Genomic DNA, 61968 nt, shown 5'->3' on the forward strand with positions numbered 1-61968 from the left:
TGGCTGAAATGCATCACAAACTTATTCAACATACCTGGGTACACTATAGACCTGGGTAACTATAGACCACCCCTCAAGGAAGATTCCTTGATGGTGGTGAGGGACTCTTGCTCTAGGGAACTGGATCTGTGCTCCAGTTCCCTGAATTAAGCCTGAATACCTTCTATCCCCCCCCCATTTGCACTGTATAATCCTATGGGTTTAGTGCTCCCCCATGATTATAATTACATACCATCCAATAAAAGTGGTGATATGGCTATTTAATATGCTAGCAAATTCAAATGCATGAATATCATAATACCCCCACACAAACATACAAAACTTCAGTGATAATCTAAAACATAATTCACAACAAATTTTATAAAAATCACATAAATGCTGTGATTTCAACATAAACCTCTGCCAAGTATACAATCCTGAGTATCAAGTTTCCTAGATAGTATGTAATTTTTTCTTCCTAATACCATTAATCACTAAACCCACTAGAACACTTTAACATCTCTGCCCTTGCTCATATCTGGACCAATACAGTAGCACCCCAAAGTAGAAACATAATTACGGAAAGGGAAATGGACTACCACCCTACTGTTATAATTAATATCACAAAACACACACTTAAAAACCAAACAGATTACCTTTAGACTCCATAGTAATACTTCAATAAATCCATTGATGCCATTAAACATACAAAAAGGAAAGGAAGCTAAATATCAGTTGGAATGCAAATTCCGCAAAAGATGCAGCAAACAACAAAAGGCAAAATAACCAATGGTTAGTAAAAAGCTTGCTCGGATCAACTGACAAACCCGATAACGAGAAATACAGATCAGGCTTCATTTCTGAGTGAATAATAAAGTGGTATTCTGCAACCCTCACTACTGTTATTAGGATCCGATGAAAACTATTCAACTAGATTTAATAAGACCAAAGGAAATATAAAAACTAGGAAAAAACTCCCAAATTCTAGTACATCAAAAATACCAAGAAATATACAATTGAACCTAAACAAAATAGCTTTGTTACAAAAATATTTCAAAAGCTCAAACAAACATCAGTAGCTATCTGACAGGCAATTATCCCAACTCTTCCTACGTGGCTCTTACTACACCTGCAGAAATAACATCAATAATAAAATCCCTTAAAATAGCAGCTAGTAGTGCAATCTACAAAAAAGGCTGCACATGTTATCTCTAGCTATTGCAATACTTTTCAACACATTTGAAGAACAAACCTTTATAGATACTCTTGAAGAGAGTCATGATAACAGCCATTCACAAAGGTGGTAATTCAACTGACTGTTAACTTCAGACCTGTCTATAAACTACCAGTACTATTCAAAATGTTTGAGAAAATAATACACAAGCAATTGTACACGTACCTAACCATGCACAATATACTTATTCCTTGTATTTAGCACTTAGTTTTGATTATAATAACTTTATCCTTGTCAACTTGGGTTCAGCTCTTAAATAAAACACAATGATGCAATGAGAATAATGTCTCGGTTTATTCAGTACTTAAGAGAGAGGAGTATGTTATTGACTTTTCATCGGTCTGCAAAAGGTCTTTCATGCTCTCTACCACAGTAGTACTCTCATCTCCAAGCTTGATCACTACCAACACAGAGGACACAGTTACACACATTTCCAGCCCTACTTCAGTAACACTCAACAGCATGTAACCATAAATTATCCTGTTACGTAAAAGGACACAAGTGCAGCAAATGTGACATTTTATTGTGGCAACGTTTCACTCTCCAGGAGCTTTATCAAGCCATTACAAACAATACATGGGCAAAGAGGGTATATATAGGCTTAGAACGAGGTGTAATACTAGTACATACATGTAGTAGTAGTAATACAGTATTAATTGTAGTAGTAGTGGAAATATGATATGGTAGAATAAACAACTTGCACATGGGTAGCATAAAAATAGGTTAGACAAATATTTCTGTGGTGGTTGGATTTAAGAAGACTTGTTTCATTAGTTGCACTTGTGTCCTTTTACCTAACATATTGCCAGTAATTCTACCAAAATTAATACATAAATTATCCTACCCATAAACTTGTATGTCCCTCAAACCAGCAGTCTGAGCCCTCTTCTCTTCCTCATCCATATCAGTGACCTACTTAATGCCATCTAGTCCCTGAAACATGTACTACTTGCTGACAACACAACCTTCATAATACTAGGTACAGACCACCATGTCAATTATATCAATAAGCTCCATAGTGAATGATGAACTTAAAAAGGGCATGCATGGATGAGTATTAACATACTCACCCTCAGTACTGAAAAATCATTCTATATATTGTATATAGTGTGGGGAACAAACCATGTCTACAATTAGATATTTGAATCAATACTCGTGTAGCACAAAAACAAGAGAAACTTTTTAGGTCTAATAGTTGACAACAAACATATTTAATGTGCATATCCAACACTTAAATCTTGAAACTGTAGGGATACATTCCTAGATTCTCAATTGTGTTCCACAACTTGCACTCTTAACACTTTACAATATCTATGCATACCGTACATGGGATCTTTACCTGAGGATTTGATTCGGCAACTCTCCTCATGTCAATTATAACACACCAAAAGGTAATGCTCAGAACAATCACAAACTTAACAAATAACAAACAATCACAAACCTACAAAATATAAATACCATTTACATTACCATTCAATCCACATGTCCAGAACCTTACACTGCAATGCTAATGGCAATCTTAGGCAATTCCTAGAAAGCTAGAATAACATCAGAATCAAATACCTCTTTAATATCCTTTGTACTTGATTGAACATCCACTGACATTTGAATTTAAAGGACAAAATATGTGCAATAACTTAACAAAATAAAAAATTGCAGCATTCTTATTTCAGAATTCAGAGCTAAGATACAACAAACACTGTTCCTTAATACTATAGTCATCCTATTTAACAATCTTTATTTGTAAATACTCTGTACAATTTTGTATTGATATCTCTAAATACTGTACAGTAGGATCCCCGTATCCATGGGGGATATGTTCCAAGGACCTGCCATAGATAACCAAACCGTGGATAGTAGCAAGCCCTATATATATAAATCCTATACATACCTGTTATAAAGTTTAATTGATAAATTATGCACAATAAGTGGAGAATTATCACTTTTTCACTGATCAGAAGCATTTCACAGTTTCTCTTAGGCTTTGATGAACTGCCGGCTTTTCTATTTTTGCAGTTTGGGACCATTATGAAAAATAAAGAGGTATTTTTGGACCACAGTAAACTGTGGATAACTGAAACCCCGGATACTGAATCAATGGATACGGGGTTTCAAGTTTATTACCATTTGCTTCAATGCATTCTACTGAACTTTGTTAGATGTAATAATTATTTATAGTAACAATCACATTAAACTAAGCACTCCGTTAAGCATGTTATGAAAGGAGTCATATAATAATGCACACAAGTTTACAAAAAAATAATGACAGTGGTTAAGTAGATGCTTAGTATATGTATTACCTGACAACACAAAAATTTCTAAACTCTTCATAAGTGATGTAATACTGATGTAAAAATGAATAATAAACAGCTGGTCCCTATATTTTTAGCTCACCATCTTGACAGATGGCACTCTGGCTACTTGTAAATAATAGGCTAAGAGTTCTGCAAAGACTAACATACTCTAGGCTTAGGCACCCAGTGACGTATAACAAGAGTACAGGGTGAAAAAGCAAAAAAGTCGGTTTGTCATAGTATTCCACTGTTGATGTGGCTATCATGAGCACCAGCCTGCTGACTCAGTAGCAGTTTAAATGTTTTGGTACCATTTTTAATAATGTACAGTGGACCCCCGCATAACGATGGCATCACATAGCGATTTTTCCGCATACCGATTACTTTTATCGCAAAATTTTTGCCGCGCATACCGATTAAAAACCCGCTTACCGATTTTCGTCCGAGACGCGTCCAATGTGCCCTCAGCCAGCCTCACATGTGCCGGCCGTCCCATTGTTTACCAGCCAGCCTCCGCGGTAACATCCAAGCATACACTCGGAATATTTCGTATTATTACAGTGTTTTCGGTGCTGTTTCTGGAAAATAAGTGACCATGGGCCCCAAGAAAGCTTCTAGTGCCAACCCTGTGGTAAAAAGGGTGAGAATTAGTATGGAAATTAAGAAAGATTTTGAAGGGTTTGGGGCTAACCCTGAGAAGCCTATGCCAGTTGTGGAATCCATTGTGCCTACTTCAAAGATTAAGGAAATGTGTGCACAGTGGGTTGAACTGCAAACCTTTATAGATGAAAATCACCCTGACACAGCTGTTGCAAGCCGTGCTGGTGACTATTTCAATGACAATGTTGTGGCCCATTTTAGACAAATCGTAAAGGAACGGGAGGTACAGAGCTCTATGGACAGATTTGTTGTGCGACAGAGGTCCAGTGACTCTCAAGCTGGTCCTAGTGGCATTAAAAGAAGAAGGGAAGTAACCCCGGAAAAGGACTTGCTACCTCAAGTCGTAATGGAAGGGGATTCCCCTTCTAAACAGTAAGAAGATAATGCTCTCCCCTCCTCCCATCCCATCAATCATCACCAGATCTTCAATAAAAGTAAGTGTCATGTAATTGTGCATGCCTTTTTCAGTTTGTGTGTATTAAAATTAACATTTCATGTGGTAAAAAAAAATTTTTTTCATACTTTTGGGCGTCTTGCACGGATTAATTTTATTTCCATTATTTCTTATGGGGAAAATTCATTCGCATAACGATTATTTCGCATAACAATTATCCCTCTTGCACGGATTAAAATCGTTAACCGGGGGTCCACTGTATTTGTTAGCACTTGTAACTGTACGTACTTTATTAATGTGTTGGTGCCAGAAGCAATTAAGTAACACACTAAGGTTATAGGAGTGTGTGGGGACATACTGCACTTAGCAGTTCAGTCTCAGACATGATCAATCTGAAATTGATAGCTGAAATTGTCATTAAACAGTGTTATCCAGTGTGCAGTAATTCAATATCATTGTACAAAAAAAAAAACATTACGGGCAGGAATTGAGCCTGTGGTTTGTTTGCGTTTGTGTTATTACAATTCTGCGAGCCATTCATTGTAATGTTTTAAGCATTATTCCAGAGTTCTCATTAAACATTTGATCTAGTTTCATGTATAAGGTGATTGTCATTTGTGGTGATGAGGCTTGGGAGTGAAACTCCCTGTATCCCTCTCTCACTCTACCTGATGCCATGAATGTAACTAGTGCACTATTTTGCCTCATTTTAAAAGCTGTGTTTTAGATGGTATTAGGTAGTATTGAGGCACTGGGAGGAGTAACTTATAAAAGTAAAATATTGCTCCTATGTTTCAAGATAATGCACAGTTCTGGAATAGGTTGTTGTGAAGATGAAAGGACATTTATGTGGAGCTTAGCTGAAAGTTGTGAGTTCATGGAGGTGACACTGTTTAGTGTTTTCTCCAGTGCCCACTGCAATTGTATAACATTCTAGGACAGAATTTCCTGGGCAAGTGATAGGATCAGGAATGTTTTAAGTCATGCCTATCTTTGTATACCTGGTTTTCAATCCTTTTATTTTTTTGTGTTATCACACCTGTACTTGTTACATTGATATTATAGTTTAATTTTAAAACCTCGTGTGTTTGCCATTTACCTTACTGTGGTCACCACTCGGCCATTTGTGTGTTCACCTTGTGGTCTACTGCAGCCAATAAGAAGAGATAGTATGTTGGTAGGCAGCAACCTCCTATGGAGGTACTACTGTTCTGCCAAGTGAGTGTAAAATGGAAGCCTGTAATTGTTTTACATGATGGTAGGATTGCTGGTGCTTTTTTTTTTTTTGTCTCAAACATGCAAGAATTCTTCCTCCGGAAGCCATGTGTGTCATAAGAGGCGACTGAAATGCCGGGAACAAGGGGCTAGTGACCCCTTCTGTATATGTTACTAAATTTAAAAGAGAAACTATCATTTTTCTTTTTGGGCCACCTTGCTTCGGTGGGATACGGCTGGTTTGTTGAAAGAAGAAGAATCTTTTATTGTTTTATTTTCACTGCTATAAATACCCTGCTATAATACCCTAGCATAACAGCCAAGATAACTGAAGATAACAAGTAACATAACATACAGAATTAAAATTACTACACCTTTCTATGATCACAATTGCAGTTCCACACCTTCTCACACTCAACAGGGTAACAGACAGAATATGGCATAACAATGCTAAGTTTAACAGCAGAATATGTTAAGATACAAAATTATATAAAAGCTGAGAAAAATAAACCAACTACAGTAGAACAAAACATTCTAAAATAGTATGCATTCCCACATCATTCATTTGTCATCATATTCCAACTGCCTGACACAAGGTGCTTTCTACCAAACTACAGCTGCTAAGCCCAAGCAAATCACAGTACGTACCACCATATAAGCATTGCTCATCTGACCCAAGAAAAAAAGTCAACACCTGAGAACTAAACAAGATTTAGCTGTAAAATGCAAGGAATTGCAGCTGAACAGATCTCACCTTTCTTCCTGTCCATGCCCAGGGGTCAGCTACCTCTCTGCTCCTTGCCTGACCACCAACAATAACTATAACATAGACGACCATGAGTGAAGTTTTTTTTTTTTTTTTAAGCAACGGCCATATCCCACCACGGCAGGGTGACCTAAAAAGAAAAGTGAAAGTTTTTCCTTTTATATTTAATTATTTATTCAGAAGGGGTTACTAGCCCCTTGATGAAGAGGGTTATATATAAAAAAATCTCCCCTCAATATGACTTGGCCTACATAATGTTGTCTCCCAGTTCTTCACGAGATGACATAGGATTTGCAGCCAAAGATGCAGTAATGAAAGAGTTTTGCACTGTCATCAACAGCTATCCAAAACTTACAAAATATTAAAAAGAGGGAATAACTTCACAATCTGAGATCAATAACTTAGAATCAAACAACAACAAAGAAAATGCTCAAAACTTAAATACTCATAATAAACATGTTGCTAACCTGAGAAATCAATACACTTCTCTCCTAACAGAGCTACACTAAACAACACGAAAGCTTCCAACACATGCAATATTAACAAACAATTTACCAATCTCCAACTTAAATAGACTGATCAAATAAGAACTAAAACAACTAATCACCTCTGTAGTTAAAAATGGTCCACAACTCCCACTAGATAACAACACACAATTGTACTAACACTAAACTGCAAATGATTTAAGATAAGCTTAAGGTAACGATTCACCATGACAAAAATGAAAGCTGCCTTCAAACTAGGCAAACCAAAACTGGTAGTCAGATGGGTAATCTTACCTAAATTTCAAGATTAACCCTTTGACTGTTTCAGTCATATATATATGTCTTACGAGCCAATGTGTTTGACATATATATATACTCAAAAATTCTAGCGGCTTCAACTCGAGCAGGAGAAAGCTGGTAGGCCCACATGTGACAGAATGGGTCTGTGTGGTCAGTGTGCGCAGTATTAAAAAAAATCCTGCAGCACGTAGTGCATAAGGAGAAAAAAAAACTCCGACCATGTTTTTGGATTAAAACGCCGACTTTGAGGTGTATTTTCGTATAATATTTATTGTTGTTTTCTTGGTCTCATTTGATGGAATGGAAAACATATTATAGAAATATAAGTCATTTTGATTGGTTTTACCATGAAAAGGATCTTCAAATGGAGCTCAAAGTGGCAGAAATGTTCAATTTTTGCCGATGCTCAATAGTAAACAAATGATGTCATTGTCCAATAAATGTCCAACTAGCCATTCTAATATGCAGTCACGAATGGGTTGACATTATTTATACAATTATTACAATATTGCAGTAGTCTGCATAACAGTAAATCTTCTATTTTTTGTGTGAATAAAAATTCAACATAGAAAGCAAGAGTATTATAACAGGGGCCTGGAGACGTTGGCCAAATTGCCAATTTCTGACCACTTTATTGGATAGTTGTACTCAATCGATAGAACAAATGGAGTTCTAAAGAAATAGCTATGAGTTTGGTCTTCCTTCCTCAGTGGGATAAGGCTGGAGCATTGAAAAAATAAAATATGTGAAAGAGAATTATTCAAATTCCTCTCAAGGTATTCAACTTGCTAACTAAAACTCTGTAGTATACATGAATTATGTCATTCTGCCAAGTTAAACTATCCTGAAAAATTCAGTGTGCTGTTTTTATTAAGTCTGTCACATACAGTGGACCCTTGACCAACGATATTAATCCATTCCAGAGAGCTTGTCGTTAGTCGAATTAATTTTCCCTATAAGAAATAGCAATGGAAATCCAATTAATCTGTTCCAGACACCCAAAAGTATGAAAAAAAAAAATTTCACATGAAATATACATTTTCCTACACAGAAAAAGAAGGATACATGCACAATAAATACTGTACTGTACTGAATGAAGAATAAATGACACTTACCTTTATTGAAGATGTAGTGATGAATGATGAGATGGGAGGAGGGGAGATGGAGGTGTATTAATTTGGGAACAACTTGAGAGTCACTGGACCTCTGTCACACCAAAAATGTGTCCAATGAGCTCTTCCAGAACAGGCCTGTTTCGTCACAATTGAACATTTGTTGGGATTGGAATTTTTCAGCTTCGCCATGCCTTATCACACTGTGTATGCCACTACAATTCTTAAATCTCTCAAACCAACCTTTGCTGACCTTAAATTCACCAGGCATTTTTTCATGTTCACCTGGGTGTTAGTCGACTGGTGTGGGTTGCATCCTGGGGGACAAGATTAAGAACCCCAATGGAAATAAGTTAGACTTTCTTGGGTTATCCTGGGTGGCTAACCCTCTGGGGTTGTTTCTTGGTAATTGTTTCTCATTAAGCCACACCAACAACACACACTCCACATCTTCAAGTAGTACAGCTGATGGTGGTGCAGCAGCAGCAGCTGACTGTGGTACAGCAGCAGCAACTGGGGTACAGCAGCAGCTGACTGTGGTGCAGCAGCAGCTGACCGTGTTACAGCAGCAACTGACTGTGGTACAATAGCAGCCGCAGTTGACCATGGTACAACAGCAGCAGCAGCTGACTGTGGTACGATAGTATTTCTATAGTATTTCTCACCCTTTTTACCACAGGGTTGGCACTAGAAGCTTTCTTTGGGCCCATAGTGGCTTATTTAGTAGTTACAAGCACTAAAAACAACAGAATACTACAAAATGTATTGAATGTATGAGTGAAACCGTCCGCCCTGGCTTGTAAACAATGGCACACTAGCTGACGGCAGGGCAGATGAGGCGCTCAGGCTGGACGGACAGGTTCAGGTCGAATCATGTTGGTCAAGTTTTTCATCGTTGGTCGGGCCAAAATTTTTATGCTCAAACGCTTCGTTAGTCGAATTTATTGTTAGATGGTGTCTTCGTTGCTCAGGGGTTTACTGTACATTCATTTCTTTGTACTGTTCATTCTTAGTCATACATTGCCCACATTAATTTGTGCACACAGTACACACTGATACTAATCCAGAATGTCATCCATTATCTACTGTAAACAGCAGTTAACACCATGATCAAAACATTGGTATCACACAATTTTTTTTTACCACATCAGCAGTTACCCACAATGGCAGTGCGACCCAAAGAAGAAAACATTCATTGTCACTCATACAATACCGAGACTCCTGTGTATATCAATACAAACAAAACAAACAAGCTTAATTTCTTTTTGCAGTATACAAAATGCAGTTTACATGCAATAAAATACCATTAAGCATAAAAGAAAGTCACTAGCATGCTGTGCATAGGGATCAACAGCAGCAAACTATGTAACTCAAACTAATTATCACATAACAAAAGGCAACAATAAGATCATATTCAGACTTAAAACAGCACACAATATAAGTGTTCCAATCTTCAAATGTACTAAATATATGTGTAACATAAACATTCTGCTTTTCTCTCTATTTTTAGGAGTGACATACAATGGTGAGCCTGGAGAGCTATATCAACACACATTGGTATTACATTAGACACAACACTGTACCTCTTTGATATTCATCCTCAGTTAAGGCTGTATAGATGTGGAATAGTGTCCCAGAAGATACTAAAAACTACACAATACTAAACAAGCTTAAAATAAATATCAAGGAACACTGAGCAAAATTTAAGCTTACAACCTATCTCCGAAGGAAGGGCGAGGATATTTGCAGTTCTGAACTGTAGTGTCAGCCTGCCTCTGGCAAGACAGTGATGGAGTGAGTGATGATGAAAGTGTTTCTTCTTTTTTGGGTCACCCTGCCTTGGTGGGAAACAGCCGTTATGTTAAAAAAATCTCTGCAATATGTATCCACTCACAACTATGTACATTACAGTATATGTAATTTGACTTCAGCCAATGTTTCATTATTAATATAAAAGTTTTATGATTCTCTCAATACAATACTAAAATTAAAATGCAATCTTTAAATACTATATAAAATAGTGTTTATTGTTCAATTCTGCCTGAAAACTGAATAATAGCTCTTCTAGTCTGCTTCTCTTATTTTTTCAAAGGAAGCTTCACGCTGATTTTGTGTTGTGAAAGTTTTAATTTGCCAATTTTTTTAAACAAAATGATTTCAGTGCAATAATTAGAGAATGCCTCTTTTGACTGACCTCACACCTTGAACACTGGTTTTGACAAATCTTACCTAACCTCTTCTATTGATTGGGTTTAAACTTTCTAAGTGGCATATCTTACTTACTGGCAAGTTTGAATTAATTTTAGGCTATGTAAGTGCCAATCTGCCATTTTTATTGAAGAAAATGTGACATGTTCCTTGCTATAAACCTGTGAATGCCTCTTCTTATTGTCTTCAAATGTTCAACTCTGATACTTAAATACACTGAAAACTTACGCTGCACTCTATTATTTTTTATTGCAAATTTGGAGGTGGAGTTGGCTGTGCCTATGGGATACAGGAAAAATCTTCTTGGATCATGCAGTAACTGAAAGACATCTACTGGGAGTTCAATAACTGTTATTGTCACTTCTTTGTAAATAAAATTCTAATTCTAGACAGCACTCACAATCTAAAGGGTAAACTTCATAGGAAAAAGTTAAATGACAAAAATGGTTAAATGTATTACTGTACTTTTGTAGTGGATTCATAGAGATGTTCTTAATCTGGTGTAAATTATTATATAGAGGTATTGGGAAGATGGAGGGAATATTTTGAGGAATTGTTAAATGTTGATGAAGATAGGGAAGCTGTGATTTCATGTATAGGGCAAGGAGGAATAACATCTTGTAGGAGTGAGGAAGAGCCAGTTGTGAGTGTGGTGGAAGTTCTTGAGGCAGTAGGTAAAATGAAACGGGGTAAGGCAGCTGGGATTGATGGGATAAAGATAGAAATGTTAAAAGCAGGTGGGGATATAGTTTTGGAGTGGTTGGTGCAATTATTTAATAAATGTATGGAAGAGGGTAAGGTACCTAAAGATTGGCAGAGAGCATGCATAGTTCCTTTGTATAAAGGCAAAGGGGACAAAAGAGAGTGCAAAAATTATAGGGGGATAAGTCTGTTGAGTATACCTGGTAAAGTGTATGGTAGAGTTATTATTGAAAGAATTAAGAGTAAGACGGAGAATAGGATAGCAGATGAACAAGGAGGCTTTAGGAAAGGTACGGGGTGTGTGGACCAGGTGTTTACAGTGAAACATATAAGTGAACAGTATTTAGATAAGGCTAAAGAGGTTTTTGTGGCATTTATGGAATTGGAAAAGGCATACGACAGGGTGGATAGGGGGGCAATGTGGCAGATGTTGCAGGTGTATGGTACAGGAGGTAGGTTACTGAGCACCTCTACAAAAACAGTGATTGTGTGAGTGAGGTGAAAGTGTTGAATGATGATGAAAGTATTTTCTTTTTGGGGATTTTCTTTCTTTTTGGGTCACCCTGCTTCGGTGGGAGATGGCCGACTTGTTAAAAAAGAAAAAAATGCATGGAATATGTGTGTGGAATAGGTAGTAAGTGACTAAATGCTGTAAAGAGTCTTTATGAGGATAGTGAGATTCAGGTTAGGTCTTAGACAGGGATGTGTTATGTCACCATGATTGTTTAACATATTTATAGATGGGGTTGTAAAAGAAGTAAGTGCTAGGGTGTTGGGAGAGGTGGGATTAAATTATGGGGAATCAAATACTTTTTGCTGATGATGCTCTGCTTTTGGGGGATTCTAAAGAAAAGTTGCAAAGATTAGTGGACAAGTTTGGGAGGGAGTGTAAAGGTAGAAAGTTGAAAGTGAATATAGCTAAGAATAAGGTGATGAGAGTATCAAATGATTTAGATAAAGAAAAATTGAATACCACATTGGAGGGAGGGAGTATGGAAGAAGTTAATGTTTTTAGATATTTGGGAGTTGACTTGCTAGTGGATAGGTTTATGAAGGATGAGGTAACTCACAGAACTGATGAAGGAAAAGAGGTGAGTGGTGCACTGAGATATCTGTGGAGACAAAGAAAGTTATCCACGGAGACAAAGAAGGGAATGTACGAGAGTATAGTGGTACCAACACTCTTATATGGGTGTGAAGCATGGGTTGTAAGGGCTGCAGCGAGGAGGCGGCTGGGGGCAGTGGAGATGTCGTCCCTAAGGGCAATGTGTAGTGTAAATATTATGCAGAGAATTCGTAGTGTGGAAATTAGGTGTTGAGTTACTGAACGTATTAGTCAGAGGGCTGAAGAGGGGCTGTTGAGGTGGTCTGGTCATTTAGAGAGAATGGAACAAAGTAGAATGACTTGGAGAGCGTATAAATTTATTGGGGAACAAAGGCAGGGTAGGGGTCCTCCCCAAAAAGGTTGAAGGGAGGGGGTAAAGGAGGTTTTGTGGATGAGGATCTTGGACTTTCAGCAAGCGTGCATGAGCGTGTTAGACAGGAGTGAATGGAGACGAATGCTTTTGGAACCTGACGAGCTATTGGAGTGTGAGCAGGGTAATATTTTGTGAAGGGATTCAGGGAAAATGGTTAGACAGACTTGAGTCCTAGAAATGGGAAGTACAATGCCTGCCCTCTAAAGGAGGGGTTTAGGATATTGGCAGTTTGGAGGGACGTCTAAACTGTTGCATCTGAGCGCCTCTGCAATGACAGTGATTTATACAATGTATGAGCGATGGTGAAAGTGTTAAAGATGAAAGTTTTTTCTTTCTTTTTGGGTTTTTCTTTCTTTTTGGGTCACCCTGCCTCGGTGGGAAACGGCCAACATTTAAAAAAAAAAAGCAACACTTCAGCCATCTTCCACCAAGGCAGGGTGACCCAAAAAAAAAAAATTTCTTTTTACATTTAGTAATTTATACAGGAGAAGGGGTTACTAGCCCCTTGCTCCTGGCATTTTAGTTGCCTCTTATGACACGCATGACTTATGGAGGAAAATTTCTTTTTCACTTACCCATGGAAATGAAAATAAATAAATAAGAACAGGAACTATTAGGAAAATAGAAAAAAATTCAGGTGGGTGTGTATACATACACGCATACAATTATATGTAGTGTGACCTACTGACCTTAGTGTAAGTAGGAGGGGTGGAGATATGTTGCAGTTTTCTAACCGTAGTATCAGTGTGCCTCTGGCAAGATAGTGATGGAGTGAGTGATGATGGAAGTTTCTTCTTTTTCAGGTCACCATGCCTTTGTGGAAAATTGCCGATTAAAAAAAAAAAACAATTTATAGATAGTGCTAGAGGTAAATGCATTACCCCTACTTCAGTCAGAGAAAGCCAGTGTGTTAAAAATAAAAGCGAAATGCTGGATCCCAATCAGTCATTCAGCTCATTCAGTAGTGGAAACTCAATACTCCATCTGCCACAATAACTGTGAAACAGACATACTACTTAGCTGCACTCATGTACTTCAAACTGATACAAAGCATATGAGTTCATATTGCCTTACAAATGCTGTGTATTGATAATTTTAATTTGCCCTTCAACAACAAACATGTTAAATAGTGTTGTTTCCATCTTGCCATGGACACAATTTTAGGCTCTATTTGAAAAACGTGTGACGAATTTTAAGTGGTACACAATATTTCCAAAGCAAAAGAAATTACTGCACTTTAATAACACATGGCAGTGTATGGAAGTATATCTCAGTAGTATAATATCATCAGACAACTACTGGCAGGAATTAAGTGATTCACTAGTCATTCACAGTGATAAGGCAGTAAGTCAACTTGGACGGAAAAGTACAGGCTTGATCAGGAGCCCTTCAATGAGTTGAAGTCTATCACAAAGTAAACAGGAGCTGAAAAAACAGCTAGTATGTACTGTATGCTGAATACATTTTCCCTTTGCTACACTGAACACCAGACAATTATCAGCACTAAACACTAACACTTAAACACACACTTCTACCCCTTTCTTTACAATGCAACTTTTCTCATGAACTTCCCTATTTCACACTGCTACATTCATAGTCGTCCTCTCCATTTGTAGTTTTACAATGTGAAAGAAAAAGATATACTATACTCTGTGAAACAATGTTCTTTACTGCACAATCTTAAAAAAAATATAATGCAATTACCAACTTAACTCAAGACACTATTTTCCGATAAAATTACTATTAATAGAAATAAAGCATTCTCTATTTAAATCTGTCAAACATGCAGGAGAAAAAGCAAGCTAAAATGCAGAAAGCAAAAAAACATTCTTATGTCTATGAAAAAGTAAACCATATAACAGCTAAGCACATTATCATTACAGTAAACCCTTGATCTAACGGACTAACAGATGGGATCAGGTGGCTGGTAATGATAATCGTGATGGATAGAGATGAGATTGTTTTGCTGTGACTAACACTGACACATTTGTAATGAACAGACTTCAATTATCATTTCCAAATCAAATGACCCAACAGATTTTCTCCCATATTTCTCAAGTCTGTTAAATCAAGGTCCCTTAAGTCAAGGATTTATTGTATAGTCATGGAAAATGTGAAATACATAAGGATCATACAATGATGCCTGGTGGTTGGTAAGGAGATGGAGGGGTGGGAAGAGAAGTAGAGGTGCTGAGGAAAGAACATCAGCTGAGAAGATGAAGGCTACAGTTAATGAAGCAAACTGGTGTCAGTTAGGAAAGCACAGTGTATCTGAAACAAAAGTGAGACCATTAAAGAGGGTGGACAAAGTAGGTACATCCAGCATTACAGAAAATGTCTGAAATGAAGCCAGAATGACAGTTATCTACAGTAAACCAAATAATTAATTTCCCACTGTCTACCAGGATTCTTGCAGGTTTCTTTATATCATACCACCTTCACATAACTCTTAAGACACTACACAAAGTTCAGTCTCTTCTAAGCAATTTACATTTTTCTTCCATTTTCACTTTTGGCCACCTATCTTCTCATCTCTTTCATTCATTGGTAGCAGATACTGTGAGCTAATGTCATTGGAATGAAAGAGATATACACTTACTGAGCTCCACAGTTTAAGTGACAAACTAACTAGATATACTTTTTTCTTCCATTATATTTTCATACCTCGTATTTCATAGATAGTAGCATAAGCAATAATGAAATACAATCCTTCAATAGTACCATTCATTATTGCAATTTAACAGTTTCAGGTATCATGGAAAGAGGTATAAATCATCCACAACAACATTTTCAATGGAATATGATGTATACAAAACAAATTTTCTAATCTTTCTTTTCTAATGCTCTCTTAAGTCTCTCAGTTCGTTTATCTGTCGGCCGGTTGTACAAGATGCCAGCTAGGATGGTGAGGTGACAACAGTGGAGCAAGGCCGAGCTCCACCATGTAGATGGGTAAGTGTTCCAGCACAACTCAATAACTCCAAGCACCAACACTCTGTAACAAAATATAATTAATAATAAGCACAACTGCACACACAAACAAACACAGAATAACAAAACATATACAAAGAGAGGTGCTGATATGTTGCAGTTTTATAACTGTAGAGTAGGAGTGCCTCTGGCAAGACAGTGATGGAGTGAATGATGATGAAAATGTTTCTTCTTTCTTTGAGTCACCCTGCCTTGGTGGGAAATGGCCGATGTGTTAATAAAAAAATACATTTATTCCCAGTAACCTGATTATTTTTAACACATCAACTATCTCCCACTGAGGCATGGTGACCCAAAAATGAAGAAACGAAAGTTTTTCTTCTTTTCATACGTAGTACGTAATTTATACAGGAGAAGGGGTTACTAGTCCCTTGCTCCTGGCATTTTAGTCGCCTCTTACGACACGCATGGCTTATGGAAGAAGGATTCTTCTCCACTTCCCCATGGATAATTATTAGTATTGTATTACAGGTATTCCTCACTTAACAACCGTGCTCCGTTCCTAAGTGTAGGTCAGCAAGCTAAATGGTCGTTAAGCAAGGAGCCGCCACTTACTGATATTTCAAGCATACTGTACTGGTAGTAGGTTTGTGTCAACCATCTTTAGATATTGTTTTAATGTCACCTTTGCACCATTTATAACATTTTAATATATTAAAAACAAAACTAGGCATTAAAAACCAATAAAAAAGTAAAATACACATACGGTACACTGGTCAGAGATTTCGTCGTAAGTCTGAGTGGTTGTTAAACAGGTAGGTTGTAAGTGAGGAGTACCTGTATATTATAAAACCTGTATATTATAGGTAGTAGGTTGGTAGACAGCAACCACCCAGGGAAGTACTACCGTCCTGCCAGATGTCTGTGAAACAGAAACCTGTAACTGTTTTGCATGATGGTAGGATTGCTGGTTTCTTTTTCTGTCTCATAAACACGCTAGATAACAGGGATATCTTGCTACTCCTACTTACACTTTGATCACATTTCACAGACATGCACATGCATATATATATACATACATCTAGGTTTTTCCCCTTTTTCTAAATAGCTCTTGTTCTTCTTTATTTCTTCTATTGTCCATAGGGAAGTGGAAAAGAATCTTTCCTCCGTAAGCCATGCGTGTCGTATGAGGCGACTAAAATGCCGGGAGCAATGGGCTAGTAACCCCTTCTCCTGTAGACATTTACTAATAAAGAGAAGAAGAAAAACTTTATAAAACTGGGATGCTTGAATGTGCGTGGATGTAGTGCAGATGACAAGAAACAGATGATTGCTGATGTTATGAATGAAAAGAAGTTGGATGTCCTGGCCCTAAGCGAAACAAAGCTGAAGGGGGTAGGGGAGTTTCGGTGGGGGGAAATAAATGGGATTAAATCTGGAGTATCTGAGAGAGTTAGAGCAAAGGAAGGGGTAGCAGTAATGTTGAAGGATCAGTTATGGAAGGAGAAAAGAGAATATGAATGTGTAAATTCAAGAATTATGTGGATTAAAGTAAAGGTTGGATGTGAAAAGTGGGTCATAATAAGCGTGTATGCACCTGGAGAAGAGAGGAATGTAGAGGAGAGAGAGAGATTTTGGGAGATGTTAAGTGAATGTATAGGAGCCTTTGAACCAAGTGAGAGAGTAATTGTGGTAGGGGACCTGAATGCTAAAGTAGGAGAAACTTTTAGAGAGGGTGTGGTAGGTAAGTTTGGGGTGCCAGGTGTAAATGATAATGGGAGCCCTTTGATTGAACTTTGTATAGAAAGGGGTTTAGTTATAGGTAATACATATTTTAAGAAAAAGAGGATAAATAAGTATACAAGATATGATGTAGGGCGAAATGACAGTAGTTTATTGGATTATGTATTGGTAGATAAAAGACTGTTGAGTAGACTTCAGGATGTACATGTTTATAGAGGGGCCACAGATATATCAGATCACTTTCTAGTTGTAGCTACACTGAGAGTAAAAGGTAAATGGGGTACAAGGAGAATAGAAGCATCAGGGAAGAGAGAGGTGAAGGTTTATAAACTAAAAGAGGAGGCAGTTAGGGTAAGATATAAACAGCTATTGGAGGATAGATGGGCTAATGAGAGCATAGGCAATGGGGTCGAAGAGGTATGGGGTAGGTTTAAAAATGTAGTGTTAGAGTGTTCAGCAGAAGTTTGTGGTTACAGGAAAGTGGGTGCGGGAGGGAAGAGGAGCGATTGGTGGAATGATGATGTAAAGAGAGCAGTAAGGGAGAAAAAGTTAGCATATGAGAAGTTTTTACAAAGTAGAAGTGATGCAAGGAGGGAAGAGTATATGGAGAAAAAGAGAGAGGTTAAGAGAGTGGTGAAGCAATGTAAAAAGAGAGCAAATGAGAGAGTGGGTGAGATGTTATCAACAAATTTTGTTGAAAATAAGAAAAAATTTTGGAGTGAGATTAACAAGTTAAGGAAGCCTAGAGAACAAATGGATTTGTCAGTTAAAAATATAAGAGGAGAGTTATTAAATGGAGAGTTAGAGGTATTGGGAAGATGGAGGAAATATTTTGAGGAATTGTTAAATGTTGATGAAGAGAGGGAAGCTGTGATTTCGTGTATAGGGCAAGGAGGAACAACATCTTGTAGGAGTGAGGAAGAGCCAGTTGTGAGTGTGGGAGAAGTTCGTGAGGCAGTAGGTAAAATGAAAGGGGGTAAGGCAGCCGGGATTGATGGGATAAAGATAGAAATGTTAAAAGCAGGTGGGGATATAGTTTTGGAGTGGTTGGTGCAATTATTTAATAAATGTATAGAAGAGGGTAAAGTACCTAGGGATTGGCAGAGAGCATGCATAGTTCCTTTGTATAAAGGCAAAGGGGACAAAAGAGAGTGCAAAAATTATAGGGGGATAAGTCTGTTGAGTATACCTGGTAAAGTGTATGGTAGAGTTATTATTGAAAGAATTAAGAGTAAGATGGAGAATAGGATAGCAGATGAACAAGGAGGCTTTAGGAAAGGTAGGGGATGTGTGGACCAGGTGTTTACAGTGAAACATATAAGTGAACAGTATTTAGATAAGGCTAAAGAGGTCTTTGTGGCATTTATGGATTTGGAAAAGGCATATGACAGGGTGGATAGGGGGGCAATGTGGCAGATGTTGCAGGTGTATGGTGTAGGAGGTAGGTTACTGAAAGCAGTGAAGAGTTTTTACGAGGATAGTGAGGCTCAAGTTAGAGTATGTAGGAAAGAGGGAAATTATTTCCCAGTAATAGTAAGCCTTAGACAAGGATGTGTGATGTCACCATGGTTGTTTAATATATTTATAGATGGGGTTGTAAGAGAAGTAAATGCGAGGGTCTTGGCAAAAGGCATGGAGTTAAAAGATAAAGAATTACACAAAGTGGGAGTTGTCACAGTTGCTCTTTGCTGATGACACCGTGCTCTTGGGAGATTCTGAAGAGAAGTTGCAGAGATTGGTGGATGAATTTGGTAGGGTGTGCAAAAGAAGAAAATTAAAAGTGAATACAGGAAAGAGTAAGGTTATGAGGATAACAAAAAGATTAGGTGATGAAAGATTCGATATCAGATTGGAGGGAGAGAGTATGGAGGAGGTGAATGTATTCAGATATTTGGGAGTGGACGTGTCAGCAGATGGGTCTATGAAAGATGAGGTGAATCATAGAATTGATGAGGGGAAAAGGGTGAGTGGTGCACTTAGGAGTCTGTGGAGACAAAGAACTTTGTCCTTGGAGGCAAAGAGGGGAATGTATGAGAGTACAGTTTTACCAACGCTCTTATATGGGTGTGAAGCATGGGTGATGAATGTTGCAGCGAGGAGAAGGCTGGAGGCAGTGGAGATGTCATGTCTGAGGGCAATGTGTGCTGTGAATATAATGCAGAGAATTCATAGTTTGGAAGTTAGGAGGAGGTGCGGGATTACCAAAACTGTTGTCCAGAGGGCTGAGGAAGGGTTGTTGAGGTGGTTCAGACATGTAGAGAGAATGGAGCGAAACAGAGTGACTTCAAGAGTGTATCAGTCTGTAGTGGAAGGAAGGCGGGGTAGGGGTCGGCCTAGGAAAGGTTGGAGGGAGGGGGTAAAGGAGGTTTTGTGTGCGAGGGGCTTGGACTTCCAGCAGGCATGCGTGAGCGTGTTTGATAGGAGTGAATGGAGACAAATGGTTTTTAATACTTGACATGCTGTTGGAGTGTGAGCAAAGTAACATTTATGAAGGGGTTCAAGGAAACCGGCAGGCCGGACTTGAGTCCTGGAGATGGGAAGTACAGTGCCTGCACTCTGAAGGAGGGGTGTTAATGTTGCAGTTTAAAAACTGTAGTGTAAAGCACCCTTCTGGCAAGACAGTGATGGAGTGAATGATGGTGAAAGTTTTTCTTTTTCGGGCCACCCTGCCTTGGTGGGAATCGGCCAGTGTGATAATAATAAAAAAAGCAAACCCATATGGGTCATTCAGCCCTACTCTCCTAATAAGGATGCCTTCTTCTACCCTCAACTTTATGGTTATTCTATGGTGAATCAAGAAGACTAACTATAAATGAATACATACCTAATAACCATTCACACAGCATGAAATAGCAAAACAAAATCTTCACATGACTGAACCTTTCAAAATCATTGACTAAACTTACAAAGCTAATTCATCAATAACATTACCTTGCACAAAGTTTATAAATAACTAACCTGAACATGAGAGAGAAGCGTGTAGACCACAGCATATAGGGCAGGGTGTGGAAGTACCATATATAAAACTGGTAGTGAAGAGAACGACTTGCTGCCATCCCTATCAAGTTGCTGACAAACATGGGCAATATGAAGAGTTGACACCCCATGTCTGCATCTATGCCAATGCTTTGGATAGTGGCAAAGTTTGCTAAGTACCTAAGACACCATACAGCAATAAATAAATGAAAGATAAATTTGTTACATAACAATACAATACAAATTCTACTAAAATACTGTACCAACTCCTTGAAACATTGATAAATGTATTATAAACCTCAAAATGTTGTGAATTTAATGCAAGAGAGAGAGAGAGAGATATATATCTCTATTCTCATCATCTGACAAAATAAATTTACTAAGAACACTGATTTAAAAAATTCACATTAGATATTGTATTGTTACTTAGTTGAAGTATACTAATATAGAGGCCTAAACATTTTTTAAACCACTGTGTGATTTAAAGCTTCACTCAGTGAAGTACACAACAACATCATAAATAGCTAGCCATGTCAAAACATTTGTCATTCTAAGTGAGAATTAAGAATGCAACAAACTGGCAATATGAGCAGTTTGTAAAAATTTACTTAAAGTATTAAAATTATTTTCCTACCTATTCCAATGAGTCATGGCAAAGATGATGAGCAGGGCCACATGTATCAGCAACAGCAGTGCATGGAACCAAGGATTTACAAATATTTCCTCGGGTAAGAACCTCCAGTTGACAGTCCATTCAAAAAGGAAAACGCGCCCAATGTCAAAAGACATTTTTACGTACCCTACTGGGTTCGCAAGGAGGAATGGTGCACCTAATGCCAGCTGTGGAAAAAATAAATCGCCAAAATATAATAATTAATACCAAATGCAGATGACCCCCATTTAACAAATACTCACAGAACGTAATTTTGAATAATGACTGAAAAAAACCTCGGAGCCCCTCCCTTTTCCTCTTAGCAATCATTTCCAACTTCATACAATGACCTTATGCCAAGCAGCCATCATGAACACACAGTGTGCATGCATGCCATATGCTATCATAGTGGTCTATTTGCTTTACAGCAATTATTACTGTTTCTACTTGAAAGAATTCATGATAAAATGTGTAGACTGAACCAGCCTATGCACTTCATTGTTCATCCAAACTAGCTGAAAGCACTCAGTACCTTTTACCCTAGCTAACATGAGCACTATAAGACTAGCAAGTGGTAAAGATGGCAGTGGTGCTAAGGCCAAGAGAAAGAATGTTATTCCACATACCAGAGTGAACATTTCTGGGCATGTTGATGCTGGAGAGAAGGCATGTGATATTACAAGACATCTTGGCCTGGCTAAATCAATGGTATACACCCTCACTTTCTGCCAGTTGCAGGAAGTGATGGCCATGCAAATCTGTGTAGTTTTTGATGTAGATAATTTTGTCATAAATAACAGTACTGCATCATTTCATTAACTGTATTGTATATAACGGTGTTCATAGGCTGCAGGAAAGCCTAGCCTCAGCCCTAATTTTGGGACAAGAACAGCTAATAAAATCAGAAGTGCAAGTAGTCTCAAGATATTCTTGGATGCCTGGTATACCAAGCAAATGAAGTACTACTATACTCTAAAGGCAATAATACAAAAATACTTATATAAGGATGATTAGTAAACAAAGACACATTTCCACATTGGAAAGAGATGTCTTATGGCCGACAAAATAACCGAAATAAACACAAATGTAGAACGAAACTTTTATTGAGACCACTCTGCCTGTTCTGCCTATGTCTTTCAATCACATTTTTACATTACACAAATTCACAAAAAAAAGGATAAAAATTAAATATATATTACAATTGTATACAAAGCTGATTTGTTTATATTGCAGATCAAATGACAGTTGTCTTAACCCCTAAACTGTCCACACGTAGATATACATTCATGTGTGGCAGGCTCCGAACGTAGATCAATGTTTTATTTTTCATTCCTTCAAAATTGGCACGATAGGTCTGAGTCGCCTAGACATGAGAGAATGGATGTGCACACTGAAAAAAATCAGGGATGCTGGGATACCACGTGGTAACACCAGTTAGTTTCAGCTCCATCTTGGGTCAATATCATGGCAAACCCTTGTGATTCACTGACGCCTCGGCGTATTAACACTCTACTATTCCCAGAAAGTGATACAGAACGTGAGTTTAGTGGTTTTGACTCCGATATAGCCACTAAAGATCAAGGAATTAGTGAAACTTTTGTTGTTGGCCAGTGTGGCCAACGTGGCCACAAACAGACCCTCAGCCCAGCACCTCTGGGGTTCCTAGTGTTACTTCCCAAAGGCAACTCCGCAGGAGGAAATTATCATTTTCCATGCGTTATGGTGATGACGATAGTGAAAGTGATACATGTATAAATGACGATGATGAAATCGATTTTATGCCAACAGATGATTCGTCGAGTGAAAGTGATTATCATTTTTTCCCAGTGAAACGTACTTTCAGGCGTTGTAACCTACATTCATGCAGTGTGCCATATGTAGTAGGTGGGAAGGGTCGTGGCAGGTCACGATCCGAAACCCCAGCCACTGATAGTGTTAGTGATAATGAAGGTGAATATGCTGGGATGGAGGAAGAGGGGGGGGTGGCATGGTGCCGGGACCTCGTGGCGCAGTGGGTGGGCAGACAAAGGACCGCCCAGCACCTTCTCAACCATGTGCTGCCTCCACTCCTGTCCCCCCTCCTCCTTCTCCATGCCCTATGCCACAGGCCCACCCTGCACCATGTGACCGTGAATGGAACTGGACAGAAAGTACACCATTTGTGCCACATCCTTTCAATTTTGATGCCAGTGGAAGCGGCATCATGCCACACTGTCCCATCACAAATGGGTCTACAGAGTTAGACTATTTTCAACTATACTGTGATGAGCCGATAATGAACCTAATTGTTACCCAGACCAACATGTACTACCAGTATACAATGGACCACACAGATGTTTCAGTCTTCATGGCTGCACAGGTGGAAAAATACAACTGTGGCTGAAATGTATTTATTCCTTGGCACTGTCATGCCTATGCCACACACCTATAAGAACAATATAGCACACTACTGGTCCACAGACCACTTCATCAGTACTCCAGTCTTCCGTGACCTCCTTCCTTGCAACAGATTCACTCTGTTGCTATGAATGTTACACTTCTCAGACAGGAATATGCCAAACAGAAATGACCTCTTATATAAAATCTGGGAATTGTTTATGTATCCGAGGCAAAATTCAGTGCCTACTTTTATCCATTCAAGAACATTGTTGTTGACGAGACCTTAGTTCTGTTCAAGGGACGAGTGTCATTCAAATAATATGTACCAAGCAAACGTAATTGCTTTGGTATAAAACTCTTTGTTATGTGTGACTGAGACTGGTCTTGTGTTGGATGTCATTATCTACACAGGGAAAAATACACTCAGCAATACCAGGCGCATGTTGGGCATTTCTGGGTATGGTGTTTGCAAGATGATGCAGCCATACCTTGGCAAAGGTCATACCTTGTTCACAGACAACTGGTATACAAGCCCTATGCTCGCAGATTTTCCTATATACGTGGAACAGTGAGGAGAAGTAGAAAACACATGCCAAGGTTCACTGGAGGAAGTCTAGTGCAAGTATTTCATGCCAATGACATCATGGCACTGACGTGGCATGGCAAACGGGACGTGACATTGCTGTCAACTATCCACAGAAACGAGATGGTACAAACAAACAGACCGAGCAGGTTCAACAACGAACCTTTTGCAAAGCCAGCTGCTGTCATCAACTATACAAACAATATGCAACTAGTCAACAAGTGTGACATGATGATAGGGTTTGTTGACTGTGTGCGTAGGAGTCACAAGTGGCATATAAAAGTTTTTTCCCCCTTGTAGACATTGCAATGCTCAATGCCTTCAACATGTATGAAATAAAGCCTGGGAAGTGACAATGATATGCAGAATTCACCTTCAATATCAAGCAGATAGCGAAAAAGTATGGTACCACACCTATACCTGTCACTCCACAGCGACCTGTCACCCCACAACAGTGACCTGTCACTCCACAAGAAGAGGGGGAAGTGCCCAACCGAATAATCCCTAACTGTCACTGCCTGGTACCATTACCATCTACTCCAAAGAAGAAATACTCTCAGAAAAAGTGTGTTGTGTGTGCTTACACTAAACAGCGACCCCCGAGTGCGAAAAGACACACGGTACATGTGTCAGCAATGTGGGGTGGCACTCTGTATGAATCCATGCTTCTTGGAGTACCATACAGTGGTGGACTTCTAGAAACATAAATGGGACTTGTAAATACCTTGTATATATATGTAAACAATAGTATGTGATTGAACCAGGTGTACAAATACATTTATCAGTGTGAATGTGTGTGTTTGTGACAGTATGATCACTAATTCAGTACCAAACATTTGTGTCTCAACAAGAATTGGCTATGAAATCAAAAGATCTGCAACAAAACATTATCATCATAACATGAAAACAACAAAAAATAGAAAAGAATTTGAAAAAAATAATAAATATTTATTATTTCTGCAAGCGACAGTGCTCCATCTTGCCGACACCTCATCATTTAGCACCAACTTTGCGAGCTTATATCTCGGTAAGTACTGACTCTAAAAAATTTTTTTTTATCCTATACCATTCATAAAAATGCGCTCTTCAATTTAAAAACAAAAAACAATTTTTTATTTTTCAAAATATTCAAAGCGCTGCACAGGCGAATGTATATCTACGTTTGGACAGTTTAAGGGTTAAATAGAGAACAAAGAATTTTGCATATTTCTGAACAAAATGGTAAACTTCATTTCGTAAGCACAAATGCTAATTCAACAAACATTCCTGAAGCTTAGGCATAAATTCTAAGAGTTCAAAAGTTGCAACAAAACTGTCTCAGGGCTTACCTGAACTGCTGCACATATGACAAGTTGCTTGAGTGTACCCATTAAGCCAAGGCAGTGGACGTAAGCCAACAGCAAAGCTGGAGCAAAGAGCAGGATGTTCATCTTAATGGACACTGCTAGACTGCAATAACAATTTAATGATTAATAATTTGGGATTTTATAAAGTCTAGAGCACCTGTTCTCTCGAGAAATTCATAAGCGCTCACACATCAAACCACAAATACAACAACTATGATGAAAGGAATAACCAAGTTCATGTTCAAGAGAAATAGTATGATCACAATAATGAACATAATAGCATCATAAGTCTATTATTAATAATCTGAAAATGCTGCAGGCGATGAACTTGTATAGAGGTGAATGTGGAATGAACACTGAGTGTTCTAAGCACATCTGCCTACAGATCAACTTAATGACTGCTTGTTTCAGTACTCAGAAATGGGAGATAAATGCTGAAAATTCTCTAATAAGAAAGAACCTCTACCGTCCTGCCCAGTGAATGTGAAACAGAAACTTGTAATTGTTTTACATGATGGTAGGATTGCTGGTGTCTTTTTTCTGTCTCATTAACATCCGAGTGGGGATCTGTAACAAGTGGCGTTCCACAGGGATCAGTCTTGGGCCCATTGTTGTTTATAATATATATCAATGATCTTGATGAGGGAATTACTAGTGATATGAGTAAATTCGCCGATGACACAAAGATAGGTAGGATGTTATGGAACTTCAGGAGGATTTAAACAAACTATATTCTTGGTCAGAAAAGTGGCAGATGCAGTTCAATGTAGATAAATGCAAGGTTCTGAAGCTTGGGAGTGCCCATAACCCTAGTACTTATAAGTTAAATGATGTAGAACTTAGCCATACAGATTGCAAAAAGGACTTGGGGGTTATGGTGAGCAGCAACCTTAAACCAAGACAGCAATGCCTAAGCGTACGTAATAAGGCAAATAGATTACTGGGATTTATATCAAGAAGTGTAAGCAACAGAAGTCCAGAGGTCATACTGCAGCTTTATACATCATTAGTAAGGCCTCACCTAGATTATGCAGCTCAGTTCTGGTCTCCATATTACAGAATGGACATAAATTCGTTAGAAAACATTCAGCGTAGGATGACTAAATTAATACATAGCACTAGAAATCTTCCTTATGAAGAAAGATTGAAGACTCTTAAGTTACATTCACTTGTTAGACGAAGAATGAGGGGAGACCTGATCGAAGTGTATAAGTGGAAGATAGGTATTAATAAAGGGGATATTAATAAGGTCTTGAGGATGTCTCTCCAAGAGAGAACCCACAGTAATGGATTTAAATTAGATAAGTTTAGATTTAGAAAGGACATAGGAAAGTATTGGTTTGGAAACAGGGTAGTTGATGAGTGGAACAGTCTACCTAGTTGGGTTATTGAGGCTGGGACTTTGGGTAGTTTCAAATTTAGGTTGGATAAGTACATGAGTGGGAGGGGTTGGATTTGAGTGAGACTTTCACATCAGAACTTATTTCTTGGGTGGCATTGAAAATTGGGTTGGGCAAATGTTTTGTTAGTGGGATGAATTGTAAAGGACCTGCCTAGTATGGGCCAACAGGCCTTCTGCAGTGTTCCTCCTTTCTTATGTTCTTATGTTTATGTTCTTAAGATAACAGGTACATGTATAACTTGCTACTTCTATTTACATTTAGGTCACACTACACATGCATGTACATGCATATGTGAACATTAAAATGGTATCTTACCTAACAACATGCATATGTATACAAACCCATCTGAGTTTACTTCTATTTTCTTAACAGTTCTTGTTCTTCCTCATTTCCTTCTATATCCATGGGGAAGCGGAAATAATTTTTCTTCCATAAGCCATGCGTGCCATAAGAAACAACTAAAATGCCAGGATCAAGGGGCTAGTAATCCCTTCTCCTGTATAAATTACCTTTTTAGGTCACCTGCCTCAGTGGTGACTGCCCATTTTCCTTTAGGTGACAGAGGTTGCATATTGTATTTGTATGTTGTATTTGTATATTGTATCTGTATGTTGCATTTGTATGTACTAAAGACTGAAAGGAAGCATCTGACTGAATATACTGGAGCTGTCTCTATGAATATACCGGAGTTGTCTCTCTGAATGTGGTGCAACTGTATTTCTGAATGTACTGCAGCTATATCTCTCTCAATTTACTTCAGGTGTATCTCTCTTAATGTATTTCAGTTGTATCTCTGAATGTACTGCAACAGTATCTCTGAATGTACTGCAACAGTATCTCTGAATGTACTGCAACAGTATCTCTGAATGTACTGCAACAGTATCTCTGAATGTACTGCAACAGTATCTCTGAATGTACTGCAACAGTATCTCTGAATGTACTGCAACAGTATCTCTGAATGTACTGCAACAGTATCTCTGAATGTACTGCAACAGTATCTCTGAATGTACTGCAACAGTATCTCTGAATGTACTGCAACAGTATCTCTGAATGTACTGCAACAGTATCTCTGAATGTACTGCAACAGTATCTCTGAATGTACTGCAACAGTATCTCTGAATGTACTGCAACAGTATCTTTGAATGTACTGCAACAGTATCTTTGAATGTACTGCAACAGTATCTTTGAATGTACTGCAACAGTATCTTTGAATGTGCTGCAACAGTATCTCTGAATGTGCTGCAACAGTATCTCTGAATGTGCTGCAACAGTATCTCTGAATGTGCTGCAACAGTATCTCTGAATGTACTGCAACAGTATCTCTGAATGTACTGCAACAGTATCTCTGAATGTACTGCAACAGTATCTCTGAATGTACTGCAACAGTATCTCTGAATGTACTGCAACAGTATCTCTGAATGTACTGCAACAGTATCTCTGAATGTACTGCAACAGTATCTCTGAATGTACTGCAACAGTATCTCTGAATGTACTGCAACAGTATCTCTGAATGTACTGCAACAGTATCTCTGAATGTGCTGCAACAGTATCTCTGAATGTACTGCAACAGTATCTCTGAATGTGCTGCAACAGTATCTCTGAATGTACTGCAACAGTATCTTTGAATGTACTGCAACAGTATCTTTGAATGTACTGCAACAGTATCTTTGAATGTGCTGCAACAGTATCTCTGAATGTGCTGCAACAGTATCTCTGAATGTGCTGCAACAGTATCTCTGAATGTGCTGCAACAGTATCTCTGAATGTGCTGCAACAGTATCTCTGAATGTGCTGCAAAAATATCTCTGAATGTACTGCAACAGTATCTCTGAATGTACTGCAACAGTATCTCTGAATGTACTGCAACAGTATCTCTGAATGTACTGCAACAGTATCTCTGAATGTACTGCAACAGTATCTCTGAATGTACTGCAACAGTATCTCTGAATGTACTGCAACAGTATCTCTGAATGTGCTGCAACAGTATCTCTGAAGAGCTTGCAAAAATAGCAACCTGGATGACTGTTAATAAGCTAACACTGAATATAGACAACACCTTTTACGTTATGTTGCTAAACATATTATTGTTGCTAAACATAAAGAGGAAAAATTTCTGGGTCTACACCTTGACAGCAACTTGAAATTCAATGCCCATATCTAACACACAACAAAAAAAGTAACTAAAACAGTTGGCATCCTCTCAAAGATACATTACTATGTACCACAAACAACACTACAGTACTTACAATATACAATTCACTGATCTACCCCCTACCACACTTATGCTATTTGTGCCTGGGAATCTACAACAACAAATTACCTGATAAATTAGACACATGTGCAACTCTTGGGTATCTTTATTGAGGAAACGTTTCGCCACACAGTGGCTTCATCAGTCCATACGTAGGAGAAACTTGAAGAACAGGAGGAGAATGAGGTAATCAGTCCCTCAACCTTGAGTCGATGTGTTCAGTCCGGTATTCTATTCAAGATTGATGGACTGAACACATCGACTCAAGGTTGAGGGACTGATTACCTCATTCTCCTCCTGTTCTTCAAGTTTCTCCTACGTATGGACTGATGAAGCCACTGTGTGGCGAAACGTTTCCTCAATAAAGATACCCAAGAGTTGCACATGTGTCTAATTTATCAACATGTCGGTTCTCTGAACCATTCATCAACAAAAAAACAAATTACCTAAAGCCAATAATAACCCAACAAAAAGCGGAAGTGAGAATGACCACACAATTCACTAGACAACACCCACCCCCACCCCACTTCTTAAAGACGTAAACCTACTCACTATACAAAACATTCACTCGTACTACTGTGCCACCTACATTTACAAAACAATCAAGTCTAATATAATCTCAACCTGAAGTGCTTTCTTGAGGGTTGTAATAGGACCCATGGACACAATACTAGGCATAAAAATCTCAATGACATTCCCCATGTCAGGCTAAATCTTTTCAAAAACTCAGTGTACATAAAAGGAACCAAAATCTGGAACTCTCTCCAAGAAATCTCCAGAACCACTGGCAGAGCTAGCATCTTTAAAACTGCAGTTAGAAAACACCTTATCTCCTTAACCTATCCTAGCCCACCATAAATAAATATGTAAAAACTATATGTGCATTTGCTTAACCCTTAAACGGTCCAAACGTATATGTACATTTTTGCAACATCTGAAAGTATGTAAAAAACTGTAGATCTTTTTTGTTTTACATTTGAAAACGCGTAAAAAAAACTTTTATCTACATTTTTTTTTTGTTATATTTGAAAATATGTAAAAAAAAGTAGATCTACTTTTGTAGCACTACGAATTTGAACGTCGATTTGTTTGGACCGTTTAAGGGTTAATATCAAGAACTTAGTTAAAACATTATAATCAATATATACTTACTCTCAATATCTGTACTCCTTTCATATGTTAATCACTCCACTGTGTCCACCTTAGGTTAATAATCAAAACTATAATTCTTCTCTACCAAACTTATTAAAGCCATATAGCATGAACTAATAGAATATTCAATTTTCTTGTATTCAGTGTAATTCACCTAATGACCATATGTACAATTACTGCACTGTTATTGTCTTATTAATCCTAAATTTATTATTATTACCATAAGCTAATCTTAAGTTTGCCCAAAATGCTCTGCATATAAAGGGGCTTTTGGCTTGCACACCCACTTGTTATACTCTTGTGTATAAATATATATCAGGCTTAAATAAATTTTTTATTATTATTACTACGTGTATTATTATTATTATTCTTTCAACAAACTGGCCGTATCCCACCCAGGCAGGGTGGCCCAAAAAGAAAAAATGAAAGTTTTTCTTTTTAAATTTAGTAATTTATACAGGAGAATGGATTACTAGCCCCTTGCTCCTGGCATTTTAGTCGCCTCTTATAACACGCATGGCTTACGGAGGAAGAATTCTGTTCCACTTCCCCATGGAGATAAGAGGAAATAAACAAGAACAAGAACTAGTAAGAAAATAGCAGAAAACCCAGAGGGGTGTGTATATATATGTTTGTACACATATGTGTAGTGTGACCTAAGTGTAAGTAGAAGTAGCAAGGCGTACCTGAAACCTTGCATGTTTATGAGACAGAAAAATGGACACCAGCAATCCTACCATCATGTAAAACAATTACAGGTTTTCGTTTTACACTCACTTGGCAGGACGGTAGTACCTCCCTGGGCGGTTGCTGTCTACCAACCTACTACCTTTAACTATTATTCTTCTTTCTTTCTATCAACACACCGGCCGTATCCCACCCAGGTAGGGTGGCCCAAAAGGAGAAACGAAAGTTTCTCCTTTTACATTTAGTAATATATACAGGAGAAGGGGTTACTAGCCCCTTGCTCCCGGCATTTTATTTGCCTCTTACAACACGCATGGCTTACGGAGGAAGAATTCTGTTCCACTTCCCCATTGAGATAAGAGGAAATAAACAAGAACAAGAACTAGAAAGAAAATAGAAGAAAACCCAGAGGGGTGTGTATATATATCTTCTTCTTCTTTCAACGTACCAGCCGTATCCCACTGAGGTGGGGTGGCCCAAAAGAAAAAATTAAAGTTTCTCCTTTTAAATTTAGTAATATATACAGAAGGGGTTGCTAGCCCCTTGCTCCCGGCATTTTAGTCGCCTCTTACGACACGCATGGCTTACAGAGGAAGAATTCTGTTCCACTTCCCTATGGAGATAAGAGGAAATAAACAAGAACAAGAATTAGAAAGAAAATACAGTGGACCCCCGGTTAACGATTTTAATCCGTGCAAGAGGGATAATTGTTATGCGAAATAATTGTTATGCGAATGAATTTTCCCCATAAGAAATAATGGAAATAAAATTAATCCGTGCAAGACGCCCAAAAGTATGAAAAAAATTTTTTTTTACCACATGAAATGTTAATTTTAATACACACAAACTGAAAAAGGCATGCACAATTACATGACACTTACTTTTATTGAAGATCTGGTGATGATTGATGGGATGGGAGGAGGGGAGAGCATTATCTTCTTACTGTTTAGAAGGGGAATCCCCTTCCATTACGACTTGAGGTAGCAAGTCCTTTTCCGGGGTTACTTCCCTTCTTCTTTTAATGCCACTAGGACCAGCTTGAGAGTCACTGGACCTCTGTCGCACAACAAATCTGTCCATAGAGCTCTGTACCTCCCGTTCCTTTACGATTTGTCTAAAATGGGCCACAACATTGTCATTGAAATAGTCACCAGCACGGCTTGCAACAGCTGTGTCAGGGTGATTTTCATCTATAAAGGTTTGCAGTTCAACCCACTGTGCACACATTTCCTTAATCTTTGAAGTAGGCACAATGGATTCCACAACTGGCATAGGCTTCTCAGGGTTAGCCCCAAACCCTTCAAAATCTTTCTTAATTTCCATACTAATTCTCACCCTTTTTACCACAGGGTTGGCACTAGAAGCTTTCTTGGGGCCCATGGTCACTTATTTTCCAGAAACAGCACCGAAAACACTGTAATAATACGAAATATTCCGAGTGTATGCTTGGATGTTACCGCGGAGGCTGGCTGGTAAACAATGGGACGGGCGGCACATGTGAGGGCACATTGGACGCGTCTCGGACGAAAATCGGTGAGCGGGTTTTTAATCGGTATGCGCGGCAAAAATTTTGCGATAAAAGTAAGCAGTATGCGGAAAAATCGCTATGTGATGCCATCGTTATGGGGGGGTCCACTGTAGAAGAAAACCCAGAGGGGTGTGTATATATATATCTTCTTCTTTCAACACACCGGCTGTATCCCACCGAGGTGGGGTGGCCCAAAAGGAAAAATGAAAGTTTCTCCTTTTACATTTAGTAATATATACAGCAGAAGAGGTTACCAGCCCCTTGCTCCCGGCATTTTAGTCGCCTCTTACAACACGCATGGCTTACGGAGGAAGAATTCTGTTCCACTTCCCCATTGAGATAAGAGGAAATAAACAAGAACAAGAACTAGAAAGAAAATAGAAGAAAACCCAGAGGGGTGTGTATATATATGCTTGTACATGTATGTGTAGTGTGACCTAAGTGTAAGTAGAAGTAGCAAGACGTACCTGAAATCTTGCATGTTCATGAGACAGAAAAATGGACACCAGCAATCCTACCCTCATGTAAAACAATTACAGGCTTTCGTTTTACACTCACTTGGCAGGACGGTAGTACCTCCCTGGGTGGTTGCTGTTTACCAACCTACTACCTAGGTATTATTATTATTATTATTATTATTATTATTATTATTACTATTATTACTGTACTGCAGCTGTATCTCAATGTACTACAGCTGTATCTCTGAATGTACTGCAGCTGTATGTCTGAATGTACTGCAGCTGTATGTCTGAATATACTATAGCTGTATCTCTGAATGTACTGCAGCTGTATCTCTGAATGTACTGCAGCTGTATCTTTGAATGTACTGCAGCTGTATGTCTGAATGTACTGCAGCTGTATGTCTGAATGTACTGCAGCTGTATCTCTGAATGTACTGCATCTGTATCTCTGAATGTACTGCATCTGTATCTCTGAATGTACCTCAGGTGTGTTGTTTATTACATAATCTATAAAGACCAGCTGGAATAAGTAGAGTATACAGTGCAATAGCAGATAAGCATCACAGAAATAGGGTAGCATTGAGAGCCAAAAAAATAAAATATAGCAATGATGTAAACTACAGAAAATGGAAGATAAATAACTTGCATAGATGATGCAGTATAAGGAGAATGCTGTAAATTAATGATGATATAGAATGTTTTGGCAAGACCTGTAATTAAATGGTAGTTTTAAAAAAGCTAACCAACAACAAGTGATTTATTTTCTCTAAGATTTTAGGTAAACAATTTTTTTTTTCAATACACTGGCTGTGTCCCACCGAGACAGGGTGACCTAAAAAGAAAAGCAAAAGTTTTTCCTTTTTACATGTAGTAATTTATACAGGAAAAGGGGTTACTAGCTCCTTGCTCCTGGCACTGTAGTCGACTCTTATGACACACATGGCTTACGGAGGAAAGATTCTTGTCGACTTCCCCACAGAGAACATATAAATACAGGTCTCCCTCAACATTCGCGAGGGTTAGGGGATCAAGAGCCTCGCGAATGTTGAAAAACCGTGAATGTTTGGTGCCCCAATATATTGTAGGGAAATATATTACAATACTGCTTCCTCAACTTGTTGAACCATGAAAAATCATAAAATACATGAAAACGTCGTAAATTGTACTAAATATATACATGTTATGCTTTAATAACGTATGTTATTTAATAACATGTATGTTAATAACATGTATGTTATTAAATACCACAGACTCCACCACTGCGAGTCCCTACTACCCTCCCTCCGACCCCCGCAACTGGCAGCCAGCCCTCCCACCACTCAGTGTGGCGAGTGTTTTGTTTGTTCATTATTTGCTATTAAACTACAGAATAAATAATGTAAACCCATTCATGACTGCATATTGGAATGGCTATTAGGAAAGGTATTAGACCGTGACATCATGTGTTTACTCTTGAACACAGCAAAGAATCGAACATTTCTGCTATTGCTAATAATAACAATAGTAATAATAACAATAGTAATAATAATAATAATAATAATAATAATAATAATAATAAATACGATATAATTGAAGAAGGAAATTGTACAAAAATACGAGGGAGTGGTTGACACATCGTCAGTGTGACTTTGTTTATGTTGGAGTGAACATTAGTCTCCCTGCTCTTTCAAACATTTCACAATAATTCAGCGGTTGAGGCAGTGGTATTTAATAACATATATGTTATAAATAATAATAATAGTACATGTTATTATTAATAACATGTATTACGTATTATTAACATGTATGTATTTAATAACATACAGTGGACCCTCAACCAGCGATATTAATCCGTTCCTGAGAGCTCATCGTTAATCAAAATAATCGTTAGTCAAGTTAATTTTCCCCACAAGAAATAATGGAAATCAAATTAATCCGTGCAAGACACCCCAAAGTATTGAAAAAAAAAAATTTTTACCACATGAAATATTAATTTTAATACACACAAACTGAAGAAGACATGCACAGTTACATGACACTTACCTTTATTGAAGATCTGGTGATGAATGATGGGATGGGAGGAGGGGAGACCGTTGATCTTGTTAGTGTTTAGAAGGGGAATCCCCTTCCATTAGCACTTGAGGCAGCAAGTCTTTTTCTGGGGTTACTTCCCTTGTTCTTTTAATGCCACTAGGACCAGCTTCAGAGTCACTGGACTTCTGTCGCACAACATATCTGTCCATAGAGGCCTGTACCTCTCGTTCCTTTATCAAAAAAGGTTTGCACTTTAAGCCACTTTGCACACATTTCCTTAATCTTTGAAGTAGGCAACTTCTTCAATTTCTCTCTCCCCTCCTCCAAAGCAGTTTCCTCAGGTGTGGCCTCTTACTGTTGAAGATGATCTAGCAGCTCATCAGTGGTTTGTTCTTCATTGTCCTCCTCCACCAACTCTTCCACATCCTCCCCACTAACCTTACCAATATGAGCACTAGTTCCAGGCATTTTTTCCTGTTCACCTGGGTGTTAGTCAACTGTTGTGGGTTGCATCCTGGGGGACAAGATTAAGGACCACAATGGAAATAAGTTAGACAGTCCTCGATGATGCACTGACTTTCTTGGGTTATCCTGGGTGGCTAACCCTCCGGGGTTAATCGTTTCTCGGTAATTGTTTCAGGTTAAGCCACACCAACAACACTCTCTCCACATCTTCGAGTAATACAGTTGATGGTGGTGCAGCAACAACAACAGCTGACTGTGGTGCAGCAGCAGCTGCACCTTTGGCAAGAACAGCTTCCTTGATTGCCGTTTTCTTACCCACAATAGTAGCGATGGTTGATTGGGGTTTATTATACAACCTGACCAGCTCAGAGACACGCACTCCACTTTCATACTTAGCAATGATCTCTTTCTTCATCTCCATAGTAATTCTCACCCTTTTTGCTGTAGGGTTGGCACTAGAAGCTTTCTTGGGGCCCATGGTGACTTATTTTGCAGGTGCAATCACTACAAAGGCTGTGATAATATGAAATGTTCCAGTTGTTGTATGTTTGGAAGCGACCGCGGTGGCTGGCTGGCTTGTAAACACTGACACCCAAGGGACAAGTGAGGCGTGCTCAGGCCAAAGTGGACGCGTATGGTACGGAACGAATAGCGCTGGTCAGGTTTTTAAGCGCTAGTTGAGGCAAAATTTTTGCGTTTAAATGTATCGCTAGTCAGATTTATCGTTAATCGATGCCATCGCTGGTTAAGGGTCCACTGTATATGTTATAAATAATAATAGTACATATTATTAATAACATGTATTATTATTAACATGTATGTTATTAAATACCATTGCCTCAATCATTGTCTCTACCACTCCAGTCACACTCAATCTACAAGCACCAAACACAATGAATTATTGTGAAATGTTTGGAAGAGCAGGGAGACTAATGTTCACTCCATCATAAACAAAGTCACACTGACGATGTGTCAACCACTCCCTCGTATTTTTGTACAATTTCCTTCTTCAATTATATCATATAATTATTATTATTATTATTATTATTATTATTATTATTATTATTATTATTACTACTACTATTACTATTGTTATTATTAGCTGTAGCAGAAATGTTTAATTCTTTGCAGTGTTCAAGAGTAAACGCATGATGTCACCGTCTAATACCTGTCCGAATAGCCATTCCAATATGCAGTCATGAATGGGTTTACATTATTTATACTGTAGTTTAATAGCAAATAATGAACAAACAAAACACTCACCACACTGAGTGGTGGGAGGGCTGGCTGCCAGTTGCGGGGGTCGGAGGGAGGGTAGTGGGGACTCGCAGGTGGCGGGAAACTTAAATATGATTTGGCGGCTGGGAATTTGGTGGCTGGGAATTTGGAGGTTGGGAATTTGTGAATGTGTGAAGCCCGTGAAAGTTGAAAACGTGAATGTTGAGGGAGACCTGTATATACAAATGATATTTAGTGAAAAAATTAATTGAAACTGATTAAAAAGTATTTTCTTTGTGATAAAAACACCATTCTATATGGACTATTTACACAGTCACAGAGATTACCAAAACATACAGTATGTATCCAAAAGGATCAATTTTCAGAGAGTAAGGCAACAATCCTGGCCAGAGACTGATCCTAATTAACAGGTGGAAGATTGAGTCTCCACCACTCCTTGTTTTACATGACTCACATGGATTTAGCACTTCAATATTCCACATTAGCTCCAACTCTAACAAGTTTTGTAAAACAAATTCCATTTTCTGAAAATAAATAACTCACACCTGCAAGTTGAAATAATTTTTTTTTTCAACAAACCTGTCGTATCCCACTGAGGCAGAGTGGCCCAAAAATGAAAGTTTTTCTTTATAAATTTAGTAATGTATACAGAAGAAGGGGTCACTAGCCCCTTGCTCCCGGCATTTTAGTTGCCTCTTATAACATGCATGGCTTACAGAGGTAGAATTCTGTTCCACTTCCACATGGAAATAAACAAGAGGGTGTGTATATATATACAGTGGACCCCCGGTTAACGATATTTTTTCATTTCAGAAGTATGTTCAGGTGCCAGTACTGACCGAATTTGTTCCCATAAGGAATATTGTGAAGTAGATTAGTCCATTTCAGACCCCCAAACATACACGTACAAACGCACTTACATAAATACACTTACATAATTGGTCGCATTGGGAGGTGATCGTTATGCGGGGGTCCACTGTACACACACACCCAGAGGGGTGTGTGTGTATATATACAGTGGACCCCCGGTTAACGAACTTTTTTCATTCCAGTAGTATGTTCAGGTGCCAGTACTGACCGAATTTTTTCCCATAAGGAATATTGTGAAGTAGATTAGTCCATTTCAGACCCCCAAACATACACGTACAAACGCACTTACATAAATACACTTACATAATTGGTCGCATTTGGAGGTGATCGTTATGCGGGGGTCCACTGTATATGCTTGTATATGATGTGCAGTGTGACTTAGGTGTAAGCAGAAGTAGCAAGATGCACCTGAAACCTTGCATGTTTATGAGACAGAAAAAAAGACACCAGCAATCCTACCATCATATAAAACAATTACAGGTTTCCATTTCACACTCACTTAGCAGGACGGTAGTCCCTCCCTGGGCGGTTGCTGTCTACCAACCTACTAGCTAAGTTGAAATAATTATATACATATATGAATATATCTATGGAGGCAAAGAAGGGAATGTATGAAAGTATAGTAGTATCAACACTCTTATATGGGTGTGAAGCTTGGGTTGTGACTGCAGCAGCGAGGAGGCAGCTGGAGGCAGTGGAGATGTCCTGTCTAAGGGCAATGTTTGGTGTAAATATTATGCAGAAAATTCGGAGTGTGGAAATTAGGAGAAGGTGTGGAGTTAATAAAAGTATTAGTCAGAGGGCTGAAGAGGGGTTGTTGAGGTGGTTTGGTCATTTAGAGAAAATGGATCAAAGTAGAATCACATGGAGTGTGTATAAATCTGTAGGGGAAGGAAGGCGAGGTAGGGGTCCTCCTCGAAAAGGTTGGAAGGAAGGGGTAAGGGAGATTTTGTGGGCAAGGGGCTTGGACTTCCAGCAGGCGTGCATGAGCGTGTTTGATAGGAGTGAATGAAGAAGAATGGTATTTGGGACTTGACGATCTGTTGGAGCGAGAGCAAGGTAATATTTAGTGAAGGGATTCAGGGAAACCGGTTATTTTTATATAGCCGGACTTGAGTCCTGGAAATGGGAAGTACAATGCCTGCACCCTAAAGGAGAGGTTCTGGATATTAGCAGTTTGGAGGGATATATTGTGTATCTTTATACGTATATACAGTGGACCCCCGGTTCACGATGCTATCAGTATCCGATAAATCCGGTAGCCGATGTATTATATCGCCAAAAATTTGCCTCGGTTCCCGTTACAAAACCCAGTATGCGATGCGATTCGTACGAGACGTGTCCACGTGTAGCCTGAAATGCCCCGTGTGTGCCAGTGTTTACAAGCCAGCCAGTGTGCGCACATCTAAGGATACATTCGGTACATTCCATATTATCCATATTATCACTGTTTTTGGTGCTTGTTTCTGCAAAATAAGTCACCATGGGCCCCAAGAAAGCTTCTAGTGCCAACCCTGTGGTAAAAAGGTGAGAATTAGTATGGAAATTAAGAAAGATTTTGAAGGGTTTGGGGCTAACCCTGAGAAACCTATGCCAGTTGTGGAATCCATTGTGCCTACTTCAAAGATTAAGGAAATGTGTGCAAAGTGGGTTGAACTGCAAACCTTTAGGGATGAAAATCACCCTAACACAGCTATTGCAAGCCCTGCTGGTGTCTATTACAATGACAATGTTGCGGCTCATTTTAGACAAATCTTAAAGGAACGGGAGGTACAGAGCTCTATGAACAGATATGTTGTGTGACATAAGTCCAGTGACTCTCAAGCTGGTCCTAGTGGCATTAAATGAAGAAGGGAAGTAACCCTGGAAAAGGACTTGCTACCTCAAGTCCTAATGGAAGGGGATTCCCCTTCTAAACAATAGGTTCAACACTCTCCCCTCCTCCCATCCCATCAATCATCACCAGATCTTCATTAAAGGTAAGTGTCAATTATTCTATTGTTATTATTCTATTGTTATTGTAATTATTCTATTGCATGAAACTTAATATTTCATGTGGTAAATGTTTTTTTTTTTCATACTTTTGGGCGTCTTGCACGGATTAATTTGATTTCCATTATTTCTTATGGGGATAATTGATTCGCTTTCCGATAATTTTGGTTTACGATGAGCTCTCGGGAACGGATTAATATCGCAAACCGGGGGTCCACTGTACTTCTAAAGTGTTGTATTCTGAGCACCTCTGCAAAAACAGTGATTATGTGTGAGTGAGGTGAAAGTGTTGAATGATGATGAAAGTATTTTCTTTTTGGGGATTTTCTTTCTTTTTGGGTCACCCTGCCTCGGTGGGAGACGGCTGACTTGTTAAAAAAAAAATACAAAGCATTACAAACAAATTATCATTGAACTAACCTGTAAATGAGGCTTCCCAGAGACCAATAGCCATCAATAAAGAGATTCATGGCTGCATAAAGCAACATCATAGCCACGGGGTCATTAAACAAGCGTAACACAAATATAGAGTGGACTCGATATGATGTGCAACACACAAATATCAGCATATATGGTGGTAACTGCAAAGCAAAAAAAGGCAGGTAATTATGATCTATTTAGAAAACAGTATAGTACTATAAAATATACTGCATTCTAAAATAAAAAGACAATAATAATAATAATAATACCTGGAGTATACCTGAAGGGTTTTTCAAGGGGTCAACACCCCCATGGCCTGGTCTGTGACCAGGCTTCATGGTAGATGCGGGCCTGATCAACCAGACTGTTACTGCTGGCCACAAGTAAATCGTGCATGATGATTCATCCCCTCCCTCCAGAGGAGTGGGGATATTGGAGTTCAAAGGGTCATCTGAACTGTGATGTAGTGTGCTTCTATCAAGACAATGAATGAATGTGTGAATGACAGTGAAATTATTTTTCTTTTTTGGGGAGGAACACACTACCACAGTGGAAGATACCTGCTGTGTTAAAATAACAATAATACAAAGCTAATACTAATACATGTACTACTATTAATATAATTACTACTGTACTACTAACGCATCTGTTTTCCATCAAAAAGTGACATATGGCTATTTGCTATCAATGCATCCACAGCTTTGAAAGTAAAAAAGAGTAGTGAACACTCCCTGGCTAGCATTTAAGATTATTGCCTTATTAATCTTAAGTTAGTTTAAGTTTGACCAAAATGCTCTACATATACATGTACAGGTCGGCCATCACTAATCCGGCATCATTGGGACCTGTAGTGTGCCGGATTAGTGAGTTTGCCGGATTACAGAGTGGTTAGGTTAGAATACACTTAACCTATCAGTAGAGAGACTTTCTGCTACATGCTCCTCATTTTCATCACTGCTTTCTTCTCCACTGGCTTGCTGCTGTAGATTTACAACCATCTGCACAATTTCTGATTCAGTATAATGATGAAATTTGAGTCGGTATAATGATGAAATTTGAAATTATACTAGCTGAAATTAGTGCCGGATTACTGATGGAGCCGGATAACTGATTGCCGGATTAGTGATGGCCAACCTGTATAGGGGCTTTCTGCATGTACACGCAAATGTCATTCACCTTTGTACAAACATTGCATCATGCTGAAATAAAGTATGTACGTATTATCATTATTATTATTATTATTAATTATTATTATTATTATTACTTGCAGAACTGAAATCTGAATTCTTACCAAGAACCAGAAAGGGATACTCCACACTGAATGCTGAATAATGAAACTACTGAATGTGGTACTTGATTACCTACAAAAAATTATTTTTATTAGAGTTTCCTCCTTTTTATTCCCCTTGGCACTTCCCTTTTAACATATAATGAGGGGCAATATCCCCTTCAAATAAATTTTCCATTAAATATGAATTTTGCAACGATGCTTCTGATACACTTATTTTTTTTTTCAACAAGTCGGCCGTCTCCCACCTAGGCAGGGTGACCCAAAAAAGAAAGAAAATCCCCAAAAAGAAAATACTTTCATCATCATTCAACACTTTCACCTCACTCACACATAATCACTGTTTTTGCAGAGATGCTCAGAACACAACAGTTTAGAAGCATATACATATAAAGATACACAACATATCCCTCCAAACTGCTAATATCCCAAAACCCCTCCTTTAGAGTGCAGGCATTGTACTTCCCATTTCCAGGATTCAAGTCCGGCTATATAAAAATAACCGGTTTCTCTGAATCCATTCACTAAATATTACCCTGCTCACACTCCAACAGATCGTCAGGTCCCAAATACCATTCGTCTCCATTCACTCCTATCAAACACGCTCATGCACGCCTGCTGGAAGTCCAAGCCCCTCGCCCATAAAACCTCCCTTACTCCTTCCTTCCAACCTTTTCGAGGACGACTCCTATCCCGTCTTCCTTCTCCTACCGATTTAAATGCTCTCCATGTCATTCTACTTTGATCCATTCTCTCTAAATGACCAAACCACCTCAACAACCCCTCTTCAGCCCTCTCACTAATACTTTTATTAACTCCACACCTTCTCCTAATTTCCACACTCCGAATTTTCTACATAATATTTACACCACACATTGCCCTTAGACAGGACATCTCCACTGCCTCCAACCGTCTCCTCGCTGCTGCATTTACAACCCAAGCTTCACACCCATATAAGTGTGTTGGTACTACTATACTTTCATACATTCACTTCTTTGCCTCCATAGATAACGTTTTTTGATTCCACATATACCTCAACGCACCACTCACCTTTTTTTCCTCATTAATTCTATGATTAACCTCACTTCATAAATCCATCCGCCGACACGTCAACTCCCAAGTATCTGAAAACATTCACTTCTTCCATACTCCTCCTTCCCAATTTGATATCCAATTTTTCTTTATCTAAATCATTTGATACCCTCATCACCTTACTCTTTTCTATGTTCACTTTCAACTTTCTACCTTTACACACACTCCCAAACTCATCCACTAACCTTTGCAATTTTTCTTTAGAATCTCCCATAAGCACAGTATCATCCAAAAAGTAACTGTGTCAATTCCCATTTTATATTTGATTCACCACAATTTAATCCCACCCCTCTCCCAAACACCCTAGCATTTACTTCTTTTACAACCCCATCTATAAATATATTAAACAACCATGGTGACATTACACATCCCTGTCTAAGACCTACTTTTACCGGGAAGTAGTCTCCCTCTCTTCTACACACCCTAACTTGAGCCTCACTATCCTCATAAAAACTCTTTACAGCATTTAGTAACTTACCACCTATTCCATATACTTGCAACATCTGCCACATTGCTCCCCTATCCACTATCATATGCCTTTTCTAAATCCATAAATGCAATAAAAACTTCCCTTATTCACAATGATAATATAATGAAAAACTTGTAAATTTGTTTTAACTGTCTCCTGAACTTTAAAAATACCCAAGATGGGAAAAACTGCTTAGAATACATACATACCTTTCTGCTCTTGTGAAACATTCTGAAAACTAGCATCAAGGTAATGATGTAGAACACAGCAAAAATGTACTGTGCCAGACGGATGTTAGTGCCTGTGTTTGTAAGGTGATACAGTCCCATGAACAGATACACAAAACCTGTAAACCAGAAATACTTTATTACATTCAATAAGATCACAGTAAACATGTAATATCACATTATCAAGGAACTTGATAATTTGAGAAATCAGGAAAGCACTTGGAAGTTCACTATTTTTTCACAGTGGTTGTTTTGCATTTTCTTCTTCTTTCAGCAAACCGGCTGTATCCCACTGAGGCAGGGTGGCCCAAAAAAGAAAAACGAAAGTTTCTCTTTTTAAATTTAGTAATATATACAGGAGAAGGCGTTACTAGCCCCTTGCTTCCAGCAAGTTAGTTGCCTCTTATGACACACATGGCTTATGGAAGAAGAATTCTGCTCCACTTCCCCATGGAGTGTTTTGCAATTTATTATACATGCATATATAAAAATACAAAATATAAAAAATATATCAAATACGTTAGTAACCCCTTCTCCTGTAGAAAATACTAAAAAAGAGAAGAAAAACTCTTTAAAACTGAGATGCTTGAATGTGCATGGATGTAGTGCAGATAAGAAAGAGATGATTACTAATACAGTGGACCCCCACTTAACGATCACCTCCCAATGCGACCAATTATGTAAGTGTATTTATATAAGTGTGTTTGTACGTGTATGTTTGGGAGTCTGAAATGGACTAATCTACTTCACAATATTCCTTATGGGAACAAATTTGGTCAGTACTGGCACCTGAACATACTTCTGGAATGAAAAAAATATCGTTAATCGGGGGTCCACTGTATTATGAATGACAAGAAATTGGATGTCCTGGCCCTAAGCAAAACAAAGCTGAAAAGGATAGGGGAGTTTCAGTGGGGAGAAATAAATGGGATTAAGTCAGGAGTATCTGAAAGAGTTAGAGCTACGGAAGGGGTAGCAATAATGTTGAAGGATCAGTTATGGAAGGAGAAGAGGGAATATCAATGTATAAATTCATGGATTATGTGGATTAAAATAAGGATAGGATGCAAAAAGTGGGTCATAATAAGTGTGTATGCACCTGGAGAAGAGAGGAGTGTAGAGGAGAGAGAGAGATTTTGGGAGATGTTAAGCGAGTGTGCAGGAACTTTTGAACCAAGTGAGAGAGTAACTGTAGTAGGGGACCTAAATGCTAAAGCAGGGGAAACATTTAGAGAGGGTGTGGTAGGTAAGTTTGGGGTGCCAGGTGTAAATGATAATGGGGGCCCTTTGATTGAACTTTGTATAGAAAGGGGTTTGGTTAGGTAATACATATTTTAAGAAAAAGAGGATAAATAAGTATACAAGATATGATGTAGGGCGTAATGACAGTAGTTTGTTGGACTACGTATTGGTAGATAAAAGACTGTTGAGTAGACTTCAGGATGTACATGTTTATAGAGGGGCCACAGATATACCAGATAACTTTTTAGTTGTACCTACAGTGAGAGTAAAAGGTATATGGGATACAAGGGAAAATAGAAGCAGCAAGTAAGAGAGAGGTGAAGGTTTATAAACTAAAGAAGGAGGCAGTTAGGGTAAGATATAAACAACTATTGTATTAATATTGGTAGAATTACCAACAATATGTCAAGTAAAAGGACACAAATCTAACACAAAGTGGGAGTTGTCACAGTTGCTCTTTGCTGATGACACTGTTCTTCTGGGAGATTCTGAAGAGAAGTTGCAGTGGTTGGTGGATAAGTTTGGTAGGGTATGTAAAAGAAGAAAATTAAGAGTGAATACAGGAAAGAGTAAGATGATGATAACAAAAAAATTAGGTGACGAAAGGTTGGATATTAGATTGGAGGGAGAGAATATGGAGGAGGTGAATGCATCAAGATATTTAGGAGTGGACGTGCCAGCAGATGGGTCTATGAAAGATGAGGCGAGTCAAAGACTTGATGAGGGGAAAAAAGGTGAGTGGTGCACTTAGGAGCCTGTGGAGACAAAGAATTTTGTCCATGGAAGCAAAGAGGAGAATGTATGAGAGTATAGTTATACTAACGCTCTTATATGGGTGTGAAACATGGGTGGTGAATGTTGCAACAAGGAGAAGGTTAGAGGTAGTGGAGATGTCATGTCTGAGAGCAATGTGTGGTGTGAAAATAATGCAGAGAATTCACAGTTTGGAAATTAGGAGGAGGTGCGGGATTACCAAAACTATTATCCAGAGGGCTGAGGAGAGGTTGTTGAGGTGGTTAGGACATGTAGAGAGGATAGAACAAAATAGAATGACTTTGAAAGTGTATAAATCTCTAGTGGAGGGAAGGTGTGGTAGGGGTCAGCCAAGGAAAGGTTGAAGGGAGGGGATAAAGGAGCTTGTGTGTGTGAGGGGCTTGGATTTCCAGCAAGCATGCGTGAGCATGTTAGATGGGAGCAAATGGAGACAAATGGTTTTTAGGACTTGACGTGCTGTTGGAATGTGAGCAAGGTAACATTTACGAAGGGATTCAGGGAAACTGGCAGGCCAGACTTGAGTCCTGAAGATGGGAAGTACATATACAGTGTCTGCACTCTGAAGGAAGGGTGTTAATGCTGCAGTTTTAAAACTGTAGTGTAAGCACACATCTGGCAAGACAGTGATGAAGTGAATGATGATGAAAATTTTTCTTTTTTGGGCCACCCTGCCTTGGTCAGAAATGGCCGATGTGTTAATACAAAAATTAAAAAAATATATTGTACTTAATTTTCTATTATTGTTTACTATAATGAACAAACACCATGCAGTTCAACAAAAAAAAAACCATAGTTTCCCTGAATCCTTTCATAAAAGTGACCTTGCCCACACTCCAACAGCTCATCTATCAAAAATACTTTTCTCCATTCACTCCTATCTAAAATGCTCACACTAGCCTGCTGGATGCTTGGGCCTCTAGAACTCGAGGCCTCTTTCACCCCCTCCCTTAACCATTCCTGGGATGACGCATACCCTTCCTACTTTCCACCCAAGATTTTCATACCATCTTCGTCCCGTAGCCAGGTTGCTAGTGCATTCAGCTCACACGCTGAGATCTGTGGTTCAAACCCTGGTACAGATAGAAACATTAGGGTGTGTTTCCATAACATACCTGCTGTCCCTGTTCACCCATCAGTAAGTAGGTACCTGGGTGTTAGCCGACTGGTGTGGCTCACATCTTGGGGACAAAATTAACCTAATTTGCTTGAAATACTCTGCATAACAAGGGGCTCTCTATACAGTAAGTCACTGATGTCTGTTAGGTCTGTATACATTATACATGTACTTGTAGAAATAAAGATTATTATTATTATATTATTATTATTATTATTATTATTATTATTATTATTAACCTATCCCTCTCTATCCTTTTTACATGTCCAAACCACTTCAACAACCCCTCCTCAGCCCTCTACATTACAATTATCAAGTTAAACTCTTGTAAAATTCTAAACCAAAAAGGTCAGTTGGCACTGTACAATGCAGAGATGAAAGCTATGGAGGTGTTGAGGTAAGGACATTAGCAGAAAAAAGAAAGAGTTAATGTAGCAAATTTCTGATTTACAAAAACTAAGCAAGTTTCTACCAACGGTGATAAAGTTGGAGAGGAAAGCGGACACAGTGAGCTTAAAAGACGTGTAACACACATCAACAACTTTACCTGCTGGGTAAACAAGAGGTCCCGTGTCACCACGCAACTTAGTGTAATCCCATGTTCCATTCACCACGCCCTCCACCTCCTGCATGTATGCAACCCAATCGATTTCTGTATCTGTGCCAAAACATTATTTAATCAAAATACAATCTGCACGTTTCATCAAGAAAACAACTAGTATCTAGTGAGGATTAAGCAATATACAGTGGACCCTCGACTAATGCTATTAATCCGTTCCTGAGAGCTCATCGTTAGTCAAGTCTTACCTCAGCAACAGAAGCCAATATGTGTACGCAAATGGGGCAAACTCTTCTGCACAACCAATTACAGTTGGTGTCCCACAGGGAAGTGTCCTTGGCCCTCTTCTCTTTCTCCTATACATAAATGACCTTCCAAATGCTTCGCAATTACTCAAACCCACACTATTTGCAGATGACACTACATATGTCTTCTCTCACCCGAGCCCAGTCACGCTAGCCAATACTGTAAATACCGAATTACAGAAAATATCTACCTGGATGAGGACTAACAAACTTACACTAAACATTGACAAAACCTACTTCATTCAGTTTGGTAACAGAGCTACAGATGTCCCTCTTAACATAATGATAAATGGATCACCTATCACAAAACTAACAGAGGGAAAATTCTTAGGAATCCACCTTGATAATAGACTCAAATTTCATACACATATACATCAAATTTCTAAGAAAATTTCCAAGACTGTAGGCATACTATCGAAGATACGGTACTATGTTCCACAGTCAGCCCTCCTGGCCCTATATCACTCTCTTATTTACCCCTATCTCACCTATGGAATTTGTGCATGGGGCTCAACAACAATTAACCATCTCAGACCACTAATTACCCAACAAAAGGCTGCAGTTAGAATGATAACAAATTCTCACTACAGGCAGCACACTCCACCAATATTCAATACACTAAACCTACTCACCATACAAAACATCCATACTTATTACTGCACCTATTACATACATAGAACACTTAACTCTGATATTAACCCTCCCCTCAAACATCTCCTTGCCAACCTCAACAGAACACATGACCATAACACAAGGCACAGATCACTCTTTGATGTTCCTCGTGTCCATCTCACACTATGCAAAAACTCATTGCACATAAAAGGCCCTAAAATCTGGAATTCATTACCTGTAAATATAAAAGAAACACAACCTGTTTATAAATTCAAGTCTCTTCTCAAAGATTACTTACTCACCCAAAACCAAATAAATACTGAATAACTGAACATTATAAATTGTATATCTTAAATGTTTCTCACAATTATATCACATAAATGTTAAACCTAAAACCCAATCTAACTTATTATTTTTTAAATACACTACCTAACAGAATCACTACCTAACTGAATGCAACCATATGACCTGTCTTTGTAATACTCACTTGTGCTTTATAGTTATCTGTTTACATTAATGTTTTATCACTGATTTCATCATTGCTTAGTAGCAGCGCTGTATAGTCCTTGTGGCTTAGCGCTTCTTTTTGATTATAATAATAATAATAATCATTGCTTAGTTAATCTTAAGTTAATTTTAAGCCAGCCCGTAATGCTATGCATAGTATAAGTGGCTTTGGCATACTGCTCTTATCTGTATTTTTTTGTACCTCTGTATGTGTGCACAAATTGGAAATAAATAAATAAATAAAATAAAAAGTTAATTTTCCCCATAAGAAATAATGGAAATCAAATTAATCCGTGTAGGACACCCCAAAGTATGAAAAAAAAAAATGTTTTTACCACATGAAATATTAATTTTAATACACACAAACTAAAGAAGACATGCACAGTTACATGACACTTACTTTTATTGAAGATCTGGTAATGACTGATGGGATGGGGGAGGAGGGGAGAGTGTTGATGGTCTTAGTGTTTAGAAGGGGAATCCCCTTCCATTAGGACTTGAGGTGGCAAGTCCTTTTCTGGGGTTACTTCCCTTTCCTTTAAATCTCTCAAACCAATGTTTGCTGGCCTTAAATTCACTCACATCACCACTAGTTGCTGGCATTTTTTTAATTAAATCATCATGCAACTTCCTAGCCTTTTCACATATGATCGCTTGAGAGATGCTATCTCCTGCTATCTGTTTTTCGTTTATCCACACCAATAACAGTCTCTCAACATCGAGTACTTGCGATCTCAGTTTTGAAAACATAGTTGCACCTTTGGTAAGAACAGCTTCCTTGATTGCCATTTTCTTAGCCACAAAAGTAGCGATGGTTGATTGGGGTTTTGTGTACAACCTGGCCAGCTCGGAGACACGCACTCCACTTTCATACTTAGCAATGATCTCTTTCTTCATATCCATAGTAATTCTCACCCTTTTTGCTGTAGGGTTGGCACTAGAAGATTTCTTGGGGCCCATGGTGACTTATTTTGCAGGTGCAATCACTAAAAAGACTGTGATAATATGAAATGTTCCGATTGTATGCTTGGAAGTGACCGCGGTGGCTGGCTGGCTGGCTGGCTTGTAAACACTAGCCAGAAGTGGACGCGTCTCAGACTGAACGAATAGTGTTGGTCGAGTTTTTTAGCGCTAGTCGAGGCAAAATTTTTGCGTTAAAATGTATCACTAGTCGGATTTATCGTTAATCGATGCCATCATTGGTCGAGGGTCCACTGCATTTACAACATAGTAGTTACTTTTTTTTTTTAAACAAACCGGCCGTATCCCACCAAGGCAGGATGGCCCAAAAAGAAAAACCAAAGTTTCTCTTTTTAAATTTAGTAATTTATACAGGAGAAGGGGTTACTAGGCCTTGCTCCCGGCATTTTAGTTGTCTCTTACATCACGCATGGCTTACGGAGGAAGAATTTTGTTCCACTTTCCCATGGAGATAAGAGGAAATAAACAAGAACAAGAACTAGAAAAAAAATAGAAGAAAACCCAAGAACAAGTCTCGGAGAGGGCCTGGCAACCCTGAAAGGGTTAATAACTAAATTTATCAAACACTATACAGTGGACCCCCGCTTTACGATCAGCTCCCAATGCGACCAATTATGTAAGTGTATTTACGTAAGTGCGTTTGTACGTGTATGTTTGGGGGTCTGAAATGGACTAATCTAATTCACAATATTCCTTATGGGAACAAATTCGTTCAGTAATGGCACCTGAACATACGTCTGGAATGAAATAATATCGTAAACCGGGGTTCCACTGTATGTCGGTCCTCACCAAATTAATCAGAAAGTCCAAGCAACTATACTATGCTAACAGATTCACTGAAATAAGAGGTGAAATTAAAAAGACCTGGAAAACACTCTCAGATCCTGGGCACCACAAACCGAGCAGAGCTAGTAGTACTATACTAACCAAACCATGAACTGAAATTCCAGCCTATTGATACAGCTGACGAGTTAAGTGATTTCTTCTCAATCATAGGAACAAATCTTGCCAGTAAAATTCCAATTACAAATGCCCAAGTTAATGATTATCTAGATAGAAACTTCCCAACATCCCTCTATCTTACACCAACAGAGCCCACTGGAAATGTAACCCAAGTACCACCACTACTGTATAAACGAGTGGCTCAAATCCTTTCACCCACCACTGCATTACTCTTCAACAAATCACTAGAAACCAGCACTTTCCCGGCATCACTCAAACTAGCAAGGATTACACCAATACACAAAGGTGGTGACCCAACAGATGTAAACAATTATAGGCCAATATCAAACTTGCCTTTACTTTCCAAAAATCTTTGAGAAACTCATACACAAAAGGTTATACTCCTTCATAACATCACAAAGAATCCTTAACCCCTGCCAGTTTGGCTTCAGAAGAAACAAAAGCACAAATGATGCAATAATAAAAATGCTAGACCTACTTTACACAGCACTGGAAAAAAACAAATACCCACGAGATTCCATCCTATTGTTGAGAAGAAGTCATTTAACTTGTTAGCTGTATCAATAGGCTGGAATTTCGGTTCATTTGGTTTAATTAATACAATATTACTAGCTCTATTTGGTTTGTGGTGCCCAAGATCTGAGAGTGTGTCTCCTCTCATTTCAGTGAATCTGTTACAATAGCATACATAGTTGTTTGGACTTTCTGATTAATTTGATTAGGACTGACGTATAGTGTTTGATAAATCATTTAGTTATAAGACCCTTTCTATATTGTTTCTCATATTGATGTTTCGTATTGATGGACTTTAGGATGTTAGTAAGCCATGGGCAACTTAGTCTTTTATTGGTGATTTGTTTAGTTTTTATGGGACAATATTTGTTACAGTATAGAGCTTTTGAATTTTATTTAGAAATATCTCTACCCATTCTTCAATACCCACAGCATTAGAAAATTCTGTAGGCCAGTCAACAGAGCTTAGTTCTGCAGTGAAGTTACTTACTGAAGCCTCATCATGTCCAAAATGCTCTGCATATAAAGGGGCTATTGGCATGTACACCCAACCATTAAACTCTTTTGTACAAACTTGTATCATGTTAAAATAAATTATTATTATTATTATTATTATTATTATTATTATTATTATTATTATTAGACATTATTTAGGTATGCATACTGCTCAGAAAGCCCGTCATAAGTCAGAGTTGTCGGTAAACAAGTACGTTGCTAAGTGAGGAGAGGCTGTTTATACCTTCAGCTGATATCAAGACATATAACTACTATAAACCAAGGAACAGGCAGGGATGAAACCCAGAGCAAGCCAGTCCTAAAACTCCAGGCCAGTGTATAAGCCATTCAGAACGTTCCATGATTTGTTTGCAATCATGTTATTATGATTTTGAGAGTCTGAGATATACGATATTTTCTGCCATATAAGATGCATGACAGAAGTATCATGATGGTAATTCAGCAATCATATTCAAGGGCTAATTACCCTCTTGCTTTATGCTAAGGCATAACAAAAATCCTACCCTTGACCTTGAGCACAGGCACAGGGTGATTTTACAAAGATTTTTCATGGGAAAAAAGGTGCACCTCATATGCCAGAAAATATGGTAACTGTTATCTTTGCATAAAACTGACTAGCAATGAATATCACTGAATTAAAATTATACAATATGATATATAACAAAAAAACTTCAAATTCAATTCCCAATTCATTACCATATGCGTATAGTACTCACATTTAACTCTCTGGATGATCAAAATATTTACAACTATCTCTGCCAATAAAAACACAATAGCTGATAACCAAAAATATTTAGGATCGACGATGAGGCTAACAATGAAGTCCTTGCGGAGGTATTCCTGCTGGAGACGCTTCATTTTCTCAAAAAATGAAGGACGTTTCTTTTTCTGAGTCTTCTCTGTGGGAGGCATCTTGAATTCTGAAGAAAAAAATTTACATTAATTTGATTAATAAATAAATTATATATAATTATACATACAGACACACAGACACAAAGACTGACACACACACACACACACACACACACACACACACACACAAAAAAAAAAAAAAAAAAAAAAAAGTCACGAAGACTTGGGAAGGGCAAAGAAGACTGCAGACAGAGTACTGTACAGTCTACAGGCCCAAACACTGCAAACCTCACTCAAGGAAAAGATTCTTGGAGTGAGCATCATACCGAGCACATCTGAGGCACACATCAACCAAATAATTGCTTCAGCATATGGGCAACTAGAGAACCTAAGAATAGTGTACCGACACTTCAGTAAGAAATTGTTCAAGAATCTGTATACCGTGGACATCAGGCCCATACTGGCATATGCAGCACCATTGTGAATCCTGCACCTGGTCAACACATCAAGAAGTTACAGAAAGTGTAAAGGTTTGGAACAAGACTAATCCTGGAGCTAAGGCATATGTCCTACAAGGAGAGGTTAAGGGATATCAAATTGACGGCAATGGAGGAGAGGAGGGATAGGAGGGACATGATAACAACATATAAAATACTGAGAGGAATCGACAAGGTGGACAGAGACAGGATGTTCCAGAGATGGGACACAGCAACAAGGGGTCACAATTGGAAGTTGAAGACTCAGATGAGTCACAGGGATGTTAGGAAGTATTTCTTCAGTCACATATTTGTCAGGAAGTGCAACAGTTTGAAGAATGATGTAGTGGAGGCAGGATCCATACATAACTTTAAGAAGAGGTATGATAAAACTCATGAAGCATGGAGAACAGACCTAGAAGTGACTAGTGAAGAGGCAGCGTCAGGAGCTGAGAATCGACCCTTGCAACCACAATAAGTGAGTACAATTAGACAAGAACACACACACAAACACACCAGGAGCTGTGCATCGACCTCCCCCCTCTGCAACCACACATAGGTGACTATGCACACAGTAAGGCTCCCACCACAGTAAGGCTCCCACCAACCTTCCCTCAGTAAGGCTCCCACCAACCTTCCCTCAGTGAGGCTCCCACCAACCTTCCCTCAGTAAGGCTCCCACCAACCTTCCCTCAGTGAGGCTCCCACCAACCTTCCCTCAGTAAGGCTCCCACCAACCTTCCCTCAGTAAGGCTCCCACCAACCTTCCCTCAGTGAGGCTCCCACCAACCTTCCCTCAGTGAGGCTCCCACCAAACTTCCCTCAGTAAGGCTCCCACCAACCTTCCCTCAGTGGGGCTCCCACCAACCTTCCCTCAGTAAGGCTCCCACCAACCTTCCCTCAGTAAGGCTCCCACCAACCTTCCCTCAGTAAGGCTCCCACCAACCTTCCCTCAGTAAGGCTCCCACCAACCTTCCCTAAGGCTCCCACCAACCTTCCCTCAGTAAGGCTCCCACCAACCTTCCCTCAGTGAGGCTCCCACCAACCTTCCCTCAGTGAGGCTCCCACCAAACTTCCCTCAGTAAGGCTCCCACCAACCTTCCCTCAGTGGGGCTCCCACCAACCTTCCCTCAGTAAGGCTCCCACCAACCTTCCCTCAGTAAGGCTCCCACCAACCTTCCCTAAGGCTCCCACCAACCTCCCCTCAGTAAGGCTCCCACCAACCTTCCCTCAGTGAGGCTCCCACCAACCTTCCCTCAGTAAGGCTCCCACAAACCTTCCCTAAGTAAGCCTCCCACAAACCTTCCCTCAGTGAGGCTCCCACCAACCTTCCCTCAGTAAGGCTCCCACCAACCTTCCCTCAGTGAGGCTCCAACCAACCTTCCCTCAGTAATGCTCCCACCAACCTTCCCTCAGTGAGGCTCCCACCAACCTTCCCTCAGTAAGGCTCCCACCAACCTTCCCTCAGTAAGGCTCCCACCAACCTTCCCTAAGGCTCCCACCAACCTTCCCTCAGTAAGGCTCCCACCAACCTTCCCTCAGTGAGGCTCCCACCAACCTTCCCTCAGTAAGGCTCCCACAAACCTTCCCTAAGTAAGCCTCCCACAAACCTTCCCTCAGTGAGGCTCCCACCAACCTTCCCTCAGTGAGGCTCCCACCAACCTTCCCTCAGTAAGGCTCCCACCAACCTTCCCTCAGTGAGGATCCCACCAACCTTCCCTCAGTGAGGATCCCACCAACCTTCCCTCAGTAAGGATCCCACCAACCTTCCCTCAGTGAGGCTCCCACCAACCTTCCCTCAGTAAGGCTCCCACCAACCTTCCCTCAGTGAGGCTCCCACCAACCTTCCCTCAGTAAGGCTCCCACCAACCTTCCCTCAGTGAGGCTCCCACCAACCTTCCCTCAGTAAGGCTCCCACCAACCTTCCCTCAGTGAGGATCCCACCAACCTTCCCTCAGTGAGGATCCCACCAACCTTCCCTCAGTAAGGATCCCACCAACCTTCCCTCAGTGAGGCTCCCACCAACCTTCCCTCAGTGAGGCTCCCACCAACCTTCCCTCAGTGAGGCTCCCACCAACCTTCCCTCAGTAAGGCTCCCACCAAACTTCCCTCAGTAAGGCTCCCACCAACCTTCCCTCAGTGAGGCTCCCACCAACCTTCCCTCAGTGAGGCTCCAACCAAACTTCCCTCAGTAAGGCTCCCACCAACCTTCCCTCAGTGGGGCTCCCACCAACCTTCCCTCAGTAAGGCTCCCACCAACCTTCCCTCAGTAAGGCTCCCACTAACCTTCCCTCAGTAAGGCTCCCACCAACCTTCCCTCAGTAAGGCTCCCACCAACCTTCCCTCAGTAAGGCTCCCACCAACCTTCCCTCAGTAAGGCTCCCACCAACCTTCCCTAAGGCTCCCACCAACCTTCCCTCAGTAAGGCTCCCACCAACCTTCCCTCAGTGAGGCTCCCACAAACCTTCCCTAAGTAAGGCTCCCACAAACATTCCCTCAGTAAGGCTCCCACCAACCTTCCCTCAGTAAGGCTCCCACAAACCTTCCCTAAGTAAGGCTCCCACAAACCTTCCCTCAGTGAGGCTCCCACCAACCTTCCCTCAGTAAGGCTCCCACCAACCTTCCCTCAGTAAGGCTCCCACCAACCTTCCCTAAGTAAGGCTCCCACCAACCTTCCCTCAGTGAGGCTCCCACCAACCTTCCCTAAGTAAGGCTCCCACCAACCTTCCCTCAGTAAGGCTCTCACAAACCTTCCCTCAGTAAGGCTCCCACCAACCTTCCCTCAGTAAGGCTCCCACCAACCTTCCCTCAGTAAGGCTCCCACCAACCTTCCCTCAGTAAGGCTCCCACCAACCTTCCCTAAGGCTCCCATCAACCTTCCCTCAGTAAGGCTTCCACCAACCTTCCCTCAGTAAGGCTCCCACCAACCTTCCCTCAGTAAGGCTCCCACCAACCTTCCCTCAGTGAGGCTCCCACCAACCTTCCCTAAGTAAGGCTCCCACCAACCTTCCTTCAGTAAGGCTCCCACCAACCTTCCCTCAGTAAGCCTCCCACCAACCTTCCCTAAGTAAGGCTCCCACCAACCTTCCTTCAGTAAGGCTCCCACCAACCTTCCCTCAGTAAGCCTCCCAGCAACCTTCCCTAAGTAAGGCTCCCACCAAGCTTCCTTCAGTAAGGCTCCCACCAACCTTCCCTAAGTAAGGCTCCCACCAACCTTCCCTCAGTAAGGCTCCCACCAACCTTCCCTCAGTAAGCCTCCCAGCAACCTTCCCTAAGTAAGGCTCCCACCAACCTTCCTTCAGTAAGGCTCCCACCAACCTTCCCTCAGTAAGGCTCCCACCAACCTTCCTTCAGTAAGGCTCCCACCAACCTTCCCTCAGAAAGGCTCCCACCAACCTTCCCTCAGTAAGCCTCCCAGCAACCTTCCCTAAGTAAGGCTCCCACCAACCTTCCTTCAGGAAGGCTCCCACCAACCTTCCCTCAGTAAGCCTCCCAGCAACCTTCCCTAAGTAAGGCTCCCACCAACCTTCCTTCAGTAAGGCTACCACCAACCTTCCCTAAGTAAGGCTCCCACCAACCTTCCCCCAGTAAGGCTCCCACCAACCTTCCCTCAGTAAGCCTCCCAGCAACCTTCCCTAAGTAAGGCTCCCACCAACCTTCCTTCAGTAAGGCTCCCACCAACCTTCCCTCAGTAAGGCTCCCACCAACCTTTCTTCAGTAAGGCTCCCACCAACCTTCCCTAAGTAAGGCTCCCACCAACCTTCCCTAAGTAAGCCTCCCACCAACCTTCCCTAAGGCTCCCACCAACCTTTCCTCAGTAAGGCTCCCACCAACCTTCCTTCAGTAAGGCTCCCACAAACCTTCCCTCATTAAGGCTCCCACCAACCTTCACTCAGTAAGGCTCCCACCAACCTTCCCTAAGGCTCCCACCAACCTTCCCTCAGTAAGGCTCCCACCAACCTTCCCTCAGTAAGGCTCCCACCAACCTTCCCTCAGTAAGGCTCCCACCAACCTTCCCTCAGTGAGGCTCCCACCAACCTTCCCTAAGTAAGGCTCCCACCAACCTTCCCTAAGTAAGGCTCCCACCAACCTTCCCTAAGTAAGGCTCCCACCAACCTTCCCTCAGTAAGCCTCTCACCAACCTTCCCTAAGTAAGGCTCCCACCAACCTTCCTTCAGTAAGGCTCCCACCAACCTTCCCTCGGTAAGGCTCCCACCAACCTTCCCTCAGTAAGGCTCCCACCAACCTTCCCTCAGTAAGCCTCCCAGCAACCTTCCCTAAGTAAGGCTCCCACCAACCTTCCTTCAGTAAGGCTCCCACCAACCTTCCCTCAGTAAGGCTCCCACCAACCTTTCTTCAGTAAGGCTCCCACCAACCTTCCCTAAGTAAGGCTCCCACCAACCTTCCCTAAGTAAGCCTCCCACCAACCTTCCCTAAGTAAGGCTCCCACCAACCTTCCTTCAGTAAGGCTCCCACCAACCTTCCCTCAGTAAGGCTCCCACCAACCTTCCCTCAGTAAGGCTCCCACCAACCTTCCCTCAGTAAGGCTCCCACCAACCTTCCCTCAGTAAGCCTCCCACCAACCTTTCCTAAGTAAGGCTCCCACCAACCTTCCCTCAGTAAGGCTCCCACCAACCTTCCCTCAGTAAGGCTCCCACCAACCTTCCCTAAGGCTCCCACCAACCTTTCCTCAGTAAGGCTCCCACCAACCTTCCTTCAGTAAGGCTCCCACAAACCTTCCCTCAGTAAGGCTCCCACCAACCTTCCCTCAGTAAGGCTCCCACCAACCTTCCCTAAGGCTCCCACCAACCTTCCCTCAGTAAGGCTCCCACCAACCTTCCCTCAGTAAGGCTCCCACCAACCTTCCCTCAGTGAGGCTCCCACCAACCTTCCCTCAGTGAGGCTCCCACCAACCTTCCCTAAGTAAGGCTCCCACCAACCTTCCCTAAGTAAGGCTCCCACCAACCTTCCCTCAGTAAGCCTCCCACCAACCTTCCCTAAGTAAGGCTCCCACCAACCTTCCTTCAGTAAGGCTCCCACCAACCTTCCCTCGGTAAGGCTCCCACCAACCTTCCCTCAGTAAGGCTCCCACCAACCTTCCCTCAGTAAGGCTCCCACCAACCTTCCCTCAGTAAGCCTCCCACCAACCTTTCCTAAGTAAGGCTCCCACCAACCTTCCCTCAGTAAGGCTCCCACCAACCTTCCCTCAGTAAGGCTCCCACCAACGTTCCCTAAGGCTCCCACCAACCTTTTCTCAATAAGGCTCCCACCAACCTTCCTTCAGTAAGGCTCCCACCAACCTTCCCTCAGTAAGGCTCCCACCAACCTTCCCTCAGTAAGGCTCCCACCAACCTTCCCTAAGGCTCCCACCAACCTTCCCTCAGTAAGGCTCCCACCAACCTTCCCTCAGTAAGGCTCCCACCAACCTTCCCTCAGTAAGGCTCCCACCAACCTTCCCTCAGTTAGGCTCCCACCAACCTTCCCTAAGTAAGGCTCCCACCAACCTTCCCTAAGTAAGGCTCCCACCAACCTTCCCTCAGTAAGCCTCCCACCAACCTTCCCTAAGTAAGGCTCCCACCAACCTTCCTTCAGTAAGGCTCCCACCAACCTTCCCTCAGTAAGCCTCCCAGCAACCTTCCCTAAGTAAGGCTCCCACCAACCTTCCCTCAGTAAGGCTCCCACCAACCTTCCCTCAGTAAGGCTCCCAGCAACCTTCCCTCAGTAAGGCTCCCACCAACCTTCCCTCAGTAAGGCTTCCACCAACCTTCCCTAAGTAAGGCTCCCACCAACCTTCCCTCAGTAAGGCTCCCACCAACCTTCCCTCAGTGAGGCTCCCACCAACCTTCCCTCATTATTATTATTATAATCAAGGGGGAAGCGCTAAACCCGGAGGATTATACAGCAACCTTCCCTCAGTAAGGCTCCCACCAACCTTCCCTCAGTAAGGCTCCCACCAACCTTCCCTCAGTAAGCCTCCCACCAACCTTCCCTCAGTAAGGTTTCCACCAATCTTCCGTCAGTAAGGCTCCCACCAACCTTCCCTCAGTAAGGCTCCCACCAAGTTTCCCTAAGTAAGGCTCCCACCAACCTTCCCTCAGTAAGGCTCCCACCAACCTTCCCTCAGTAAGGCTCCCACCAACCTTCCCTCAGTGAGGCTCCCACCAACCTTCCCTCAGTAAGGCTCCCACCAACCTTCCCTCAGTAAGGCTGACACCAAACTTCCCTCAGTAAGGCTCCCACCAACCTTCCCTCAGTAAGGCTCCCACCAACCTTCCCTCAGTAAGGCTCCCACCAACATTCCCTCAGTAAGGCTCCCACCAACCTTCCCTAAGTAAGGTTCCCACCAACCTTCCCTCAGTAAGGCTCCCACCAACCTTCCCTCAGTGAGGCTCCCACCAACCTTCCCTCAGTAAGGCTCCCACCAACCTTCCCTCAGTAAGGCTCCCACCAACCTTCCCTCAGTAAGCCTCCCACCAACCTTCCCTCACTAAGGCTCCCACCAACCTTCCCTCACTAAGGCTCCCACCAACCTTCCCTCAGTAAGGCTTCCACCAACCTTCCCTCAGTAAGGCTTCCACCAACCTTCCCTCAGTAATGCTCCCACCAACCTTCCCTCAGTAAGCCTCCCACCAACCTTCCCTCAGTAAGGCTTCCACCAACCTTCCCTCAGTAAGGCTCCCACCAACCTTCCCTCAGTAAGGCTCCCACGAACCTTCCCTCAGTAAGGCTCCCACCAACCTTCCCTCAGTAAGGCTCAAACCAACCTTCCCTCAGTAAGGCTTCCACCAACCTTCCCTCAGTAAGGCTCCCAGCAACCTTCCCTCAGTAAGGCTCCCACCAACCTTCCCTCAGTAAGGCTCCCACCAACCCTCCCTCAGTAAGGCTTCCACCAACCCTCCCTCAGTAAGGCTTCCACCAACCTTCCCTCAGTAAGGCTCCCACCAACCTTCCCTCAGTAAGGCTCAAACCAACCTTCCCTCAGTAAGGCTCAAACCAACCTTCCCTCAGTAAGGCTTCCACCAACCTTCCCTCAGTAAGGCTTCCACCAACCTTCCCTCAGTAAGGCTCCCACCAACCTTCCCTCAGTAAGGCTCAAACCAACCTTCCCTCAGTAAGGCTCAAACCAACCTTCCCTCAGTAAGGCTTCCACCAACCTTCCCTCAGTAAGGCTTCCACCAACCTTCCCTCAGTAAGGCTCCCACCAACCTTCCCTCAGTAAGGCTCCCACCAACCTTCCCTCAGTAAGGCTCCCACCAACCTTCCCTCAGTAAGGCTCCCACCAACCTTCCCTCAGTAAGGCTCCCACCAACCTTCCCTCAGTAAGGCTCCCACCAACCCTCCCTCAGTAAGGCTCCCACCAACCTTCCCTCAGTAAGGCTCAAACCAACCTTCCCTCAGTAAGGCTCAAACCAACCTTCCCTCAGTAAGGCTCCCACCAACCTTCCCTCAGTAAGGCTCCCACCAACCTTCCCTCAGTAAGGCTCCCACCAACCTTCCCTCAGTAAGGCTCAAACCAACCTTCCCTCAGTAAGGCTCCCACCAACCTTCCCTCAGTAAGGCTCCCACCAACCTTCCCTCAGTAAGGCTCCCACCAACCCTCCCTCAGTAAGGCTTCCACCAACCTTCCCTCAGTAAGGCTCCCACCAACCTTCCCTCAGTAAGGCTCCCACCAACCTTCCCTCAGTAAGGCTCCCACCAACCTTCCCTCAGTAAGGCTCCCACCAACCTTCCCTCAGTAAGGCTCCCACCAACCTTCCCTCAGTAAGGCTTCTTTCTCTCTGTGTTGGGTTTATCAGTGCCACTGTCAGCATACGTTGTATCGAGTCAGACTTCTCGATGGTACCAGGAAAAATTGTTGCCCAAGGTTGGGCCATGAGAGAAAATAACACAAGTTCCTTTGTGAACAGAGACAGAAACTTAAGTTTCCAATTAGATCCGGTGGACCACCTTGCCAAGGCCCAGCAGAGAGGGACGCCAACACTCCCACCTGAGTTCAGTAAATGGCTTCCCATCAAAGACCGTTAAAGAATTTTCCGCAGAGCGGAAAAAATGGAGCTGGATAAAAGTACGCTGATGAACAGGTGCCCCTCGGGTGAAATGGATGACGACAAGCGTTCCAGAGAGAACGGGGGAAATTTGTCAGTGATACTCAGGCGAGAGAGAGACGTCCACACGTGACGAAGTCTGACGTAGAACTCCTCAGTGAGGCTCCCACCAGCCTTTCCTTAGTGAGGCTCCTTTTTGTTGGGGTTTATAGGGCGGCTGGCAGCATACACCGTATTGAACCCTGCCTTCCGGTGTACAGTCTTAGCTGACATCACTGACATACTACTGTATAGAAAGCCCCTTGTTATTTACCTGTTATGCAGAGCATTTCGGGGAAATTAGGTCAATTTTGTCCCAGGATGCGACCCACACCAGTCAACTAACACCCAGGTATCTATTTTACTGATGGGTGAACATGGACAGCAAGTGGCTTATGGAAATACGTCCTAATGTTTCCAGCAGTACTGGGGATCGACCCCGGGACCCCAGTGTGTGAGTTGAGTGCGCTAGCGATCGAAGTGAGGCCAGTAAGAAGGCGCAAGTATAAACCAGAATATCCTTGAGATGCAACAGGGTCGAACCCCTCCCATCAATTCCCTAGCAGGGTCATTGAAGCTAAAATGTTGTGTAGTTTTAACCTTTAAACTGTCCAAACGTAGATCTACGTTTTTTACACTCTTTCTTATGGAGAAAATCAAGGTCGGAGCGCTATGCGCAAAAACGTAGATCTACGTTTGGACAGTTTAAGGGTTAAAAATAACTTGGACAAATACATGAAAGGGTGTAAGTTAGACCTGACTAGCTTGGGCTAGTGAATCTGATGCAGTTCTCCTTCCTTCTTAAGTGGATGTGACTTGAACCAGGCTAGCTTAGGCCAGTGGCCTGGTGGCTAAGGCTCCTGCTTCCCACACGGAGGGCCCAGGTTCGATTCCCGGCTGGTGGAAACATGCCGACACGTTTCCTAACACCTGTTGGCCTGTTCACCTAGCAGTAAATAGGTACCTGGGTGTTAGTCGACTGGTGTGGGTCGCATCCTGGGGGACAAGATTGAGGACCCCAATGGAAATTAGACAGTCCTCGATGACGCACTGACTTTCTTGGGTTATCCTGGGTGGCTAACCCTCCGGGGTTAAAAATCCGAACGAAATCTTATCTTATCTTAGGTGACTTGGACCTGACTAGCATGGGCCAATAGGTCTGCTGCAATGTTCCTTCTTTCTTATGTTCTTATGTTACGTTCACTCACAGTGGGCCAGTTGGTCCTCTTGGTTGCTGGCCCGAAATGATCCGCATAACCAGCGGCTTTCTGCATGCACCCACAATGTTTGTACATAAAGTACAAACATTGTGTCATGCGGAAATAAGTAAGTTTATTCAGGTACAGATACACAAATACAGTTGCATAAGTTTTCCTATATAGCAGCATATGTGTAGATTACCTAGGATAACCCAAGAAAGCCAGAGTGATTTATTTCCATTGGGGTCCTCTATTCTTATGTTCTTTCGCCCTAACC

At 40.8% G+C, this 61968-nt stretch overlaps 1 protein-coding gene across 12 annotated transcripts; it reads right to left on the bottom strand.

The window, feature by feature from the left end:
* Positions 1–1483: 1483 nt before the first annotated feature.
* Positions 1484–60712, bottom strand: Alg3 (Alg3, alpha-1,3- mannosyltransferase). 12 transcript variants are annotated; one of them, XM_070093532.1, is made up of 11 exons: positions 60161–60615; positions 51797–52000; positions 46672–46782; positions 42977–43113; positions 39919–40079; positions 25420–25540; positions 21112–21317; positions 20460–20657; positions 13517–15822; positions 10876–10926; positions 1484–10273 (listed from the first exon to the last, which is right to left on the bottom strand). In XM_070093532.1, exons 2-9 carry the CDS (start codon positions 51990–51992, stop codon positions 15651–15653), a joined length of 1302 nt encoding a protein of 433 aa, XP_069949633.1. In that variant the 5' UTR covers positions 51993–52000; positions 60161–60615; the 3' UTR covers positions 1484–10273; positions 10876–10926; positions 13517–15650. The 12 variants fall into 12 exon arrangements, with proteins under 12 accessions (XP_069949633.1, XP_069949634.1, XP_069949632.1 ...); XM_070093533.1 differs by having other exon boundaries at positions 1484–10277; XM_070093531.1 differs by having other exon boundaries at positions 10876–10977.
* Between the last annotated feature and the right edge of the window lie 1256 nt (positions 60713–61968).

Source organism: Cherax quadricarinatus, chromosome 43, assembly GCF_038502225.1.
Source record: "Cherax quadricarinatus isolate ZL_2023a chromosome 43, ASM3850222v1, whole genome shotgun sequence".
NCBI classification, from domain to species: domain Eukaryota; kingdom Metazoa; phylum Arthropoda; class Malacostraca; order Decapoda; family Parastacidae; genus Cherax; species Cherax quadricarinatus.

Excerpts from the sequence above, each read along its gene's own strand:
- Alg3 (XM_070093527.1), bottom strand. The coding sequence starts at position 51,992 with ATGCCTCCCACAGAGAAGACTCAGAAAAAGAAACGTCCTTCATTTTTT. Across the intron at positions 46,783-51,796 it reads GATCATCCAGAGAGTTAAAT|ATACAGAAATCGATTGGGTT; the intron begins GTGAGTACTATA and ends GTTTTGGCACAG. Across the intron at positions 15,823-20,459 it reads CGCTTCTCTCTCATGTTCAG|AGTGTTGGTGCTTGGAGTTA; the intron begins GTTAGTTATTTA and ends ATTTTGTTACAG.